This window comes from Cricetulus griseus, chromosome 6 (assembly GCF_003668045.3).
Source record: "Cricetulus griseus strain 17A/GY chromosome 6, alternate assembly CriGri-PICRH-1.0, whole genome shotgun sequence".
Taxonomy (NCBI): Eukaryota; Metazoa; Chordata; class Mammalia; order Rodentia; family Cricetidae; genus Cricetulus; species Cricetulus griseus.
In genome coordinates this window covers 90,655,138-90,713,785 of record NC_048599.1, presented here as the reverse complement: position 1 = coordinate 90,713,785, position 58,648 = coordinate 90,655,138, and the positions used below count along the sequence as shown (strand labels likewise).

The 58,648-nt window shown below is 48.4% G+C and overlaps 3 protein-coding genes across 5 annotated transcripts in view; 2 read left to right on the top strand and 1 right to left on the bottom strand.

The window, feature by feature from the left end:
* The first annotated feature begins 8,194 nt into the window (after positions 1 to 8,194).
* Timm10 (translocase of inner mitochondrial membrane 10) lies at positions 8,195 to 11,833 on the top strand. 3 transcript variants are annotated; one of them, XM_027422669.2, is made up of 3 exons: positions 8,195 to 8,345; positions 8,756 to 8,865; positions 11,402 to 11,833. In XM_027422669.2, exons 2-3 carry the CDS (start codon positions 8,795 to 8,797, stop codon positions 11,601 to 11,603), a joined length of 273 nt encoding a protein of 90 aa, XP_027278470.1. In that variant the 5' UTR covers positions 8,195 to 8,345; positions 8,756 to 8,794; the 3' UTR covers positions 11,604 to 11,833. The 3 variants fall into 3 exon arrangements, with proteins under 3 accessions (XP_027278470.1, XP_027278471.1, XP_035302663.1); XM_027422670.2 differs by having other exon boundaries at positions 8,217 to 8,441; XM_035446772.1 differs by lacking the exon at positions 8,195 to 8,345 and adding an exon at positions 8,494 to 8,607.
* Positions 11,834 to 22,762: 10,929 nt separating this feature from the next.
* Positions 22,763 to 47,080, top strand: Slc43a1 (solute carrier family 43 member 1). Its single transcript, XM_027422668.2, has 15 exons — positions 22,763 to 22,878; positions 23,969 to 24,135; positions 32,514 to 32,691; positions 32,787 to 32,842; positions 32,974 to 33,050; positions 35,582 to 35,674; positions 37,179 to 37,312; positions 38,266 to 38,444; positions 39,665 to 39,811; positions 39,925 to 39,960; positions 40,141 to 40,294; positions 43,055 to 43,196; positions 43,414 to 43,487; positions 45,084 to 45,207; positions 46,527 to 47,080. Exons 1-15 carry the CDS (start codon positions 22,763 to 22,765, stop codon positions 46,671 to 46,673), a joined length of 1,824 nt encoding a protein of 607 aa, XP_027278469.1. The 3' UTR covers positions 46,674 to 47,080.
* An 8,572-nt stretch (positions 47,081 to 55,652) lies between these two features.
* Positions 55,653 to 58,648, bottom strand: part of Rtn4rl2 (reticulon 4 receptor like 2) — a 15,561-nt gene continuing 12,565 nt past the window's right edge. The window contains exon 3 of the mRNA XM_027422667.2: positions 55,653 to 56,402. Within this exon, the coding sequence (XP_027278468.1) occupies positions 55,653 to 56,402 (750 nt within the window). The remainder of the gene's footprint in view (positions 56,403 to 58,648) is intronic.

Here is a 58,648-nt window from a genome sequence, read left to right as displayed (position 1 = left end):
CTTCAGTCTTCCTGTTCCTCCAGACAAGAGACCCGAGGTCTCTGTGTTTGGTGTCTACCACTATCTAGGAAGCAGACAGGATTTTGTGAAGATATGAAGACCATCCACCACCACAGCCCCTTATGGTGCAGCAGCTCCTGCCATATATTCTTGCAAGAGGGGGAAAGTGCCTGATGGCAGCATACATGGGAGATGGAAGTTTACGGCACATGACCCTGGCATTTGAGTCACTCACTTTGAGCTCATGGCATTCCCTCTGAGCCCCAGTTTTTGACTGGTTTCTAGACATATGGACAGTGTAGAGGGATGGCACAGACAAAAGGGATGTGGCTCACTGACAGAATGCTTTCCTAAAATGTACACGGCACGAGATTCAACCTCAAACACAGTATAAACTGGGTGTGGTGGTACATGCCTTAATCCTAGCATCTGTGAGGTAGAAGAAGAATCAGTCCCAGTACATGGTAAGCTTGAGGTCAGCTGAGGCTGTGTCTGGGAAGAAAGGCAGGAAGAAAGGAAGGAAGGAAGGAAGGAAGGAAGGAAAGAAGGAAGGAAGGAAGGAAGGAAGGAAGGAAAGAAGGAAGGAAAGAGGAAAACAAAACAAATAAATGTTCTCTTGACAGTAAGAGGAATATGTATTTATTCACTGACCAAGGTTGTTCCAAATATAGTCAGCTTTTCACTCTCCTAGAGATATACAGCATCATTAGCAGGTAAATAGGTATCAGATGCCACTGAGTTTAAAAAAAAACTGAAAATGTAGCTTGAATATCATTGAATTCACCTTTCCCCAAACCTGTGTGGCTATGGGTTTTCTCTTTGTCCTCTTTTCTTACTGGAATGTTTTCCATGAGACATTCCTATTGATCCCTTTGATAATACCTTGTTCGAATCTGAATGAGCCACAAACCCTCTTTTCTCTCTGTTCTTTGTCCTTGTGGGGAAGGTGGTGTGAATCAGTGGTGAAAGGCATTGTGGCAGGATTCTAGCTCCCACTGTTTAGTGTGTGGTAGCTGTTCTGCCTTTCCATTTCTGTAGATAGAAATAGGTCTCCCCCCATATGGACAGTGGAAGGCTTAGGCCACTAGCACACGGGCAGTATTTGGAAGGAGTCCTTAGTCCACAGCTTGCCTTGTGAAGATTGACTGTACCATCCCTGAGCCAGGGTGAGGACCTGACCTGGCCCCCAGGGCATTATGAGTAACACAAGACAAAAAGAACTGAATGCCAGTAAGATGGTAACAAGTCCTTTTTATACCCCCAAGTGAGGCATATTTGGCTAAGACATAGCTGATTGCTTCTACTATCCTTCCCTCTAGCTGCACAGTACACACTAGGGTGTGTGTGGGGGGAGGGACAGTGTGTCTGGGAACACACACACATCTCAGTCACCTTGCCTGTTCATCACCTCTGCTTTCCCCCTCTAGGCTTGTCATAAATAGACAAGGAGCGAAGATGCTCTGAATTTTGAGGAGTGAGGATAGCACTCCCTTCCCCCAGTGCTCCTGACTCTACAGCAGTTTACAGCTTACACTGAAGTGCTCTACTTTACCTTAGTCATCCCTTGACTGACCCCTCAGAAGGGTGTCACTAGCCCCTTTTATAATTTAGGAGCCTGGTTCCTGTGACTAGGAGAACTAAATAGGCCAAACTATATCTGAGTCCAGGGTTAGAGTGTGTATTAAACATAGTTTTCCCACTAGATCCTCCCACAATGTCCTTTCAACAGTTCCCTGCTCAGAAGAGAGGTCAGCTCGCCTGTGGGGAGGGGCCACTGAATAAGTCTGAGGGGTTCCTCTCTCGTCTAAGTGCACACTAACCCCTTCATGAAAGAAAGTTTTTGTCAACCATTCCTTTCCTGCTTTATTCTCTGCTTCCTTCTTCGCTCGTCCTCCTGAACCCCAACTACTACCCTTAGCTTGTGTCCAGTTCAGGTTCCCCAATCCAGAGGGAAAACCCAAGATCCGAGCCTTGAATAGTATGAGTGACGCTTGCTCTCTCTGCAGTGCCTCTATCGCCCTCTGCCACCCAGTCCCTCTCCCAATAGTTCTGAGCCCCCTAGCTTACCACCTCAGCCCTTTCTTGGAGGGGCCATTGCATCCTAAGTCCCCAAGACCTCCACCTTTCCCTCTAAGGTCCTCTTCATAGATGGCCACTTGCAGGCTACTCTGTACCTGACCTCCTTTACCCAACTCCTTTAGGCAGCTAAAAACAGTTGATATAGTGGAGAGAATTAGGAAGCAGTCTGAATTTCTTATTTCTTTCATTGTCAGGTACTCGTTAGAAGATCTGGCTCTTGGAAGGAAGAGTTGGGGCTGGAAGATTCGGGAGTAATTAGAAAGGGGCCCAGGGCTTTTCCTACCTGTGGGGTTCTGCCTGCAGCTTGGGAGCTCCTGGCTCATTCGAGCTAAGTAGCCTCACTCCCATGTCCTTTAATTTCTGGTGGCTTTGAGCCCCCAGCTCATAGTCCCGCCTCCTTGCTTTACCCCCCCCCCCTTCTAGAGGCCCAGGCTTTGGGAAGAGCATTGTTTACTGCCCTGTTGGTACAACACTTTCTCTTAGACTGGGAGGCTCAAATTTCGCCTGAAGATCTGACAGGTGGTACCTTTCAATCAAGCTGCGTCCCTCTGGCCCGACCCAAACAGCATCTTTCCTGTGATCACCTTCCTTCCTCAAGTGCTCTGGCCCTGGAGACCTTGACAAGCAACAGCCTGGCCCATATAGAACATGGTCTCCAGCTCTCTGGTTGCCTATGATCATCCAGAGCTAGGCTAGACCTGTGCTCCCTTGACCTCGTGCCTCCAGTCTTCCTTCAATTGCCTCCTTTGCTCCTCCCTTGGTAAAGTAGCCGCTGAGGGGTGGGCTCAGTAGGTGGCAAATGGGGCAGCTGCCAACAGTGGTCTCGCATTGAACCAGGGAGCTCGAAAGGGGAGGGGCCGAAAGGAGAGAGGAATGAAGAGAGGCAGTGGAACATGGGACTTAGCATTTACATCATAAATAACTCATCGGTTCTGTTTTGGGCAGGATTGAATGGTACATGGTCACCTCTGAATACTGTGTGTGTGTGTGTGTGTGTGTGTGTGTGTGTGTGTACGCGCGCGCTCGCGCCCGCATGCGCTCGTGCGCACTGAATTAAAATTTTGCTCAGAAAAACAAATAAAACAAAATAAATCCTTATCCTGGCTATGTGTCATACAACATAAGGAGGGTAGCATTTGGAGAGTGTAGGCAGGGATACCCCTCCCATTTATGAAACTTGTGACTCTTCCAATTCTCCTCCCCCAGCCCCTTCCACTCAGCCACACTGGCTTTCTTCCTGTTCCTTAAATAAATCCAATCCATGCTTTCCAGACTCAGGACTGGGTTTTCCTTCAGCTCTTTTTGAGACTGGCTTCTTCTCAGTGTTCTGGATCCAGCTCAAATTTCTTTCTCTCAGAGAGGTTCATGATTGTCAGTCTCTCCATCATTTCTGCCTGCTTATATAATTCATATTTACTGGAATCAAAGATTGCATTCTCAGCTGGGCGTGGTATGGCACACCTTTGATCCCAATACTCAGGAGGCAGAGGCAGGCAGATCTCTGATGGCGTGGAAATTAAGGGTTCACCAAACCCAGTATGACTGATTAGTGGAGTTTTATTGGTAGAAGAACTTATATAAGAGAACAGCAAGTGATTGTCATGGCAGCCCTGCCTCCTCGATGCTGTGAGTTCAAAACCAGCCTGGTCTATAGAGGGAGTTCCAGGACATCTAGAGCAATACAGAGAAACCCTGTCTTGTAAAAATAAAAACAAACAAAGCATTCTTAGCTAGGCATGATGGATACACTTTAATTCCAGCACTCAGGTGGCAGAGGCAGAAGTAGGCTATCTCTGGAGTTTGAGGCCAGTCTGGTCTACAGAGTGAGTTCCAGGACAACCAAGTTTCATTCTTAGGGTTGGCTAGATGGTTCAGTGTTTAAGAGCATAGCACTTGCTGTTCTTACAGAGTACCCAGGTTCAGTTCCCAGGACCCACATGGCTCACAACCATCTGGAACTCCAGTTCCATGGGATCTGATGCCCTCATCCTACCTCTGAAGGCATGCATGTAGTACGCTACATACATGCAGGCAAAACACTTACACAGACAAAATAAGAAGAAATAGATCTTTAAAATGTATTGTAAATTTTCTTTCTTTCTCCTCTATACTCTATGAAGACAGGGAATCTGTTTTCCATGCTCACAGATGTAGACCCAGAGCTTTTCCTGGGTCATAGTAGGCCCTTGATAAATATATATTGAATTGAGGAATCAATTAAGGAAAACAGAGAAAAGAAAAGGGACTGGAGTCACTGTCTGGGATAATATGGAAGGGCGCTTATTTCATGAATCCATGTTTGGGGACCAATGTTCAAATAAGTGTAACATCTGTCCATAGCATGTCTCCTTCATCCATCCAAAAATTACCTACCAAAGACAGATGAATTACCCACATTTCTCTGGTTTGATGATTTTTTTTCTTCCCTTAACTTATTTCTTGTCTTGCTGTCATTAGATAATAAAAACAACAAGAACTAGAAGGTTGTGGCATCAGTCATCACAACTTTGCTTAGATAACCCTTTCATTCCTTGATGCAGTGTTTAGTGAACACCAAGTAAGTGCTGGAGACAACAGCATTGAACACAAAAGAAGATAATTTTAGTGTGAGGAGATAGTAATCACATTAACAAGTAAAATATGTGATGTATTAGATGTGACACGTTCTATAAAATGAGGTGAATCAGGGTAAATGATAGGGTTTGTGTTTGTTTTGGCTTTGTTTTGTAGGGAGGAGAATGTATTTGTGATATAGGAATGAAGACTTCAAGTAAGTTTGGGACTGAAGCCTGTGACAGGGAGGGCCCAGCACCCTTGGCAAAGAGAATAGTAACTAGGAAGAAGGGGGTATGATTTATGTGTTTGGTAAAGAGAGAGGATATTAGCATGGCTGGGCAAAGCACTGGGGCAGGAGAACAGCTGGAAACAAAGGAAGAAGCTAGGGTTGGCAAATCATGTGGGATAGGTACTAATGCATGCTGGTTATCTACTTGATAGGACCCAGAACCTCCCAGGCAATAAACCTCTGGGCTTGTCCATGAGCTAATTCTATATTGGGTTAACTGAGGTGGGAAGCCCCGCCCTCAAAATTTGTAGCAGCTTCCCTTGGACAGGGATAGCTGACTGAATAAAAAGAATAACATGAGCCGAGTAACAGCATTCTTCTCTCTGCGTGTCTTGACTATAGTCAGAGATGTGACTGCCTCCAGTCACACTTGACTATAGTCAGAGATAGCTGCCTCCCATTCCTGCCACAATGCCTTCCCTGAGTTTATCTCCTGAACTGAAAGCCAAGGTAAACCCTTCGTCCTTTAGGCTGCTGTTCTCAGGTAACAGATCACACCAAGGAAAAAAGGTCATACAGAATCTTAGCTATTGAGAAGACTTCGGCTTTTGCTCTATGATTAGAAACCACTGTAGTATTTAGGAGGTGAGTGACATGATCTAATTTTAGTTTTTTATATCATGTTAGCTGCTGTTTTGAGAACAGTCAGACTGAAATATCAGCAGGAGTAGGGAGAAGAGCCAGGAGACTACTTACTACCTTGGTGATTCAGTACAGTTTGTGATGGTCTGGGCCAGAGAGTCATCAATAGAGGCAAGTAGAAGTGATGGGGAACAGCCACAATGGAGACAGTGGTGAAATCTGGGTAGGCTTTCTACTTAAGTTAATGGGATAGTCTCTCACCTCCTGCTCCTCTCAGGACAGTCCAGGGAGATATCTATCTTTGCTCTCTCGGAGTCTTTTATGAGTGGCAGGTCCCAATGAGGAGATCCTGCATTCCTTTCTTTGGGGCTGGAGTCCCATCCAAAGAGGTAGTACTGTCCCAGAGTGAGTGACAAATACAGAACCTTTCTGTGAGGATTGGAATAGATTGATTAATATATTCTAGAGGTCTTCTGTGCAATGCAGTGCATATAAATAGCAATACTATACTGGACAAATAAGTGTCTTATGTTAAATGTGTTATGATAAAGTGCACGGAGAACCTTGGCGGATTCCATGGCTGGTAAGGGTGACTGAGGTGGGGGACAAACATGCCAGGCAGATAAAGCTTAGTGAGAAGTTTTATTAGAAATGAAAGGGGGGACGAGAAAAGGGGGAAAGAGACACAGAGAGAGGACAGAAGAGAAGAGGTTGACAGGAAAAGTCCTGTCTGCCCAGAGAGAGAGAGAGAGGGAGAGGGAGAAAGGGAGAGAGGGAGAGAGCACACATACATGGGCAGGGGTCTTCTTTTAAAGGGGTCCTTTGCACCTGCATGCAGACTACGGAACCACGGAACCCTGGGCTGACCAGGGTACTGCCTGAGTGCATTCTGCCAGGTGACAGGGGCAGGCCAGCATAATGCCTGAATCCTTATAAAATGTTCTAATTACAATTAAAAATACTCTTTTGAGGGGTTGGAGAAATATTTGCAATAGGGCTGGGAAAATAGCTCAGGTGGGTAAAGACCTTGCTCTGCAATAGTAACACCCCAAGTTAAGATCCCAGGACCCATGTAACAGCAGAGATGCAGGATGGGTCCCCAAGCCCAGGACCCCTACAGTGAGATAGGAGGCAGAGATAGGCAAACCCCTGGAAGCTTTCAAGCCAGCTAGCCTGGCATAAGTAGCCCAAACACAAGAGCCCCTTTGTCAAACATGGTGCAAGTTAAAGATGGAAGCCTGAGGTTATCCTCTGACTTTCACATGTATGATGTGTGCACTGCCCCACATACAACATAGAAAGATAGCTAATTTTTAAAATCTGCCATAGATTACATTAAGAAATAATTGGGCTGTTAAGATGGCTTAAAGGTAAGGACGATTACCATGGCACTTGACAACTTGGGCTTGATGGCTCTGGACCTATGTGGTGGTGTTGTGCCCAAATTCTGAAGCCCCAAATCACCAAGAGACCCATTCCAATGCAAAAGCAAAGAGTCTTTTATTGTTTAACAAGTTAATTGTCTTAACTCTGGCCCTTTGTGGGTTCATCACATCAGGTGGAGTAAGAAGGACCCAGAGAAACCAAGTTGGGGGGAAGTGTGCAAGGGGAATGTCTAGAACTAAGCAATGGGCTTCCAGGCTTGGGTAACCTGTCCTGTGTTGGTCAACTGGTTGTTATGGCCTATAGGCCCTCCCAGGGTGGTTGCTATGCTCTGCATGGCACTGTTATACCTCTTTTACTATAAAGCACCACAAAGCCTAGAGCCCTCCAGCTAACTTCTGATTGGTTCCTTGCCACGTGGAGGGTATCTGACCTCCTAGTGACTAGGGCAGTTCCAGCATGGTCAGAAGGCCGGAATCTAAGCAACATGTGCTGAGTCAGAGGCTACATCTTGCAGGTTCTTTTCTGCAGCCTGTCATGCAGCTCAAAGCAGGGGGCTGGGTGAGGGTCAGATCCCTTCAGTGGAAGAACAGAATCAGCTCCCACAGGTTGTCCTTTGACTTCTACATGGGCCCATGGCACATACTTTTACGAATAAATCTAAAAAAGTATACCCAATGAGAGGTGTAAAAAAGACAGGGGGAAAAAATCACTATTAGCTGAAGATGTGAAAATAGAAATTGGGGGAAAAGACTTCATCGTTAAAGACAACAGATAAAGAAAATGTGGCTAAATTTTAATAAACGTTAAATCCTGGTGATAGCTATATTGATGTTCATTAGACTGTGTTTTCTTTTTTTTGGGGGGGGAGGTGTTGAGACATGGTTTCTCTGTGGCTTTGGAGGCTGTCCTGGAACTAGCTCTGTAGACCAGGCTGGCCTGGAACTCACAGAGATCCGCCTGCCTCTGCCTCCCGAGTGCTGGGGCTCCGAGTGATTTTAACATGCAACACTGACAGGCTCCTTTGGGAAAGATTCCCCCTTCTTCACACAAGAACTATCTGAGCTCGGACGTGGGCCCTCCTTAGTGCGTTCAGGAAGCCAAGCCCCTTCCACACCCCAAACACTCAAAACATCTCCCGGACAGCCCAAGGAACAGAAAGCTAACGGGGCTGCCGGCGCTCCGCCCCTCACTCAGGCCTCTGTGGCACTTTGGAGGACGCTCTAGCAAACTGAAGTCGTTTTCGCTTCGGCCAGGCGGTGGCCCCATCTCTATGGTAGCGGATTTCCCAGCGCCGCCGGGTAGGCGTTTTCTTCCGGATCAAAGAAGAGGTTGGACTTCCATCCCGGATGTGACCCACGTGCTTCTTATTTCTTCCAGCTGGGTACCCGGCAACTTTTTACTATTGACCCGAAGTTGCGGACCTCGAGGGATCTGTGACCTGCCCCAGGCCGTGGTGAGTGAGTCACGGTGTCTGACCCCGAGTGACCCCGATGATGGCATCGACATGACGGGCGCAGCCTTTGGGCCGGCTCCGGGAGCTTCGGTTGTGGTGAGGGTCGGGTTCTCAGGGCCGCGCGGGCCAGGCCCACGGTTTCGAGTGTTGTGTCCCTGGCGTCGATCCTCTGGCTGGGAGCGACGTGGAGGAACCGAGCGGTCCAGTCTCCGGGCCCGTGCCCGTGACATCCTGAGTGACCTTGAGCTGGGCACTGTCCCCTGTAAAGGCCTTATTTCCACTTCTGTTACGAGGGCTGATTACGTTTACTGAGGGCGGTGGTCCCTGCTGGTCAGAAACGCTGTCCTCCAGCCCCGGGACGTTAGGGTGAAGAGGGAGGGGTCGGTGCTGACGATCTTGTCTGCTCCTAGGAAAGACCAGGAGGCTGCTCTGCACGGTGCTAGGTTGACATGGATCCGCTTAGAGCCCAGCAGCTGGCTGCGGAGCTGGAGGTGGAGATGATGGCTGACATGTACAACAGGTAATGAGAACCACTCCACGATACCGAGTGTTGGAAGATTAGCCCGAGTCACCCTTACCATGACGGAGTCAAGGACTTGTAAGGAATGCTTTCCTTTAGGGAGTGGAGCCAAGTCCCAGCCCTCACCCTCTGCCCCACGCTCACCATGTGCTAGGCTAAACCAAATACAAGTCACTAGAAGGACTTGGCTATTTAGGGGGAGTAAGAGGGGCATGAAGGAGAATCTCCTGTTAGTATCTGGTGAGTTTCAAGAACAGGTAGTATTAATTTAAAAAACAAAAACAAAAACAAGCCGGGCATTGGTGGCGCACGCCATTAATCTCAGCACTCGGGAGGCAGAAGCAGGCGGATCTCTGAGTTCGAGACCGCCCTGGTCTACAAGAGCTAGTTCCAGGACATCCTCCAAAGCCACAGAGAAACCATGTCTTGAAAAAACCAAAAAAAAAAAAAAAAAAAAACCCAAAAAACAAAAAAAAACCCCCAAAACAGCCCATTTAATTACTTTTGTTTATGTATTTTGTGGTTGTTTATGAGTGCCACCCTGTCTGTCACAGCAGCACACTAGTGTAGGTCGGAGAACAACTTAATAGGAGCCCATCTTTCCTTCCAATGTATGGGTCTCAGGAACTGGACTCTTTTTTGTTTGTTTTTGTTTTTTTGAGACAGGGTTTCTCAGTATTTTTTTAGAGCCTGTCCTGGAACTCGATTGATAGACCAGGCTGGTCTCGAATTCGCAGACATCTGCCTGCCTCTGTCTCCCGAGTGCTGGGATTAAAGGCATGCGCCACCATTGCCGGCCGAAATGGACTCTAAAGATCTGGCTTGGCAACCTCTAATATTCTTTAAGCTTTTGTCTTTTGTTTGTTTGATTTATTTTATTTATTTTATTTTTTTGAGACAGGGTCTCATGATGTAATCCTGGCTAGCCTGGAACCTGCTATGTATACCAGGCTGGCCTTGAATTCACAAAGATCATCAGCCTCTCCCACTTGGGTCCTGAGGATTAAAGTTGTGCACATCTGGCCTTCATTAAACTTTGTGTTAGGCACTAGCAAAACATTTTACATATATTACCATTTTTAAATTGTTTTTTTCAAGTTTCTTTGTTTTTAGTTTATATGTGTGGATATTTTGCTTGCATGTATGTATGTATGTATGTATGTATGTATGTATACCACATGCCTGAAGAGGCCAAAGAGGGCATCAGATCCATTGGAACTGGAGTAACAGACAATTTTTGAGTTACCATGTGGGTTCTGGGAACCAAACCCAGGTCTTCTGCAAGACCAGTAAGTTCTCTTAACCAGGAAGCCATCTGTCTAGTACCCCCATTGTCACATTTTATTTTTATTTTTTTAATGTGTTTTTTTTAAAGATTTATTTATTTATTATGTATACAACATTCTGCTTCCATGTATATCTGCACACCAGAAGAGGGCACCAGATCTCATAAGGGATGATTGTGAGCCACCATGTAGTTGCTGGGAATTGAACTCAGGACCTCTGGAAGAGCAGTCGGTACTCTTAACCTCTGAGCCATCTCTCCAGCCCCACATATTATTTTTTAATATTAAAAATACTCACTGGGAGAAGAGGACCTAACTTTTGGCAGGGTGCTTTGCTAGAATGCAAGAAGCCCTTGCCTTGATACTGATGTGGTGCTTGTACTTTCAGCACTCAGAGATGAAGGACAGAGGATCAATAGTTCAAGGTCATCCTTGGCCACATAGTGAGTTTGAGGCCAGCCTGGGATAGATGGCATGAGTCTGAAAAAAAAAAAAGGAAATAAATTAAAATCAGTGGGTTAATTTTATTAGTGCCATTTTAACATCAGGGAATTGAGGTATCAAAGGATTTAGTAATGTCAGCATTCATAACTGGTCAGTAGCAATGTCAGAACCAATTCTTCAGACTGATCTCACAACTATTGATTGTAGCTGTTTGGCCAGTTTGGAAACAAATCCTGGTGCACCAGTCACCTGCTGAATATCTTTGGACAAACTGTCTCATAATTGATTGTATCATCAATAAAACTGACATAATAAACACTACTTCATGAAGACATTACTAATATTGAACATGGAAGCCTTTAGCATCAAGCATATCATTCAGGAAACAGTGAGACACCTGCTGGTTTTAGTCAGCAGAAGCTCTTTTTGTTGGTTGATTTATCTTGGAGGTCACCAATTACAATTATTATTATTATATTTGTTTTTTTTTTTCGAGACAGGGTTTCTCTGTGTAACAGCCCTGACTGTCCTAGAACTCGCTTTGTAGACCAGGCTGGCCTCAAACTCACAGAGATCAGCTTGCCTCTGCCTCTGCTGGGATTAAAGGCATGCGCCACCACTGCCTGACTTAAACAAGGTTCTTAATCTAAAGAACCTTCCAAGGTAGTTGAAGTGAAAACAGGATTTCCACTGTTTTCTTGGGAGAGGCGGTGAGGCCAGATCAGTAGAGCAGGGTTGGAGTTGTTGATGGGTCCTGGGATGTCACAGGAAGTTACTGATACAATCTTGTCCCTCTCTAATCCCAGAATGACCAGTGCCTGCCACCGGAAGTGTGTGCCTCCCCACTACAAGGAAGCAGAGCTGTCCAAAGGCGAATCTGTGTGCCTGGACCGATGTGTATCTAAGTACTTGGATATCCATGAGAGGATGGGCAAAAAGTTGACAGAGTTGTCTATGCAGGATGAAGAGCTGATGAAGAGGGTACAGCAGAGCTCTGGACCTGCATGAGGCCCCACGCAGAATTCACCTGGGGTGCACCTTGCCACATACCTTATTAAAGTGTTCCCTAGTGGGTATCATATGTGAAAACTGTCATACTTAGGCTCTCTGGAGCATCTCCAGGACCCCTGGGTGTGGTAGAGCTCTCCTGGCTAAAGAAGGGGACTTGTCACGCTGGTTTGTGACTGTGTATGTGTGTATATGTATATATCTGTATTAAAACAAATTTGTGCAAAGCAGTGTCTTTTGTATTTGATAGTAATGACTGAGCTAGAGTCTTGAACAGTAGACAGATTTTGATGTGGTGGGTCTTTGTGTTTGTTTTAGGACTGTAGACTAGTAAAATCAGTAGGTTTCTGTTCTGGGTGTCCCGCTTGCTGTGTGACCCTGAATGTGACGCATCTCTGTGCTTTAGTAGAGTGACTCCGGTAGGAAGCACTAATTTTTTTTTTTTAAATTTGATATTAAGTGGAGACAAGCAGTTATTTCTATGCATATTCTGTATTGAAATGATTTAGGGGAAGTGATAGTGGATAGAGTTTAGGAAGGAAGTAGCCAGGCTCTGCTCTAGATAGCATTGTCAATGCCTGGGGCAGGTGAGCATCATGGACAGTGATTCAGACTGCCCCCCAGTTACTTCTTGGTATCCAAGACTGAAGGCCAGAAACAGGTTCTGAGAGGCAGCTGCTTGCTGCAGGTTACACAGTAGAGCAGTGGGGAGGCCAATCTGACTGAGAAGAGGCCAAGCCCTACTTCTGTCTGAGGAGGCTCTTGGAGGAGTGCAGCTTTCATGATGTGTGGGTTATTCTAGAAGGCACTTGTTGACACTGAAAGTGACATTCATGATAGAGGTGTCTGGGTTGGAGGAAGGGCTGTAGAGGCAGAGACTGGTCAGCTTACCAGTGCAGACCCAAATGGGTTTGGGTCTTGGCTGAGGTTTTCTAGCTGCAAGACCTGAGAGTCATTTAACTGCTTCCATTATCTTACCTGTAGAAATTGCAGTATGGTCCTACCTGCCTCCTTGGGTAATTGTGAAATAATAACTCAAACACTTAGAAAAGTATCTGAAATGCATCAAATACTTAATAATTTGCTAGATTTGATGGGAAGTGAGACAGTATAAGCGGTTCTCAACTTGTGGGTCACCATCCCTGGGTTACCTATTGAATATCCTATGAGATATTTATGATTCATAACTATCAAAATTACAGATATGAAGTAGCAAGGAAATAATTTTATGACTGGGGGGTCACCACAACATGTGGAACTGTATTAAAGGGTCGCAGCGTTAGGAGGGTTGAGAACCACTGCACTGGATGGACTTCTGTAAAATTTCAAAACCTTTGTCTCATTAGGGTGGGAAGACACTAAGATTTTCTAAATGCTGAAGTACGAACCTAGGCCAGCAGGTGGCGCTGCCTGCCCTCAGGTCTGAGCTGCTGGGGCCAGCGCCAGAAAGTTAACTGCATTTTCTTGTGCTCTGCTAGTAACGGACAATGCTAGAAAGAGAGGAGTCATTGTGAGGAAAAGAGATACGTTTAAAGGGACATAATGAGTATTCGCTTGATAGTGCACAGCTGGAACAAACAAGGCCTGGTGGACAGAGGGAGAAGAGGTTCCAGCTTAGGGATAGCTCTTAGAAAGGCTTTGCCATGGCAGGGAAGTGTGGAGCTCTGGGAAACAGCTACAGTGTGGCTGCAATACCAAGTGTGAAGAGAAAAGCTGAGTGATGCGCCCAAAAGCCTGGGCAGGCTCAGCTCCAGAACAGTCTAGGGAGTGGGTTGTGTTAAACGATTTGGATTTTCGCCTTTAAGGGCATCAGCAGACTGTTAGAGGATTTATTTAAACCTTTCCGTGACAATGACAGATCTGCTTTTCAAAGGCTTACTCTCCCCACCAGATAGTGTTAGGATGACAGAAGATCATGGTGCAGACAGTGAGGAGAGAAAGGGGTGATGATAATAAGACTAGCTCACAGTTACTGAGTTGCTTTGCTGTAGGTAAGCTCTGCTGAACCTCACATATATTATTTTGCTTACTGTTAGGGCAACTCTGAACCAAGTATAAATGTTCCATTTTATGGATGAAGAGGCCGAGGCTCCCAAGAGTTAATCGATTGTCCAAGGCAGAGCTGAGATCCCAAGTTACAGACCCGAGGCTGCTTAATCTGCTGTTCTTGGCATCAGGGCAGTTCCCTAAGGAGGTGATATTGCAGCATTTTTGCCTTTTCAGTGGGACATGCACAGAGTGAGTTGGTTAGGTTCTTGCTGCCAATGAACAAGTGGGGTGGAGTGAAGGACTGGAGAGCTGGCAGATATATTCAAAGGGCAGGAGAAAGAAGACAGGATTAGGGCCTTCCTGTCATTTGGAAGAAGTGTAAACCCGGATGTGGTTTCCCTTGATTTTCCCAGTTTTAAAAATCTGGAAATATCTCACAAAAATCTAGGCTGTGGCTACTTTTAAAAAGAAGATCTGTAAATCTGCATTACAGGTTGCCAACAGCCTATTGGAAGGTGAGCAAAGCCTCAGCCATTCATTAAATCACTCACCACTAGTTTTTGCCTCTTCCTCACTGGCCTGACACAGTAGGCTCTGGTCTATGCCTTCTGCTGCTAGTGTATTCTGTGGTAGGCCTTCTAAGATTCCTAGGGCCTCAGGGGATGCCACCTGGTATTTGTGCTCTTAGATGCATCCCCTCCCTTTGTGCAGTGTGCACGAGACCACAAGACTTCTTATAAAAAGACCCTAGCTAAGGTGATAGGATGTAGTTATGGAGGACTGCACACTCTTGTTCCCTTCCCTGCTAACTGTTGAAGTCAGACCCCTTGTCGTGAGCAGACCTGGTATGAGCCCCCCCCCCCACATAAGCAACACTTACATGGTGAATGCCACAGGGTGTGAGTGAGCCTACCTCTGCTTAGCTTTCAGATGAGATCATCCCTGATCCACACTTTGCAGCCTGAGAGAGACATTGATGGTCAGGACCCAGCCAAGTCATACCTTATTTCCTACTAACCCAGAGAAGCTGAGATCATAAATGTTTGATAAATGTTTGTTCAAAGTGTTACATTTTGGGGTAACAGCCATAGATAGTTCATACTCATGCTATCTATGTACCTGAAGAAGTTGTCTGAGACTCTTGGTCATTTTACACCTATGCTAGAATGTGTTGGGTACCATTCTAGGCCCTTGAGATACATCAGAACAAAAAAGAATAAGACACTTGCCCTCTTAGCGCCTATATTGTAGTGGGGGTGCTGTTCAGAAGGGCAGATAGACACTTCAGGATCTAGGGAAAGGGTCTTAGGCTCTTTCAGATCTTAGACCCCTTTATAAATCTAACAAAAGCTAAGAGCTATTTCCTCAATGCATGCATATAGACTTGTTTGGGAGCTCTTGTATGCTAAGCAGAGAGGAGTCTTATAATGAGCATTGTCTTAGGTAATAGTGTCAAGAGCTGTTGCGGCCATGATGCAATTACAGCAGATGACAACTGGTATTTATAAGGTGGACCCACCAGGTGATTAACTAATCTGATGGAGGAAATTCATAGGCAAGGCTTATGAAAATATTGTCTATAAATACTGTGTCTGTCTGAAAATTCACATGTGCAAAGACAGCTATGGTATCTCCCCAATACCTGTACTGTAATGTGTAATCTCATGTGATGTTTATATGTAATCGTATGATAACATCTCAATCTTATGGGCACATATATCTGTAGATGGTCAGGAAGATGACTTCTCATTAAGCTGTATAATTTTGATATATAGAAAATATACTAGGATATGCTTCATAACCAGATCTATTATTCCACGAGGACTGTAAGATGCTTAGGCTGTGTTTTTTATCACTCAGACTGGCATAAAGAAAACAATTTCTTCTCAGTTCTAAGACAAGCCACATACATTTAATTGACTCATAACCTCAAGAGCAAATTCAACTAGACTGAATGTCTCTGTGAATGGATCATCAGCTAAAAACTTTGCAGTTATGCACAAGGACAGAATTGAAGGTGTCTAACCAAGGTTATTAGCACAAAGTGGCATAGAACTGCTATGCCAGCTTCTTTAGCCAGGCCTGACTGATAACAGAGACCAGTGACCTGTCTCCTGTGGGTTGCCATGGTTACGCACAGACTGCTCACAAATGGCCCCCAGCTATTCTTCTGTACTCTTCCTGTTTGGGCTATGGGGTAAGTGACACCTTTAGGGCTTGTTAATCACACAATGTGAGTCTATAAAGCTTAATACACTTAAGAAACATAGAATAGTACATGGCTTATTTATTTCTTCCTTAGACCTCTCAATAGTTTAGTCTATCTCTACTGTAACCCCTTGTAAGCAACCTTCTTAAGCCATCATACTACAGCCGATACTCCCTTTTACAGCTGCCTACTAACCAGAAGCTGACATGTTTATTTCACAGGTGTCCCTTATCCTTTACTCAAGGAATGCATTGGGATGGCTCAGTGGTTAAACGCAGTGGCTGCTCTTCCAGAGGACCTGAGTTCAATTCCCAGCAACCACATGGTGGCTCACAACCATCTGTAATGAGATCTGGTGCCCTCGTCTGGCCTGCAGGTATTCATGCAGGCAGAATACTGTACACATAATAAATAAATCTTTAAAAAAAAAAAAAGATTTAGAACTACGAGTGCTGGAAATAGGAAGAACATGACCTCAGAAGTGTATGTCTTCCTCCTTTAGACAGATAGGAAATTTCCCCAAAGTCCTCCCTCCTCTGAGGCTACTCTGGGTGCAGTCCTGGGAGCTGGACTCCCCCAGCTGCGACATGATAGGACACAGTAGACTGTGGGACAAATAGAAAAACAAGGTGCTTTATAGTTGTGGAAAATGTTAGGTTTTGGACTAGAAGCTGACCAAGCCACACCCATGTGTAGCAGCCTCTTCCTCGAAGCTGTTGTAAAGGAAATGTTAAGCCCGCTACCGAGAGCCTATCTAATAGGTTCCCCAGGTGCCTGGACTCCAGAAAAATAGCAGGTACCCTAATTCATTTATTTTAAACATATTTTTATTGATTCTTTGGGAATTTAACACCATGTACCCCAACATCACTCATTTCCCAGTCCCTCCATATCCGTTCTTCACCTTGTAGCATCCACCCCCCAAGTAAAACTTAAAGTAACAAAAATAAAAAGCACAAATAAAAATATCAATTAAAACAAACAAAAATAAAAAAACAAACAAACAAAACCCCCACTTCGTTCTTCCATATTTCCCCCCCCCATCACCTCTTCATTTGTCTTAGTGGCATTGGGAGCTGCTGTGTATCCTGCAGTACACTCTTTGGTCCAGGCAGCTTTACTTGCAAATGTTCATTGTATAGTGTGTTGTTGGTCAGGTTTAAGGTCTCTAGTTTCTGGGAGAATAAATACCAGACCATCATTGAATACTGGACCATCAATACCAGACCCTCACTGGATCTCCTCCCAGATATCCTGCTCTTGCCCCAAGTCATGGAGATCCTTTGACTATGGTTCCACAGGACCAGACACTTCACACACTCCAGCAGGTCACAGATGGGGTAGACGTTGGGGAGCACCAACTCAAAGCCCTGGATGTGTGCCTGGGTGGTAGCTGAGTTGGTCTGACCTGGGACCTGGGACCATCCCCCTCAGGTGAGAAGTGAAGTCAGCTGTCCCACACTTGTGGAGTGGGGTCAACTCTCCCATGGCAGGGGGGGGTGGGTGGGAGGGGGAGGGGGGCCGGGAGCAGCTCTCCCCAGCCAGTGAAGGGTGGGTGGCTAGAGGGAAGGCACCTGTCCTAAGAGGCAGTCCACCAGAGGAAACAGTCACACCTTGGTGAGTTTATTATAAGTTATTATAAGAAAAATCAAATTATATAGGCCACACAACAAAGGGATTTACAGATTGAGTCTGGCAAGTTATGGCAAAGAATCGGGCATTTAGGACATCACCTTTAACTCTGATTTGAAGGATTAGTTTACTATGTCAGGTCAGAAGAGTGTTCAAGGCCCAAGAAGAACTTGAGGTGGGAGAAAGTGTGAAGTGTTAATGGTGGGAAGGAGTTAGCAGGCCCAAGTCACAAACACTAGAAAGAAGCAGAGATGACACCGAGTTAGTGGTTATTATCGTTTGAGTCTGAACAGGTGAAACCATCCAAACAGACATAAAGATAAACTAAAGCTCCTCGTTTGGTCATTATTTCTGGAATTTCATCAGGACTCTCACGCTGTTGGAGAGAAATGCTGAAGCCAAGTGCCAGCCAGAGGAGGACCTTGTCTCTTGGAAGGAGACATCACATTTCTGACAACTGCTCAGATCATTTTGCAGGATGAAACTAAAGTCCAAACAAACAATGATAGGTCAGTGATATGCAGAACCACACCTTGACCAGGACGGCTTAGCTTTGTATCCCTCTAGCTCTCAACTTAAGACTAAATCTTTTTTTTTTAAAGATTATTTATTATGTATACCGTGTTCAGTCTGCATGTACCCAGGCCAGAAAAGGGCACCAGATGTCATTATAGATGGTTGTGAGCCACCATATGGTTGCTGGGAATTGAACTCGGGACCTCTGGAAGAACAACCAGTGCTCTTCACCACTGAGCCATCTCTCCAGCCCCTTAAGACTAAATCTTATGCCAAGACCCCAAAGATGAACTTGGGGCACAGGGTCACTATATCTCTTTGTTCCTTTTCTTTATATGGTCACATTAAACTCATTGCTTCTGTTTCACTGTTGATTTGGTTCTTCTAATTGACCTATTATGGACAGGAGGCTGAGCCTGGACTGACAAGAACATAACCACTGACCTTAACTCCAGTAACAAAAAGACATTTCAAAGGGAGTGGCCAGATAAAACTCTTGTTTACAGTAGGTCATACTGGTTATACGTGGGGTGGAATTGGGAAGGCCAGGTTGCAAGGGTCCTGAGTTCAGTGAGCAGTAGGGGCTGGGAAAGCCTGTGTATGCAGATAAGGAGTCTTTAGAAGGTGGGGACTACAGGCTACTGGAAGGCTGCACGAGAAGAGGGAGGCAGGGAGCAGAATCTGGGGTGTCTCCAGTTCTGTTACTTAAGCCCAGGAAGAATCAGTACTGCTGTTGACATAGGCAGCAATGGGTGAAGAGCAAGAGAGGGGAGAGAACGGTCACTTTAAATTGCCTAGCCATCCTCAGAGTCTTAGAAGACCCAATAGGACAGGCCTGGAAGAGCAGCTCTCAGTGGCAACCTGTGCTACGGTCCCCTTCCTCTATATGCTTCTCTCCAGCTCTAGGAATTGAATTCTTCATGTGAGGTTTCCTTCTCTTGGGGACTGATAAATCTTGCTGATTCTGTCCCCTAAAGTTATCTCAGATCTCAGCTTACATGTCCCCCTTAAAGACCATTCCCTGAGCTCTCAACTAGATGCAACTCCCCAATTCTACATTCCCATAATGGCCTATCACACATTCCCCAATTCTACATTCCCACCAGGACCCTTGTTCAGCTCCCCCCCCCATGTGCTCCTCTGGAATAGAATCTTTAAGATTTATTTATTTTTATGTGTGTTGAGTGTTTTGCCAGAAGGCATGGAAGTTCACCATGTGCATGCAATGCCTATGGATACCAGAAGAGGGTACCAAGTTCCATTGAACTGATGTCACAGATCAATGTGAGCCACCATGTGGGTGACTCGGAACCCAACCCAGGTCCTCTGCAAGAGCAACAAGTACTCTTAATGGTTGAGCCATCTCTCCAGTGTCCCTGTTTTCTGGTTTTAGTCTTGCTCTGTAGCCCTGGCTTAGAACTGGCCTTGCAGTTGTGCCTGTCATCTTGCCTTATCTCTGCTTCCCAACTGCTGGGATTATAGGTGCATGTGAAAATACCTGGCCTTACTTAAGCTTTCCTTCCTAATATACCCTCTTTTCATTAAACATACAAACTTAACCATGTCTGTCCCCTTCAAACAAAACCAAAAGAAAAGAATAAAATGTAGTTGGAAGTTTTTCTGTCTTGCCTGGTCCCACTGGACTGGTTTCTCTCCTACCCTCTGCGTCCCCACAGCCACTTATGAAATAATCATTCAGAGGCTAATAATTAAATATGATTGTTTGGCCAATGACTCAGTCATATTAATGGATAGCTCTCTCTTATAAATTAATCCATTTCTATTCATCTATTGCCACGAAGCTGTGGCTTATTGGTAATGTTCCAGCATGTCACTCCTCCAGCAGCTACATGGTGTCTCCCTGACTCTACCTACTTTTTCTTTGTATCTTTGTTTAGATTTCCTGCCTAGCAATATTCTCCCTGGCGATTGGCTGAAACAGCTTTATCAACCAATAAAAGCAACACATATTTGTAGCATACAGAAGGATATCCCATACCAATAAAACCCAGGGGTTTTTACAGTTCACAGCACTGTAAGTACTTGGCTTCATGGACTCCATTTCAAAGTCATCCTAGCCTTCCTTCCCAGTTCTATTTCCTGCCACTCCCTTTCACTCAACAAATGTTTACCAGCAGTTTACTGTATGCCAGGTCTGCGGTAGGCAACAGTCGTACAAATTACCTACAACATGGTTGTTCTTGCACTCAACAGACTTACAGCCATGGAATAGGGAAGAGGAGGAAGGAAAATGATCATAGAGCAGCAGGAGGGTTCCAGAGAGGTCAGCAATGTGTTTGGGGATATGTGGGTAGCTTCCAAACAAAGGTGAAGCTTGAGCATTCTGGAAGGACGAGTGAATCCAAAATGAAGTGAATCCATCACTCCCACAAGAAGGAAGAACAGGTGCAGAGACAGGAAGGTGTGAAACCAGCTGGCAGGGCTCTTCATTACACATCTGCTCAGTGAACACCTCTTAGGTGCTTAGGATATGTAAGCAGCTAACACAACAAAGGCTCCTGACTTCACAGAGCTGAGAGTTCCCAAGAGGAAGATGGGAATATTGGATAGGATGAGGAACAGCAAGCCTTCCAGACACTAAAGTCTCATGGATGGGGCTCACAACCCCACTGCAATTTCATTGTGAATGTCTGTGCTTATGTTCATGAAGCATTTTCACAGATAATGGATTAATATTTTATTGTAGTCTCAAGAAGAACCACAATGCTCTTGAGTTAGAACCTTTCCTGTAGGGCGCCTTGTACTGAGCTAAGGAATTTGACCTGCGGTGATAGATCTGGAAGGTGTGTGTGTGTGTGTGTGTGTGTGTGTGTGTATGTGTGTGTATGCACACGTGCATGTGTGCATGCGCTCCCTTGCCTTTCTGTAATGGAACACATACATATGCAAGAGCTCCACTGCTCAGCCATACTTCCCATCCTGTAGCCAGCAAGGCGTTTTAAGAAGTAAAACCACCATCAAAGCCTACATGTACTGCTGCCAGAGAACTCCCCGTGCCTTTCTCCTGCCAAGCTTTTGCTTAGCTGTTCCTTCACCTGGCTCACAGGAATGAAAACATCAGAAAAATTACAAGCCAGACAGGCCTGCCTCCAATCACTGTGGTCTAGCTGCAAACCTCGTCTACTCTGTGTGAAAACTTGCGAGGTTGGAAACACACTGCGATGAGCTGAACACTTTTGTTTTGGGAAGTGCCCATCATAGCTCAGGCACTTGGCAGTGTTACTTCCTTTCTTGGCGCTGTGGCTCAGCTGCTCAGGGGTTCAGGGACTCCCTGTCGCCTACCTTCGTGGAACTCTCTGCCCTTGTTCGTGCTCCTTCAGAGCTCTGTGAGTGGCATCTGCAGCACTCTTCACGTTTTTATTTTGAGACAGGGTTTCATGGAATCCAAGCTGGCCTCTAACTTGAGTTTGAAGATGACCTTAAACTTCTGATCCCTTTGCCTCTACTTCTCTTTTGCTAAGATCATAGACATGCACCTGGTTTGTGTTGGGCTTTGGAAGGAACCTCAAGGCTCAGGCATACTAAGCAAGCATTTTATCAACTGAGCCATATCCCGAGCCCCACATTTTGACCCCGTCCCGCCCCGCCCCGCCCCCTCTGTATAACCTTGGCTGTCCTGAAAGTGGCACCTGGAACCCAAGAGACCCCCCTGCTTCTACCTCCCAAGTGCAGGGATTAAAAGGTGTGTGCCACCACAGCATAACTACTCTTTTTTCCACTCCTAAGGCACTCAATTAACCCACATCCGTATTTTCCTTCAGCATAATTCTTTTCTTAATCTGTACCATTGTCCAGATAAGTACTGAATACCTTCCCTGTGTTACAGGTGAAGAACTTGAGGCAAGGTAGGGTAGCTTCCAAACAAAGGTGAAGCTTGAGCATTCTGGAAGGACGAGTGAATCCAAAATGAAGTGAATCCATCACTCCCACAAGAAGGAAGAACAGGTGCAGAGACAGGAAGGTGTGAAACCAGCTGGGGATTACCAAAATCAATCATTTAGCAAAAGGAAGCCGATGATCATTGATTGAGTCTTGTGAAATAACGACAATAGCCACAACAATTAATATTTACTATACTCACCACGTCAAGTGTACCCAGCATTACAACTGCATCCTAATTCCAACTCCTCTTGACAGGCAGGCAAATTCTACTGCTGTCCAAACTTAATAGAGAAGGAAACCAAAGCTCTGAGAGGTTAAGTTGCCCAAAGCAACCCAGGTTAAGCAGTTTTCAAAAGCAGACTCGTACGTAATTGGAGCATATAAACTCCAAAAGAGTTCTCCCTTCAGAAGACAATACTCTCTCTTTTTTTTTTTTTTTTTTGATTTCGCAGTTCTAAACCCCATCCAAATCTTTCCAGCATCCAGCCTAAGCCCAGCCAAGTCTTTGGTTGTTTGGAACAAAGATGCAGAGAGTGCTGTCAAACGTTAGTTCAGGGGGGTCAACAGAGAAGGTGGGGGGTCGGGAGTGGAAATTTAGGCGCCCGGGGCGTACTGTGTAAGAAGTGTATCTGGGGACCAACAGGCGAGTCACGTGTGAGTGAAACTCGACCTAAGGGGAGGGGAAGGGGAGGGAACCCCCGCCCCCACCTTGGGGCGCTGCTCTGGACGCCTGTAAATACAACTATCAACTCGACAGATCGTGTAGTCCATGCGCCGGCTTCCCGGCTTCAGGGATCTGTGGCGCCTGGACGGTTCCTAGGTCAACCGCTTCTTTCGAGGGCGCAGACGAGGTGAGACCAGCGGGCTCCGAGGCCCCCTGGGCCTGGCACGCCCGAAGACCCCCGCGTGGATGCGATTTGGGATTGGGATCGTGGGTCTCCGGCGATCCCGAGTGTGGAACCACCGCGGAGGCTCTGTGTTACCCCGGGTGTCAACGGCGGCGGGAGGCAAGTTTGCCGGAGACAGGTGAGCAGCTGGCGCCATTCAAAGTTACCCAGCCACTCTTGCAGGTCCGTTACCAGAGACCCCGGGCACATTGTTCCCTCTCCCCGAACCCTCCATTCTTTTAGTCCACTCTGTTTAGAGCCACAATTGTCACTGTGAGAAGGGACCTCGGAGATCACTGAATCGAACGCCCCATTTTACAGATGAGGTGATGGGCCACCCCCTGGAGAAAGAGCTAGTGCGTCCTTCCCCTTCGTCTTTCTTGCTTGCTCTTCCCTGTCTGTGCCGGCTCCGCTTGCCTGGGTCTCGCCTCCCTTGTTGGAGGTGGTGACCGCGGCCCGGGCGAGCTCCGGTTTCTTCGTTCCCTTTGGTAAACACACCCGCCCGCCAGCCACCCCATCCTCCGCCGCTGTCCTTATAAAGTCTGCAGGCACAGGACTTCCTGCCGGAGCCCGAGCCCTCTCCCGGGGACTGGGGGGCTGGCGGGTTCCCAGGCGCGCGGCTGAGTGAGGGGTGCGCGGGGGCGCCACGGGGCCCGCCCAGGGTCTCCCTCCACGTGGCAGCTTTGGGATTGGCCCAGGAGACCGGAGGGACGCGCCGGCTGCGGCGAGCGGGAGGAGTTTTTCTACCCGGGCCCTGCAGAGGAGGAGTAGAATGAAAGGCGTAACAAGAATAGAGGGTCTCGGGCTAGCCCCAGACTTCCCTTTCCGCCTTCAGCCCGCCTCTGAAAGTCCGATCTGGCGCCAGAGGCTGGCGAGCCGTGGGTCAGCGGTGGCTACAGAGCACGGTCCGCCTCTTGCTGACTTTGGGAACTTGGGGTTTGGCTCCAGGAGCGGGCTCTGTGCGCCCTGGCCCGGCAACGCGCCAGGAAGTTGCTTCTCGCAGACCCGACCTTTCTAGTTTCTGATAGTGCCCTGCGGGCCAGTGGCGCGTTCGTCCCTGGCACCGCCAGAGCGCGCGGAGCCAGCTCCGCAGCCCCGGGCTCTATGGGACCTCCATGAGGGTTCCATATCGGGTTGGCTCCAGGGGTCTCGGGGGCCACCATGATGGAGTACCCTTCTCAAGGGCCACTAGGAAGCCCTTCTTCTCTCAGCGCTCTGTTTCTCTGCAGAGTCTCGGCCACCATGGCCCCCACGCTGAAGCAGGCGTACGGCAGGCGCTGGTGGATGGCTTGCACCGCTGTGTTGGAGAACCTCTTCTTCTCCGCGGTGCTCCTGGGCTGGGCCTCCCTGCTGATCATGCTCAAGAAGGAAGGCTTCTATTCCAGTCTATGCCCAGGTATATCCGAGAAGGGTTTGGGGTTGGGGGTGAGGACCGCGAGGGACGGTAGAAGGAGGAGGTAAGAAGTTGGAAAACAAGGACAGGTGGTCAGGTGGAGACAAAGCAGAGCTGCCCAAGACTGGAACACTTGGGCAAAGGGGAATCAGACAGCCTCACTTCTTCACCTCTTCAAACTTAATGTGCCCACTCTCTCAAGATTCTCGCATTCAGTGGTCACTGAATGCCAGTGTCCTGATGGGAATCCAAGTCCTGAGACTGCCGTTGACAACCTCCAGTCTAGAGTAGTATGTAGATTCTTAGAAGTGCTGTACCTACCTGGATAAGCGTTAAACTTTTGCATGCTAGCAAGCATTGAGCTACATCACCAACACACAAGGGAGTTCTTACAAGATCAAGCAGAGACACACAAACTGGAGTATGAATATGAAGGACCTGCACTCTTAGCCTTTCAGTTTTACAAATAACCATTTGCATAAAGTTAACAGCCCCATTTCCTCTAGAATGGATATTGGTGGAGGGTTTCTGTTTTCAGTGTCAATTTGGTCTTGTGGAGTGGGAATCCTAAACGCGTTGAGAACAGTAACTACAGCAAAGCCTACCTGTCTGCATCTCTCTCTCTCTCTCTCTCTCTCTCTCTCTCTCTCTCTCTCTCTCTCTCTCTCTGTGTGTGTGTGTGTGGGGGGGGGGCACCTCACTTGGTGGCTGGGACATGGTGGATATTTTTCTGGAAAGGGGAGTGCTGCACTTAGCGAAGTGGTGTGGGTTGCACTTTGGTGTCTCCCTCTGTCTCCTTTCCCAACTCCATGTTGTGGAGCAAGCAAGGAAGGAATCCCAGATTCCTCCTCATTTAACCAGTGAGTTTCCCTACAAATAGAGCATCCATTACCTAAGGACAATAGTAATATCTGTCCGTGGGGTGGCTTTGAGACTCAACAACACTTGACAAATGTAAACGTCCTTCTGGTGTCCCCTGGTTCCACAGCTCAACCTATTGCCTTATAGCTGATACTGTGAGTGTGGAAGGACAAAAAAACCATTTCCTTGCGGGTGGAGGTGGGGAGTTCTTGATATCTATTCTTATTTGCAGCTCCAGCTATACTGTGGAAGCTGCCACACCCCTGCCAAGGTTATCTCTAAGGAAGCAAAGGGTTGCACCCAAATATGGTGCCCTGCCCATGTGTTTGGCCCCAGTTACTGAGGGCTGGGAATGGAGATGATGGAGTTAGCATCAGGCCTAGGAAGTCAGGGTAGATCCCTGAGGAAGAGGTCTGAGATGGAATGACAGGCATTCCAGGGTGGTTGAGAGGACAAAGTGAAAGAGACCATAAGGACATCCATCCACACAAGACTTCGATCCCTCTGAGGTGTCCCTGGAGACTAGAGAGCACCTTTCTTTTGTTGCCTGGCGGCCTTGATGTCTGCTATAGACCATCCAGTGGTTTCTTTCTCTCTTCACCTGGAGGTAGTAGGGTTATCTTTTCTGAAAATTAATTTACTTTGTACATTTTAGTGATGTTTGACAAATTTATGCATTCCAGTATTTATCACAACAGCCAATATTTACATATCTACCACTCCCCAAAGGGCCTCAGATTATACATGAACCCCTCATTTAAAATATATAATATTAGCCACATGGTGGTGGTGCATGCCTTTAATCCCAGCACTTGGGAGGCAGAGGTAGGCAGATCTCCTTGAGTTCAAGGCCGGCTTGGTCTACATAGTGAGTTCCAGAACAGCCAGAGCTACATAGAAAAACCATGTCTTGAAAACCCAAACCAAAACATACACTATAATAGGTTCTAGTGTATTTAGTATTGTATAGTCATCCCTGCAAATTTTAGAGCATTTACTTTATCAACCCTCTACCCATTAGCAGCATAGCCCCCCTTGTTCTTTCTCTAGGCAATCACTCGTCTGTCTGTTTTCTGTCAAAGGCTGGATATGGCAAATAACAGCTATACCTCTTGTCTTTGTGGCTGGTTCCTTTCATTTTGCATGTTTTCTAGGTTCATCCTTGTTCAACATATAAGCCTTATTTTTCATAGCTGACTAACTCTCCATCATACGCACTGACTATATTTTCTTCCTTAGTTGATAGGCATCTGGGTTACTTGCACCCTTTGGGTTGTTAATGACAACACTCCCATGTCTATGTATTTATTTTGTAGTGGGCTTACTGTGTTATGTTTTTTCAAAATGACTATCACATTTTAAATTCTCACCAGCGCTATATGAGGGGTTCCAATTTCTCCACATCCTCAGCAATGGTTGTTGTCTTTTTAATTTGCATTTCCCTAATGGCTACTGAGGTTGAATGTTTTTTCGTGTGATTTTATTGGCATGTTCTCTGGAATAACATCTATTCAGTTACATCTTCCATTTCTAAGTTGTGTTATTTGCTTGTTTATTTAAGGATTGGATCCTGGGCCTTACGCGTGCTAAACATATATACAGTCTACCACTGATCTATACTCCTAAGTCTGTCTTTTCATTATTGAAGCAAGAGTTCTTTATACTCTATAATAAGAACTTTATATAGTTTTTTTTCTTTAAGCATTTTTCCATGTGTATCCTTTTTTAATTTTGATAAAATCCTATTTGCCTATTTTATTTTATTCTGGAACTCCATCATTAAGAAACAGTTGGCTAAATTTAAGGTCACAAACAATTGCACCTGTGTTTTCTTAGTTTTGTGGTTTTTGGCTCTTACATTTAGATCCTTGATCTTACGAGGTACTGAATTGATATTTTGAGTTGCTTGAAACTGGGGTGTGTGGTTGAGCCTGGCTGTTTGTGATCACTAGTGGTAAACTGCAGAACAATATGAGACGCAAATGACGCTGTTTAACGAACAGTTGAAGAACTCAGCAAATTCGAAGCTCATTACTGAGGTTGACATTAGTACAGGCTTTGGGGTTCCTTGGTCATACTGTCTGTTTTGGCGACCTTTCCCCCCTGATGTATATACTCTGGGGTGGGACCTAATAGGGAATGGTTACTCAAAATCTAGTCAGGGCCATCTCAGTTCATGACACACTAACAAAATAACAAAACAATGCTAACAATCGTGAAATACTTGCTGTTTGTTAGGTCTTTAGATCTCATTATAAATCTGTGACACAAGTATTGTTATACCCTCATTTTGGAGGGAGAGAAACCTGCAATGAGGAGATGCTAAGCAATGCACCTAAGGTCACCCAGCTGGTAAGGAGGACAAAAAGGCTGTTGCTGAAAGCCACAGTGTTTCCCTAACAAGTGCGAAGCTGTGGGCTCCATCCTCAATACCTGGAGGTGTCTGAGGAGGGCACAGAATGAGGACTCACTTCTGTTCTGACCATCAAACTTCCTTACAGAGCCTCATGAGAATAGACTGCGTGTCTCAACCACCCCATAGCTGAGGGTTGCTCTGAAAGAAGCCAGCTGTCTTAGTTACTGTTCTATTGTTGTGAAGAGACACCATAACCAAGGCAACTTATAAAAGGAAGCATTTAATTGGGGTCTTGCTTATAGCTTAAGAGGGTGACTCCATGGCCGTCATGGCGGGGAGCATGGCAGCAGACAGGCATGGCACTGGAGCAGTAGCTGAGGTTCACATCTGATCCACAAGCAGGAGGCAGATAGAGTCACACTGGGTATGGCATGGGCTTTTGCAGCCTCAAAGCCCACCCCAAGTGGCCCACCTCCTAATCCTTCCGAAGCAGTTCTACCAACTGGGAACCAAACCTTCAAATACCATTCTCATTCAAAGCACTACATCGTAATGCAAAATGCATTCAGTCCAACTTCAAAAGTCCCCATGGTCTGTAGAAGTCTCAATACTTAGTCTTTTTTGACTTAAGGCAATCTCTTAACTGTAACCCCAGTAAAATCAAAAAGCAGATTACGTCCTTTAACGTATAATGGTCCAGAGTGTATATTACCATTCCAAAAAAGAGGAAAGGGGCATGGTGAGGAAATACTGGACCAAAGCAAGACTGAAACCCAGCAGGGCAAACTGCAAACCCTGTAACTTCATGTCAGTTATCAAAGGGCTCTTCAGATCTCCCGCTTCTTCCAACTTTGTTGACTGCATCACACTTCTCTCTCTTGGGTTGGTTCCACTCCCTATTAGCAGCTCTCCTTGGCAGACATCCCGTAGCTCTGGCATTTCCCAACATCTTGGGGTCTCCAATGCAACCAGGCTTTACTTTCACAGCTTCACAAAATGGTCTCTCTGGGCCTCCATGGAGGGATTCTTCCTGTCACATGCCTTGTCTCAATGGCTTTCCTTAACTAAGGAGAAATATTCCCGAATCCCTTAACTGGTATCCTTCTTGAAGCTTGAAGCTGCCAAGTTCTGCTGCCTGCTGGGGCTGGAACCTGCCCCCCTCCTTAAATTACATTTGCTTTCAGCTTTGACTCCTTGGTGTTTTTTTAGGCACTAATCCCTCAGGCCTTTTCCCTTCACAGGCTGCAGGACTAGCTGGGTGGGGTCTCACTCTGAGGGGACCACGCCTTTTATTCCATTTAGCATCAGGCCTGTCTTTAAATTTCGTTTTTTTTTTTTGTTTGTTTTTTGAGACAGGGCTTCTCTGTGGGATGGTCCTGGCTGTCTGGGACTTTGTAGACCAGGCTGGTCTTGAACTCACTGAGATCTGCCTGGCTGTGCCTCACAAGTGCTGGGATTAAAGGTGTGCGCCACCACTGCCTGGCTGTCTTTTAACTTCTTATCTCTGATGGATCAGAGGACTTGGCTCCAACATTACATTTCCAGAGACATAGACAAGACTTTTCCAGCTAGAACTTAGTCCTTAGTATTTTGTTGGTATGCTATGTCACCATCAGGAAGACGTCATGAGGAAGCAAGGAGTAGGAAACAAAGAAAACTGAATCATTTGAAATTTGCTCTGCATATCTGGTACTCAGCCCATCCTCAGATCCAGGTGTTTCAGGTTACTGTCTCCATTTCAAAGGTGGGACAAGGCCTCAGAGAATTTCAGCAGCATAGCTAGTGAGGCCAGGATTTGACTACAGGTGTATGTTCAACCATGGTCCCATGTCCCAGGGCTTCACAGACATGACCATTTATTTATAAGCCGCCTTTGGAATTTTATCATTTCTGTGTGCCATAGTTACTGTTATTTAAAGTGTGATGTAGCCTTGGGTTTGATGTTGTATGTACATAGACACATATACATTTTTCTAACAAATACATATATTCATGCATGTTTCTAATGCACAAATAGCTAATAACTGGAACCTCAGAAGTTACTCCGTGTACTACCTAATGTCCACGTACTTTGTCAATGTACTTTGAATGTCCACGTCGTGTGTACGGCCAACTGTGATGTACCTAGGTCACCCAGCTAATGAGGAGCAAACAAGGGCTGGGCTGTAGTGGTGGTCACCTGCTTTCCTTTGATTGTCAACCAAGCAGCCTCACTCACTGAGTGCCTTCTCTTTCTCCTCCTATGTATCATCCATCTGTGAAAGTGGGCAGTTGGATGCCAAAAAGTTATTCTGCTATGACTCTCTTGGATGCAAGTTCTTTAACCAGTCACTCAGAGAGATCAGGCTTCAGGAGCTAGCTCATATTGAACTCACAAGAAGTTGATTGATTAAACTAGAAGAACTTACATATTAGTGGGCTTTGAGTGACCATTAGCAGTCTGCTGCGCTAGATCCTGTAGCAGAGTACAAATATTCCCTGGTATTAGCAGATACTTGGGAAAGTTTCCAAGCAGGCCTGTGGGACAGCTAGGATGAGTGGTGTGGCGAATCTGTACTGGCTCTGGAAATTCTTTAGAGTTTGAATTGGAGGCAACTGTAGGCTCCTGGGTGGCTGAGTGCTTTGGCTTCTGGGAGCCTTATCTGCCACGGAGGCCACTGTATTAACTTTTTAGGGTTATTGTATAGATGAAGTGAGATTTTGCTTGTATCAACTTGGCACAAAGTTTTTTTTTGTTTTTGTTTTTGTTTTTTTCTGCAGGCTAGTGGAATTATTTGAGAGAGAACTTGTCATTGATTATGAAAGACTTAAGGGCAGGGACGATGTCTAACTCGGGGCTACAGGGCCAGGGCCGGAGGATGATAATATATGAGGCAAGCAGGGCAGGTGTGAGATAGCTAGCATCTGGGACCTGTGAGATAGACATAGGCCGCTCAGGGACAGCCCTGACAAAAGAGGCCAGCACAACTAGGTTTTTCTGGCTTTATTTCCCCTTATCCTCCTCCTCCTCTTTTTCCTCTTCTTCCTCTTCCTCCTCTTCCTCCTCTCTCTCTCTCTCTCTCTCTCTCTCTCTCTCTCTCTCTCTCTCTCCCTCCCTCTCTTTTTACTATGTTGTGCAGGGTGGCCCTGAACTCCTCTGCTCAAGCAATCTTGTCTCAGCCTCCTGAGTAGCTGGGACTATGGCTGCATATACCTTGTCTAGCTGAGGTACCAAATTTCCAATGAACTAGAAATCTGGATTTTTATTTAACATGGCACTCAACTCAAGTTACTGGCAGTCTAGCAAAACAGGGTAGAAAGAGACTCAATGGTGGTCACCTATTTGTGGCCTTTGGTCTGACTTGTCCTTCTGTTTCTTTCTTAAAACTCACTGCTCCAAGCTGAGTGGTGGTGGCACACGCCTTTAATCCCAGCACTGAGAAGCAGAGGCTGGCGGATCTCTGTGAGTTCGAGACCAGCCTGGTCTACAAGAACTAGTTCCAGGGCATCCTCCAAAAAGCCACAGAGAAACCCTGTCTTGAAAAACCAAATCAAACCAAACCAAAACAAAAACAAAAAAACCACTCTTCCAACACAATGGTGGTTGGTGTACAGCAAATGTCCAGTAATCAGGTGTAGAATAAACCAACTTGGGCAAACAAACCCAGAGGAGACATGGATGGTGGTCATAAAGATAGCAGGGTTATTGTGACCCTCAAAGGCTGAATGGTCTAACTCCCTAGGTGCTTCCTCCAGGTGCCTTAGCCCTTTCCCTAGCCTCCCATTATAGTTGGTACTGCCCAGGGCACTTCCTTTTCTGGTGGCCTGCTCTTATAATCTGACAGATCTTTATGTTCTTTTTATGTTGATACACAGATCTCATTACCTTGTGCTACCTGTAGGTCCTTTGGCAGCTTGAGGTTACTTGAAGTCAGGGTCAAGGGGCCACCCTCTTTCCCAGTACCCAGGCACAACCATATTCCTCTGTTCTCTTTGCAGAACTCACCACTTTTGTATTTTTAGTTAATGATTCTGCAGAATCTCACACATAGCTTAGGCTGGTCTGGAACTCACTGTGTAGCTCAGGCTGACTGCAAGGCAATCCTCCTGTGTCAACCTTCTAAGGGCTGGGATTCCATCTCTGGGTCACTCACTACAAACAGCCCACTTCCCTCTTTAAATTCCCATCCGTTTGTGACTATCATGAGCCTTTGCACAGCTTCCACTCTTAGGGTGCGATCCTGTGGGGCTGTGCTCAGCCCCACTGCCAGCTATTTCAAGAGCTCTGGAATGTGCCTCAGCCCTGTCTCCTGGGCCAGGAACTGTGCAGAACTCTCTTCACTGTCTCCAGCTGCGGCTGCTCACTCTCAGCCCTTGTTAATAGGCAAGGGGCCCAAGGCACAGACTGAGGGAGTTTCCCTGGCCATGACTCCATAGCTAGTCAGGTTGGGGAGGTAATGGAGACCCTGATTGGCCTGGCTCCTAGGTAATGCCCTGTTTTCCCCTGGCAGCACTACCCAGAAGCAATTTAGAGGCAGCCACCTCATGGCTCGGTGCACAGAGTTAAGTAAAGTCACCCTCTGTCCCCTTTACGGGCCCTTTGCTTTGGCTTGTCCAATCTCCCCAAGTTCACAGCTGAAGGGGCCTGGAAGGGAGCACTTTGGTGTCATTGTGTGGGGTGTGGGATGTTTTATTAATGGACTCTTGGGGGCTTGATGTGGCTTACAGGGTCTGTGCCAAGCAGTGCCTGGAATATAGTTAAATGCTAAACAGTACTAGCTGTTATAATCAGAATGTCATTTATTTCGGCTTCTTCTACTTTTTCCGTACATTCTTGTTGCATACATTAAAGAACCAGCCACTGATTTTGCTTCTTGATTTGGAGTGCCCCCCCCCAGTACTCTCTGGTGACTGTTATAACTTGGTACATACTTTGATGTCTGTTTTGTCAACTGAGCTAGCTAAAGCCTCCGATTGAGAATATGTGTGACTTTCTCAGGGCCAAATGCTAACTGCTATCACTCTTGAGCTCTTTCCCACCTCAGACAGAGCATATAGGGCTCTACATGACCTCCAGGAACACCTGGTTGGTTCAAATCAGAAGCCTGAATTGGAAGGCAGGACTACTGCCAGGCTGTTTTCCTGTTTCTGTTGTATGTGCTGAGCCCTCCCATTCCCTCCTCAGCTGAGAACAGGACCAATACCACCCAAGAAGAACAGCACCAGTGGCCAAGCTGTGACCAGCAGGACAAGATGCTCAACCTGGGTTTCACCATTGGCTCCTTCCTGCTGAGTGCTACCACACTGCCTCTGGGGATTCTCATGGATCGCTTTGGGCCCCGGCCCCTGCGCTTGGTGGGCAGGTGAGGTGGCTGGATTGTGGGGAGATTCAGGGCCAGGAAGATGATCGGGGGAAGGAGAGGCTAACAAATTATTCCCCTTTTCTGTGTCCTTACAGTGCCTGCTTTGCTGCGTCCTGCACTCTCATGGCTTTGGCCTCTCGGGACACTAAAGGTGACCTGGTCTGCCCTCATGAGCCTTCTCTAGAATGGGTGGGATGAAGGCGGACTTTGACCCCGGCTCCTGCCTGTGGACTCTTATGGCTCCACAAATACCCTCATCTGCCCTCTTCTCTCTCTTCCCAGTTCTGTCTCCATTGATATTCCTGGCACTGTCCTTGAATGGGTTTGCTGGCATCTGCCTCACGTTTACCTCACTTACTGTGAGTATGATGGACATGTCCTGGCAGACATCCAGACACCTGGGAGTGGGTGGGGTTAGACGTGAGTGAACCTGGGGCTGGAGAGGTGGCTCAGGAGTTAAGAGCATTTGCTGTTCTTCCAGAGGACCAGAGTTTGGTTGCCAGGCCTCAAGTCCTACAGTTCACAACTGCCTCTAACTCGAGCACCAGAGAAACTGACTCCCTCTTCTGGCCTTCAAGGGGACCGCACACATGGCACACACAGCTACACTCATATACATAAATAAAAATAACGGTAGACTCGGACGAGAGGATGATGAGTAGTCGAGAACAAGGGCCTGAGTGTGAAACTGTGCAGGTGGGAGCTAACGGTAGGCATAGAGCTGTGCGTGGGTGAGACTTTGTGTGTGTACTGAGCCTGCTCTGTTCCTGCGCGGAGCCTACAGTACAAACAGGACTATGTCCTCATCTCCCAGAAGCTTCCATATGGGCACTAGGCAGGGGTGGAACAGAAGACCCAATAAGCAAGCAAACTCATAAATCATGTCAGCAGCCATAACTACTGGGGAGAAAACTTAACTGGGTGAAGTGGTCCTGAGGGTGATGGAGCAGCTCAGCCACGTGGACCTTTTGCCACATTAGAGGGGTGTGTGTGTGAAAGGACTTGAGTGGAAAATGCGTTTGTGAAGATGTACCCGTGTGAATTAACCGATAGTTAACTATTTTTGACCCACAAAACTAACCTTTCCTTGTGACTCAACCTATTACCTATCCGTGTGGGTTTGTTTTAGTGTATATGGTTATGTATGTCTGTGGGTATTCGGGTTAAAAGTTTAGCAGGGTGGGGGTGGGAAGGGAAAGTTCCCGTTGGACCATTTCTGGTTGTTTATCTCTGATGTGGCCAAACTGGATGTTTTGGCCGAGTTTCTCATCCCAGCAGCTGCCTTTCACTGCAGCTGGGGACATTTCACAACTTTTAAGGAAGCTGATCCCTTCCGATCCACCCCTCTGCACAGCAACCCCTTCCCGCTGTGCAAATTGGCTCAGGTCTCTAAATCTCTTCTGGGGCTGGAGCAGGAGGCTTGACCTGGACCCTGCCCTGGGTAGTGGAGGGGATTGGAGGGCCAGCCAGTCTGGGCTCTTCTGCGGTCATCGCCTCATCTCCAGCCAATGATACGGCCTGGCGCCTGCCCCGCCCCGCCCCACCACTTGTTAGCTCTGCCCCTGACCTTTTGCTGTTTCAGACCGCCAGTAGGCGCTAACTATGGCCATTATGCTACCTCCTGGGCGATCCTATGGTCAGCTCCCGCAGTGCTATGCTGAGACAGAACCTTTTTTAACCCTTCAGGGACAGGGATCTAAGTCCTGGAATCTTTCCCTGGTGTCCTTGTCAGGGTGCATGGCAGATAGAGGAGGGCGCTAGTGAAACCTCTGTTCTAATGGGAGTATGCTTGGCCTCGCCTAACTGTATTCCCTTGGGGTTCAAGGACAGCTCTCTTCTCCGTTTAAATACTTTACTTCTCATCCCTCTTTGAGGTCCCTTGACTGAGCCTCTATTCTTATGGTCTTCGTATGTCATTTAAGGTCCTATCCAGCTATGTTATCTCCTAGCCCTGGAGGACAGTGGGATTAAGGAATAGATACACAGAGGGTTTACTTAGCCTTCTCTTTCTCTGAGGGCCAGGCACACTGTTAGTGAGCCGAACATATGACCATCGTTAATTCATTGCTGGTGGGTATTCTGGGCCTGTTTGGACATCAGAACTACTCTGAATCACCCTTACCTTCCTGGTCTTTCCATAATTTATCCTGGTTAGGCAGAACCTGTGGGCTGTGGTATTTGGGCTCCACGAGAGGATTACAGGTCACCTTTGTGTTACAGTGTCATCCACAGACACAGCCGTGAAGGGGCCAGAACAGGGAGGAGGTCTTTAAGGCTGTGAACTTGAGGGCCCTTCTTTCCTTCACAGCTTCAGTTTTCTGTTTTAGACATGAGTTGGACTGCATCGTGTTTCTTTTTAAAATTCTTTTAAATTTATTTATGTCACATGTATGCTTTGACTTCATGTATGTCAGGGCATCAAGTGCATACCTGGTGCCCCGTAGAGGCCAGAAGAGGCGTTCAGATCCCCTGGAACTGAAATTATAGACGGTCGTGAGCAACCGTGTGGGTGCTGAGAATTGAACCTTAGTGAGCTCTCCTGCCCCTAGATCAGGATTTCTTAACACCTGTTCAGGGGGTTATCCAGAGGTGTCACTGAATAAAGGGGCTCCATGATCAAAACCCCTCGGGCCATCCTGGGATGAGTCAAAGTTAAAATTTCTCTTCAGGGATATTTCTGGAACCCTTTAAGGTGTCCAGATACATTGGAAGTATGTTAGAGGGGTCACAATGGATGCACTCCCCAGTGTGCACCTTCCCATGGGACTTTTCTGTGGGTCACCTGGATTTCACTTTGAGAAACACCAGGCTGGAGCCTTTGAGCTTTCTTATAGAGCGCTAAGAGAGGGGAGCGTATTACCAGCTCACAAGAGTTGCTCTTCTCCCTCAGCTGCCCAACATGTTCGGGAACTTGCGCTCCACTTTCATGGCCCTCATGATTGGTTCCTATGCGTCTTCTGCCATCACGTTCCCTGGGATCAAGGTATGGATCCTTTGGTAGGGCTAGGTTGTCTTTTTTCACTGTGTGTGAGCGCCCGCATGTGCGTGCGTGCGTGCGTGCGTGCGTGCGTGCGTGCGTGCGTGCGTGCGTGCGTGCGTGTGTGTGTGTGTGTGTGTGTGTGTGTGTGTGTTATAGTTAGATTCACCCATGCTTGTGCATGTGGCAGCTAGAGGTTGATATGGGGTCTTCTCTTGCTCTCTGGCTTATTTCTTAGGACAGAATTTCTCACTGAACAAAGTGTTTACGGTTTCAGCTAGACTAGCCAGCCAGTAAGCCCAATGGGATCTGTGTGTTTCCACACCTAGTCCACACTGGGTTGCAGATGTGTGCTGCTACACTCTGCTGGGGGTCCAAGCTTTACCTACCTACTGTTTCCCTAGTCCCCTGGGCTGTCTTTTTGCCCTGACACTGGACAGGGTAGGGTGAGTGGTGCTTTTAAAGTCAGATGGCCAGATGTTTGGGCTGTATCTCCCTGCCAGAGAGGCTGAGTAACTTGGTGTAAGTTCACAAAGCAAGTCTATGCCAGAGTGGATCCTAGTCAGGCCAGCCTGGTGGGCCTGGGGAACCGCAGGCCTGAGCTTTAAGCTTGGGGCCAGCTGGAGGACTCTGCTTCTTCTCCATGGAATAATCCAAGCACTGTTTCCACTAGTCCTGCCATTGTTCTTCAGAGTTGACTTGAGGAGTTACTTTGTTAGTTTTGTGCAAGTTTTTGTTTGCCTTCTCTAAAGGAGCTTGGAGTGGGTAAGCTTGAGGAATCCTATGTGACCTCTACATGCTTAAAAAGGGTGCCGTCTATTGAAGCTTTGTCTTGGCCCCAGAAGGAAGAGCCCAAGGCCTAAGTTCCTAGAAGAGTGGATGTTTCTCTTCACAGTGACCAGAGCTCTCAGTAGGAGGTTGTCAGGGAGGACAGCTGGTGACAGTTCTCTTATCAGAGGAGCTGTCATGCTTGCACTAGATCCAGTCAACCTCTTTGTTCTGGGGCTAGAAACTTGCCGGCTTACCCCACCTCCCGGCAGCAGGTGCACCTGTGTGTACTTGGGAGCTGTGAGATAAGGCTTCTCAGGTTGGATTTGCCTCTAGTGAGGAAATGGGACAGCTAAACCTAGAGCATTAATTTCCATGTGCATATGATATGAAACATCTTTTGTGTAAAAAATAAGCATTTTTAAGGAGTCATGGGCAAAAATTGGCATTCCTTTCCAAGGTAGCAGTTGAGGTTTTCTAGGCATGTTGAGAGAGTGGCAGGCACCTTCAGTGCTTTGGAAGAATGACTCCACACTCTTTTCGTGGAGCTTGGGTAAAGGAAGGGATGGAGCGGCAGGCTTTCTGGGTCTGACTTTTAATTTCTGGCTTTGTTTTCTCCACCTGCAAACTGGGTATAAGGAATGGGATGGAAGAGACCTCAGAGGCCCCAGTCCTCCAAGGGTTCTGCCTTTGTGGGGCCTGAGCAAGCTGGCTTCCTCCATGGCCTATCCTTCCCCAACAGCTGATCTACGATGCTGGAGTATCCTTCATGGTCATCATGTTCACTTGGTCTGGCCTGGCCTGTCTTATCTTTCTGAACTGTGCTCTCAACTGGCCTGCAGAAGCCTTTCCTGCCCCTGAGGAAGTTGATTACACGTGAGTGGCTGGGAGAGGAGGTTGGAGTGTGAAGCGGACCCCTGCCCCCTGCCTCCTGCCCCCCCCCGCCCCCTGCAGTAGAGGGTTGAGGCCAGGGTTCTGTCAATGATGTCATTGACAGAATCAGCTTTGACCTTAGAGCTGGATTTGGAATTCAGTTTTGCAAATGGCTTCAGACTTCCCAGATCAGCTTTTTCACCTAAGCCACCTGCTCACAGGTGTTTTTTTTAAACTAGTAGCGCTGGCACATAGTAGGTAATCATCATGTGCTTTATTATTAATGGTAATATTTTCTCTGGCTTTGGAGGAGAAGGTCAGAGTTGGAGACTCCACACCACCCCTGAAATAGTGCTAAATGTCACAGGGGAACCAAACAATAAGCTGCCAAGCTGCCAGGTTAGCATACTGCTTTTAGTGGGTGGCAACCTGCATGCTAGCCTTTTCCAACCCCTTTTCGGTTACTGAGCAACAGGAGGCAGTGCTGAAAAACCTAGAACATAAAAGGTAATAGTCACATAGCTGACATTAATTGAGTACCTACTGTATGCCATGCACTGTACTTACTCCCAAGTGGCTGTATGATGCTGTAGATGTTGTTATTAACTCTACTAATGAAAAACTGACTTGCTAAAGGTTCTAGCATCGAAAAGAGGTGAAGTTTGGATGGGACCTGGCTGAGCCAGTGTTTGAAGTTGTTATGCCACCTCCTCCATGAAAATAGGCCAAGAGAAAAACACTTAACTACCCTTCATTTACTGGGTATATGTATTAGGGGGTGCCTAAGCCAGGCTCTGAGAGAGAGAGATGGGGCAGCAATTGGAGCTTATTACTAGGTATGTCAGTGCTAGATAAAGGATTGCTCAGTACCCTTGGACAGGCTGGGATGGTGCCTAGAGGTTGAAGTTGGGCTCTGCACAGCTAGTTCTCATATGCTCTGGTCTGACTGTTGGCAGGAAGAAGATCAAATTCATTGGGTTAGCCTTGGACCACAAGATCACAGGTGACCGCTTCTACACCCATGTAACCATCGTGGGCCAGCGGCTGAGTCAAAAGGCCCCCAGCCTGGAGGAGGGGGCTGATACCTTTATTTCATCCCAGGATATCTCTGGTACTTCAGAAAAACACCGTGAAAGTGAGTGTCTGGTCAGGTTCTAGCCTGGGGAGTGGGTAGGGTGCATTCTCATCCCTCCCTGGTCTTCATAACACCCTCTGTGGATGTTGTGGATGCGGAAACCAAAGCTCAGTGAGATCTGGGAAATTCAGATTCAGGGATACCCTGCTGGATCCTCTGGGTGAGGGCAGGAGGAGCTTCCAGCACAGGGCAACTCTCCTGACCTGTGAAGCAGCTGATTCTTTGCTCCCCACTCTCCTGTAATCAATCTCCCAGCCTGTTGATTCCTGCACAGCCAAGTCAGAGAGCTTGCAGGCTGTGCCTTCCAATGTCTGGCATACTTACACCCTCTGCTGGCCATAGGAGGAGATGCACCAACCTGGAGTTCAGTTCCAGATGTACCTTAGCTCCCTCTGGGACTCAGTTACATGATTGGGAATGGAGCACAGGCTTTGGAGTAGGAAGGTGTGAGTTTGAGTCCTGTTTTCCATTGTGTGACATTATCATTGGTCCTCACCCTCGCCTTGCTCATCTCTTACACGGTCACCCAACAAGGAGGTTAGTTATGAGGGCTGGATGACTCAATGGCCAAAACAAGCTCTTCATATGGCACAAAATGGGTCCAGTCATAAGATTAATTATCCTCACTGCTCATCCTTATAGGAGGATGGTTAAGAGTAGGAGCCTGAGCCAGGTCCTCCTGCTATTTCAGCCCTGTGAGCTCAGGCAAGCCATCTAACAGTTTCCTTACCTGTAAAATGTGAGAAAGCCTGTCTCAAAGAGGGGAGAGGGGTTGCTGCAAAATTTGATTTGGCAAGGTGCACGCCTTTAATCCCAGCACTCAGGAGGCAGAGGCAGTTGGATCTCTGTGAGAGTTCGATGCCAGCCTGGTCTACAAAGCTATACAGAGTAACCCTGTCTTGAAAAGACACAAAAACAAAACAAAACAAAAAAATTGATTTGGTAAAATAAAGCTTGTCAAGTATGTGGCTCATGGCAACTGCTTCATAGATGTTGCTAACACAGGAACACGGAAAGCATTTAGAGGTCACCTGACAGTGTCCTATGGAGGCTGTCACAGAGCTTGGCAGGCTCTTGGAGGGTAATGCACCTGAACCTTTTGCCCCCGAAGAGACACGTCCCTCTCTAGAGTCACACAGCCAGTTTCTTAACCCCACCAGACCCATATAAGCGGGAAGTAGAAGGCCTTGGGGCTTGACCTCCACCCTGTGTCTCCCCAGAATCTGTCCCCTTTCGCAAGAGCCTCTTCTCTCCCATCTTCCTGTGGAGCCTCCTCACCATGGGCATGACCCAACTGCGGGTCATGTTCTACATGGCTGCCATGAACAAGATACTGGAGTTCCTTGTGACTGGTGGCCGGCAGCATGGTGAGGCGGCTTGGAAACCCTGTGGAGGGAGGTGGGGGGTGGTGAGGGATGGGATGGGACCCGAGGGTCATCTGACTCGGCATCCTTTCACCATGTCTCTTCTGTATCCACAGAGAAGAGTGAGCAGAGACAAAAGGTGGAAGAGACAGGTAGGGACATAAAGGCAGGGCCCCGGCCCGTACTCACGATGCCATGTCCCATTCCTTGGATGGAACTCATTCTCATTGGGTCAGAAGGAGGCTGTTTGAGCATTGTCTTCCTCTGCTGGGGGTGGGTGGCTGTGTCCACTGAGCTGCTGGCATCCTGACCCCACTTCTGTTCCTGCCCAGTTGAATTCTACTCCTCCATCTTTGGAGTCATGCAGCTGCTGTGTCTTCTCACCTCCCCCCTCATTGGCTACATCATGGACTGGCGTATCAAGGACTGTGTGGATGACCCAACTGAGGGCGCCCTGAGTGAGAGTGCTTCCTTTGGAGATACCAGGTGACCCACAGGCTGGCGCTAACAGGAGCCCAGACAACAGTTTTCATTTCCTCCATGTCTGCGCATATAGCATCTCACTTTGTTCTCTAAGGGGCCTTGAGAAACCACTTCCCTGTTTTACAGAGAGGGAAACAGGCTAGAGGAGGCATGGCCTGTTTGGCATAAAAAGACCTATAGTTGACAGCTGGGTGTGTGCTAGGCACTTTGCATCAATTTGTGTCCACAGCATCTCTAGCAGGTGAGCTTATGATGGCTCTCCCTTGACAGATGAAGAAGCTGAGACCTGGGTTGTACCACTAAAAAACCAGCCCGAGACCATACACCAGGCTCCCGAACCAGTGTCATAAAGTATACACTCCTCAGCTTGTCTGAGCTTGGAGACTTATGCCTGCCATCCAAACAGGAGGCTAAGGCAGAAGATTGTTGTGAGTTTGAGGCCAGCTTGGGCTACATCGTTGTACTTCACCTACTTTGGCTACACAGTGAGACAATTTTAAAACAAAGTCTAGGAAAAGAGAGGATTGGCTTATTAGATCTCTATTGCTGTGGAATGCATTGTCTTGTCTCTAAACGACAAATGTTGACTATTCCACACAGCTGCTGAGGGTAGGGAGTCTGGGAATGCCTTAGCTGGATGGATCTGACCTGGGGTTTCTCATAAGGCTGTGTTCTATTTTCCTGCCATAGCTGTGCCATCTGAAGTGTTGCCTGGGTTAGGGGGACTGCTTCTAGGTTTGATTGTATGACTAGCATGGACTTCAGAGCCTGCCAGTGTGGCCTATATCAGGGCTACTTTTGATACGGCAGATGGCTTCCTGATGGAAAGAGTTCTGAGAGCGGGAGGAGATGAAGCTCTTGTGTCTTTTATAATACAGTCTTAGTAGTGACTGCTATCACTTATGTCATAGTGTGTGGTCACACTATGTGTGGTATAGTAGAAGGCCTGGGTTATCGTGGGTATCTTTTTTTTTTTTAAGATTTTATTTATTTATTATGTATGCAGTCTTCTGCCTGCATGCCAGCAGAGGCACCAGATCTCATTCAAGGTGGTTGTGAGCCACCATGTGGTTGCTGGGAATTGAACTCAGGACCTCTGGAAGAACAGTCAGTGCTCTTAACCGCTGAGCCATCTCTCCAGCCCCTATCATGGGTATCTTGCTGGCTGAAGACTGAAATTGGATCTTGAACTCAGGACTCCTGGACTTTTTTTTTTGCCCTGAGAATGTGGGAGAAGGGGGCTAGGAGAAGAGGCATCTAAAGATGGACCCAGTGGTTTTCCTTTGTTTCCCGGACTCCAGCATTCTCTCTTTACCTTCTGTTCTTGATGTGGTAAACACATAGCCTGAGCTCATCCCAGCCTACTGTCCTTTTTCCTGAGCTGGCCCCAGAGCTCTTGGTCATGTCAAAAAGGGGGAGATTTCTGGGCAGTCATGCCAAGCTGCCCAGAGTGACACCTGCTTTTGTTCAGGCTGGTGGGGCAGTTGGTATGAGGAATTCCTTTCCACCTGCCTTCTCATCTGTGATCTGACCTCAGTGTGTATGGGACATGCTTGGGACACTTGCCCTGCCAATTCCTGGGCTTCTAGACAGTCTGCATTCTACGTGTAGGCCTGTAGATTTACCCCTTAGGTGCCCCTCAAGTTGATTCTTGTCTAGTTAGGAAGGGACCCATACTTATGGAGAAATGGCTTTCCTTTTCTTCAGGTGAGGGGTATGTGCATGCATGTTCCTCAGGTGCTGTCCATGCTGGTATTCATATGTGCATGCATGGACATATATGTGCTGGTAGAGGCCAGAGGACAACCTCGGCTGTTGTTCCTCAGATGCTGTCCATGCTGGGTTTCGTTTTTGAGATAGGTTCTCTCTTTGACCTGTAGCTTGCCCAGCAGGCTACACTGTCAGGCTTGTGAGACTCAGGGACTCACCTGTTTCCACCCACCCAGCACTGAGTTTACAGGTATATACCACTGTGTCCAGATGTATTTTCTAGACACAGTCTAGCACTCATTATAGAGATCAGGCGGGCCTTGAAATCACAGAGCTCCACCTGCTTCTGCCTCCTGAGTGCCAGGATTAAAGTGTGCACTGCGATTCTTAGCAATACCTAGATTTTTTTTAAAAAGGGCATTTAGGGATTAGAACTCAGATTCTTATGTTTGCAAGGCAAGCACTTCACTGACTAAGTCATCTCACTAGACAGAGAAATTGTTTTTTCTCTCTCTCTGTCTCTCTCTGTCTCTCTTTCTCTCTCTCTCTCTCTCTCTCTGTCTCTGTCTCTCTTGTTTGTTTTTCTAGAAAGGGTTTCTCTGGTTTTGGAGGCTGTCCTGGAATTAGCTCTTGTAGACCAATGCTGGTCTCGAACTCACAGAGATCCACATGTCTTTTTCTCCCGTGTGCTGGGATTAAAGGCATGAGCCACCGCCGGGCAGTGGTGGCGCATGCCTTTAATCTCAGCACTCGGGAGGCAGAAGCAGGTGGATCTCTGTGAGTTCGAGACTAGCCTGGTCTACAAGAGCTAGTTCCAGGACAGCCTCCAAAGCCACAGAGAAACCCTGTCTCGAAAAACCAAAAAAAAAAAAAAAAAAAAAAAAAAAAAAAAAAAGCATGAGCCACCAACACTGCCCGCCTGCCAGGTGAGAAATGGTTTTCTGCCTTTGTTGCTTTCAACTGCAGGCGCATCAGCAGGGGTTGAGGCCAGGTTGGTACCAAGGAGCTTCCAGGAGTTCCAGGCAGTGGCCAGTGACTAACTGTTCTTTTCAGGGATGGGACTACCACGAAGTTCACCAGACCACGCTACCGAAAGATCCAAAAGCTCACCAATGCCATCAATGCCTTCACCCTGACCAACATTCTGCTTGTGGGTTTTGGCATCACTTGCCTCATCAGTAACCTACACCTGCAGGTACCTGCTTTCCTCCCTCATCTATTTCTAAACCTTCTCCCCTGGGAATGCTCTGCTGGTGCCTCTGTTCCAGGTTTGTTTCCTGGGTTCTCCGGGAGGCGTGCCTAGTAGATTATGTTGGTGGGGGTTTGGTCAGGGTAGAACCGTGTAGATGACCCAGCAAGTCCCATGTACTTGACCTTCTGACCCCATTCTCTCTCTCTCTCTTGGGTTTCAGTTGATGGCCTTTGTCCTGCACACCATAGTTCGTGGTTTCTTCCACTCGGCCTGTGGAGGTCTCTACGCTGCAGTGTGAGTCACATGGACTATGTTGCATTCTGGGGCTTTGCCTGAATAGTTAAGGATTCTTAGACAGGGCGATTATAGAAAGCCCACCCCCTATTCACAGAAATGCCAAAGTTATGATGTCTTTCCCAAAGAAAATGGGAAGTCCTGGTCTGATGAACTTTTTGGTTCTGGGCCTGAGTTGAGGTCTCCCTCCTCAAGCCTGTCTTGTAGAGGTTTCTTAAGTGTCCCAGTGAACAATCCTGGTTCCCTTCTCTCTCCTCATTCCAACTGCAAGGCACTGTAGATTTCTCTGCAAGGATCCCATCACACAGTGCCCCTTCCCTGGAAGGTTCTGGGTGGGTGTTTGGCTACACCTTCTTGTAGCAGTCTTGGCAGAGGGCAGCCCCTCTCCTTCTGCACTGTGCCAACCAATGCCTCGCAGTTGCCTTTGTATTCTCACTGAACACTCACATCCAGGGTATCTGCAATCCTTTTGACTCCACTTTTCATACACCCCGCATCTGGTTTCCAAACCTGGACTAGCCCACTGTCGTCTCAAGCATGGATCTTTGCATATCTGCACCACCTCTAGCTGGTGCCTCCTCCGCTCTCCTGTTGGTTTGTTTTTGTTTTTTGAGACAGGGTTTCTCTGTGTAACCTTGGTTGTCCTGAAGTTTGGTCTGTAGACCAGACTGGCCATGAACTCAGAGATCCGCCTGCCTCTGCCTCCCGAGTCCTGGGACTAAAGGCATGCTCCACCACCGCCGCCTCCTCACTCTCCCTTTAACATGGTCTGGCTCACTAGTTAGGAGCTACCACTCTTGACATCACACGTGGTATGCCATCTCCTCTTGCTCCAGAGTAGGGCCAAAGTTCTCTAGAGCCTCTTTACCTTTTCCTTTTCCTTTCCCTGTCTGCCCTGTCACTCTGCTTCAGCCTCAAGAGCCAACGTGTAAGCAAACAAACCCTAAGTATGTCCCTTCCTGAGGGCCTTTGCACTTGCTGGTGTTACTGGGACACTCTTCCTCCAGGCACCTGCAAGGTTTACAGTTTTACCTTCTCAGCTTCTCCAGGGGGCATATCTAGCTGTCTTTTTGGCATGGCTGCCTCTGGCCACCTCATCTGCATTTGTGAGCCCCTGCCCCCTTCCCCCCTGCAGTTCTCCACTTGTCTATTTAGCTTTTCTCCTTAGCTCTTAGCATTAACACGCTATGCATTTATCTTGCTTATACCACCGCTACAAGATATCTATTGGGTTCATTGCTTTTTCTCCAGCACTTAGAACAGTGTCTGCCCATGGGAGGAGCTCAGTAAACATCTGTGGAAAGAATAACATGAGTAGCCCAATGAGGCTTGTCCTGTCCCTACTATCAGTGGATTAAGTGGGACACAGAGGGGTAGAGCTACTTACAATGACCGCACAGTCAGCAGGTGACTGAACTCCGCTTGCTGGTGCTGAAGTGGCATATATACCCCTGAGGGCAGGGACCAAAGGGTACATGCAGAGCTTGAATTCCTCAAGGAACATTCTTCCTGGCCAAGTAGTGTAGGGGAGGGAGCAGGATGGGTGCTGGGCTGGAGGGGGTCTTGCCTCTGACTCTTGGATGTCCCTCTGGATAGGTTCCCTTCCAATCATTTTGGGACATTGACAGGCCTTCAGTCCCTCATCAGTGCCGTGTTTGCTCTGCTGCAGCAGCTGCTCTTCATGGCCATGGTGGGACCTCTGCATGGAGACCCCTTCTGGGTGAGAGCTGGTTTAACATGGGACTCAGGGGATGCTTCCTACTGGGGAAGGGGAAAGGGCTGGTATGTGCTAGAACCTCTCTCAGCCAAGAGGTGCCATGGAGATCCCTAATGTCTGGCTGTGTGCTCATCAGAACCCTTCCCAGAGAATTAAAAGCACACACTTCCCAGCCACAGATCAGCCTCTCTTGATCGGGTTCCAGGGGTCTGCTTTGATTCTATTTTATTTTTGAAAACTTTATCATGTGTGTGGTAAGTATGTATGAGTATACTCAGACTTAAGTGTGTGTATGTACATGTATGCGGAAGCCCAAGATCGACATTGGGAGTATTCCTTAATTGCTTTGCACCTTATTCAGTGAGGCAGGGTCTCTTAGCTGAACTCAGAGCTTAATATGTAGATAGTTTAGTTAACCAGTTTTCTCCATGGAACTGGAATAACAGGTGAACCACCACTCCCACCCAACATTTATATAGATTTGGGGGATTCGAACTCTAAAGAGCTTTTTCCACTGATGTATTTGTTTTGATAAGGTCCCCGGTAAGCTGTGTACCCGCCTGGTCATAATCCTTAGGACAGCATTCAGTACCTCTCGTACCATTCTCATTGACTTGATGCAGGCATCGTTGTAGAACTCTCATCCACTTCCCTGACATTGATTTCAGCTTGTGGGGCACTCAAGCCGTGGACCCTCCTTCTGAGAGAACCGTGACAAATTACCCTCCTCTTGGCTTGCTGAGCAGTTGCTGTGCCAAGCATGCTGGCTTTTTTTTTTTCCCCTTCACTTATTCTTTGCCACAGTAGACCTGTGAAGGAGGTACTCAGATGAGATTCTTTGCTCCAAGTCACACATGAGTCATGGAGTAGGATGTGATCCAAGGGAGCTTGTGAAGGTCTCAGTCCCGGGCATGGCAAATCATCTGCGTTCCAGGCTGGCTAAATATCCATTCTGGTTCCTTTGACCAAGCCAAACAGCCTCTTCTTTGACACTCTAGAGGGGTCCTATTGGCTGGCACGAGCCAGGCTTCAGAGGCATAGGTCCCTCCACTCCGGAGAGTGCTGCATTGTGGGGCCTGACTGTCACTTCCTGGACTTCAGTGTTCTCATCTCAGCCCCTTTACCAGGTTGCTGACCATCTGAGATGCTGGTGAGAGAGTCACCGCGTCTGCTGGGTCTGACCGTATTTCTTCTGGTCCTGGACCTGGAGTACAGATGACTGCCCTGTCCTCTATGGTGGGAGTCTCAGGCAAGCCCCTGAAGAGGATGCATTCTGCTCGTCCTAATTTGACTTCCTTTGCTTCTCTTTCCATGCTCCGAAGGTGAACCTGGGCCTCCTGATTCTCTCCTTCCTGGGATTTCTGCTACCTTCCTACCTCTTCTACTACCGGTCTCGTCTCCTGAGAGAGTATGCTACCAATTTTCCAGGCCCACAGAAGGTGCTCAATGATTCCAAGGTGGCCACATAGACTCCTGAGGCCGAGGGACTCGTAGGTCAGGCAACCAAGGCTTGCTAAAGCAGAGGGAAAGCCTCAGGGGCTTTCTACCCGCGTCGTGTGCATGGAGCCAAGGGGCCGTGGATTTATAAATACTAAGAGTTCTATTTTTGTAGGGACTTGCAAAAAGGGAAACAAAACAAAAAACAGACTTTAAAAATATTCTCCAAAGCAAGCTGTCTATTAACCGAAGACAGCGCCTATTCCAGTGGTATTGGGCCATCTTGGACTGGAGGAAACCAGAGTGTGGGCTGCCCTTTCTCCACACTTGCCCTAGGAGCCTCTGTGGCACGGCCTTCTGAAGACTCCAGGGATCAGTGAGCAGACTATCCCAAGATTCTGGCTGCAGAGTGTGCACGCATCCATCCTGTGCACATGCATATGGCAACCTTTCCTACGGGAGGGACTGAGGTGCTGGCTGTCTCCGTGATTGGGTGTGGGGGCTGGAGGGCGGGTTCCCTCCCTGGTGCTGTTTCTTACAGGTCTTAGAGGAAATAAAAAGGGAAGTGAAAGTTTGGCTGCTGTGTGTCTGTGACTGGAGGGAGTGGATATTGTTTTCCCATATCTCCATCCCTCTGTCTCACCAGGCTTGGCTGGGAATTTAAGTAGGATGATTGGGGGCCTGGAGAGGTGTCTCAGTGGTTAAGAGCATTGGCTGCTCTTCCAGAGGAGCTAGGCTCAATTCCCAGCACCTACATGGCAGCTCACAACTGTCTGTAACTTCGGTTCCAGCGTATCTGACACCCTCAATACAGACATGAGTTCAGGCAAAACATCAATGCATGTAAAACTAAAACTAAATAAATAAAAACATATTCAAGAAGGATGCTTTGCATAGCTGTCTGACCACCGTCCTCTTTTCAACTGTGTACGGCTCCCCATCTGTCTTAGTTACTTTTCTGTTGTTGTGCTGACATCATGATCAAGGCAGTTTATAAGAAGGAAGGGTGTTTTGGGACTTAGAGTTTCAGAGGCCTTGACCTCCATGGCAGAGAGCATGGCAGTAGGCAGGCAAGCATGATCCTGGAGCAGTAGCCGAGAGCTCATATCTTGGGACAGCAATCAGGGGCAGAGAGAGAGCTAACTGGGGTTGGTGTGGATTTTTGAAACCTTGAAGCCTACCCGAGTGACACACTTCCTCCAGCAAGGTCACACCTCCTAACCCTTCTCCAACAGTTTCACCAACTGTGGACCAAGCCATCAAATATATAAGCCCTTGGGGCTATACATTAGTGCCTAAAGGGGGTTCTGTGTCTCTGTCTTCCAGGGTATGGGGTATATCTTGGATGTTGCCCTTTCTCCATACAAGATAGCAGGGCCAAATGCTTAGGAAAGCCAAATGTGGTGGAGCCCACCTGTAATCCCAACACTTAGAAGGCTGGGGTAGTAGGATTGCTGTGAGTTTGAACCTAGCCTGGACTACATAGTAAATTCCAGGCCAACCTGAGCTTCAGACACACACACACACACACACACACACACAGAGAGAGAGAGAGAGAGAGAGAGAGAGAGAGAGAGAGAGAGAGAGAGAGAGAGAGAGAGAATAAAGAATGACTCAAACTTTCCTGGCACCAAGGTCTGCCTGGGACCTGCTGAAAACAACTATTTGTTGCCTCCTATTTTATCTTAAAACATCAGGGAAATTTTGAGCTTTATGCTACACTGTGTTTACATTTATTTAAATATTAAAGGGATGCTTTAAAATTATTCACATTTAAAGAAAACACTGGGGCTGGAGGGATGGCTCAGGGGTTAGGAGCACTGACGGCTCTTCCAGAGGACCCCAGGTTCAATTTCTGACACCGACAATTGTCTGTAAGTCCAACATCTGACACCCTCCCACAGACATACATGCAGACAAAGCACCAATGCATCTGAAATAAAGTAAATAAATCATAAAGGACACCATCTTGAATGATGAGAGACATTCCAGGAAGATGTGACCTCAGCCCTTCACTAGTCTGTGCCCTGGGACAGAAATCCTTGTCAATTAGTCATAGACCTGCAGAGCCACTAATGCCTGCTGATGATCTGTGTCCCACACAGATCAGTTTCATCCAAGCTGGATTGGAGAGGTTAGTAGTGTGCTGCTGTGTAGTTTAGGAAAACACCAGAAAGGTTAAGGCCAAAGCCAAGTGGTACTCGGGAGGTGGGGAATAATTAGGCAAGGCCAGGTAGCAATGTGACTATAGAAGCCTACCCCAATTGCAGCCAGAGACAGAAATGATTACCCAAGCCTCCTAGTTCTCAGGGCTTGGGTGCCTTGTTAGTGTGTTTGAAGGTTTCACACTTTAGCCTAGGCTAGACTGGAATTCACTGTGTAGTTGGGACCGTTTTCCAATTTGCAATCCTCTCTCCTCAGCCTCCCAAGTGCTGGACTGATAGATGAACACCATTACCTCTGACTTTGGAGTGACCCCAGTTGAGTCCTGATTCATCCTCTCGGCCCCTACCCCGTGGAGGACCCCCACAAGCCAGGGCTGGAAGATAGCATTCTGGATAAGCTTCCTCTGTTTGTTCTGTCTTCTCTTGAGGGATAAATAAAGAAGATGACCCACCCATCTTCAAATGACGAAAGTTCAGGGAGGTCTGCAGGGAAATCACACAGCAGATGGTTGCTCTAACCAGACTCCTGACTCTCTATGTGGCCTTTTGTGCACAAAACATTTCAGGATGGGAGAGATCCTGTCAGCGGGGTTGGCTAACTCCCAGAGGCCCTGCCAGGGTCTCCCTGCACTCTCTTCCCAGGACTCTAATTTTGCCAACCTCAAGCCATCAAGGGACCTGGCTGGCATTCTACCAGTCAGTCGCTAATGAAGGCAGGTACAGGAAGCCCAGTGTGTGTGTGCGAGCGCGCTTCTCAGTGTGTCCAGCAGGCGGCGCTGCGTGTTTGCGGGTGGCCAAATCGCGGGGTGGCAAGCCAGGAGGGGAACCCCAGACCACTGCGCTCAAACCCACGCTTCTGGCACACGGGCCTAGGTCTTCCTACCTCTGTTTGCTTTGGCTTTTTCCCGGTCTCCTCCACGCCTTCCTCCGATCCACAGCTTTGAAGCATTCTCTCTCCAGCTCCACGGACCCCCCCAGGGGAAAAGGGGGGCCTCCACAGTTACCCTGTCCAGCTGAGGCTAGGGGTTCAGTGAGAGATGGAGGCCGACGTGTGGGCCTTCTAGGAGAGGGGTGTCATCATTCTCCCTCTCCCGGGGATGGGGGGAGTTTGGGGAGGGGGCTGGGCAGGGGCGGAAGCAAGCTAAGCCGTGTTTGTCGCTGCGCTGCCTAGAGGAACAGATGGCTGGGGAGGGGAGAGGGTGCCTTGCCGGGAGGAGGGGTGCGGGGGCCGCAGGATGAGGAACGAGGAATTTCGACGCCCGAGTCTCCCGGGAGAAGTCCCCCTCCTCATCTCTTCCCAGAAAGAGGGGCGGGCGAACGCCTGTCGTTTTCCTGAGGAGCACCGGCCTCTGGCCCGCCCTATGCGTAGTCAGCCGCCTAGGGGCGCCTCCCGGGCTCGGGGACTTCTACGAAAGGACAGGCCAGAGGCCAACCTGGGCCTCAAGGGTTAACAGAGCTGCGATCTGAGGGACGAGGGGGCGGCAGGAAGCGGGCTCTGGGTTGGGAGCGAGTTCAGGGATCGCAAACAGCTCTAGGAAAACGTGTTAATTGGAACTTTATGCAGATGAGCTGGGACTGGGAGCTGGGGAAGGCCGGAGAGAACAGGTCAGAGGGATGCTGGACACAGCTGAGTTCCAGCGGCCGCGGAGGACCCTGGTTAAGGAGGTGACACATGCAGACCGAGGCTCACTGGTCTCTGGCCCTCCTCCTCAGAAAGCTAGTGAGAGTTCTCCGTGATTAGCCTCCTCTGAATCTTGGGTCCAGCAAAGCAGAGTCTCAGGTGTCGATGATGAAAGGTGGGTGGGCACACCTTGCATGTGTCAAAGTTCCACTTTTGGCTGCTTCCCAGTCTCATCTTGGCTATGTCCCATCCCCATACAATTTGGGTCTCTCTTTACTCATCATATTCATCTTGTGTTGTTATTTTTAAACAGGATCTCACTTTGTAGCTCAGGTTAAGCTGAAACTCCCTATATAGGCCAGGCTGGTCTCGAACTTAGGACTATCCTCTTACCCCAGCCACCCTAGTGCTGGAATTACAGGTAAGCTTGATCACTCGGGCTGACATTCTCCATCTTTTATTCGTACCGGCTGTCCTCTACATGGAATTCCCATTCACAGATTCTACCAAGTGTATATGCTCGGGGAGGAGGGCCAACTTCCTTTTGCGTTGTCCTGTCTGCTCCCCTCTTTCCTCCCTTATTCACCCTCAAGAAGGTGACTCCCAAACTTGAGAGTCCTTACAGACCATCTCCACTTAATAAAATGCAGATTCCTGGACCACCAGCTAGCTGATTCAGCTGTGGTTGAGGGGCTTGGGAATTGTCTTCCCACTTAATCAGATAGAGCCACCCTGACTTTTAGAAACACTGTCAAGAGCTGAATGGACTGGAAAGATGGTGGCCCACTTCCTCCTGTGTCGTGTCCCCCCCCCCCCCAACACACAAACACTGTGGCTGTCTCTTTCTGGTGTGATGGTATCTGGCATGGAAAAGGTGCAAGGAAAAAGAAGAGTTTGAAGGCAATGGGGAGGGAGGGAAAGATGATAACAGAGTGAGATAAAGAAGGGTGTGTGAACCTGGCTCTTCTCTGAGCTGGGTGGCCCCCTTTTCCCACGCCTTCCCACAGGGGATTTTTCCTTCTCCTGCCCCTCCCACTCTTCAGCAGCTTCTCTACTTTTACTTTTTGCTCAGCCAGGCTTGACCACTTCCTAACCTCCCTCCCTCTTCTAATCTGTAGTCCTTGGGAGAATTTTGAGGCTCAGGCTATTTGGAGGTGACTGGAGACACCAAAAACAATTGGAGTCCCAGAGAGAGAGAGAGAGAGAGAGAGAGAGAGAGAGAGAGAGAGAGAGAGAGAGAGAGAGAGAGATATCTACTACTTAGGGCAGTGGAAGAAAAAAAGAGGAGAAGAGACAGGGCTTGTGAGAAGACGGCACTGACAAACACATGGGCCTATTATGTGCTTGCTCCCCACTCCAACCCAGTTCAGTCAGGGACTCTTGGTGTCATTGCCCCCTCCCTCCCAGATGTCCAAACCAACAGTACCAACAAAAAGAGTTATCAGGAGAATCTGCCAAGATCACATAGCTTGGAAGTGGGAGAACAAACAGATCTTTCATTCTTCTCCTTCCCCAAACCACTTTTTCTGAGCATAGTTGCCCAGAGCCCCTCTGTGGTCCATGCCCCAGAGCAGACGACAGAGAAGGGCATCTTGTACAGATGAAAGGAGATGAATTCTCAGGTTTCAGGACATCTGACAGGTTTGGCTGGAAGCATTAAAAATTCATAGAGCAACCTGACCCCAGCTGGACCTTGGGCCTGCCACCTGGACTGTCCCCGGTTTTGTGGCCTCTCAGAGTTTGTTGGCCAACTTTCCCTTTGGAAGGGTCCTGGAAGCCCCATCTTCATGTTTTTATAGAAGAGCTCTCTAACAGATTAGAGATCTAAAGTGGGGAGCCAGCTGCTCGGAAAACTGGGCTGAAAACACCCTCACCCCCTACTCTGGGTGTAAGAACCTGAGAAGCTTAAGGGCTTATAAAGCTTGTCATCTGGCGTCCTTCTATTCCTCTCCCCAGGAGATTGCATGCTCACTCTGCAGTTTGATGACAAAGCCTGTCTGTGCTTCCTGCAATGGTCAGTAGGGGGCAGCCGTCCTCAGGACTACTTCATCGGCTCTGTACCTTGAAGGACAGTGAAGAGTGTGTCGTCGTGTCCCCCCCCCTCCTCCGTCCCGTCCCCCCCTCCCCCGCCTGCAAGCAGGTGCAGTCTTGGCCTTGAGGAAGGGCTCTGGAGTTTGTGATCTGAGAAGAGCAGGGAAGACTTTCCTTGTTTGGGGAGATGAAGGGACTTTACTCAGGACTCAAAATAGATTTCTGGGTTTCTAGCGTACCAAACCAGCCAGCCAGGTGGCCACAAACATTAAAGCATTAGAGAGAAGGCTGGCTGGTGGCCATCCAGGGTGGAGGCTTGAATGGCAGCTTCTTCTTGACAGTGAAACCCCTCTGGTGCCTCGAGAAGGTGTTTTATTTTGAATCTGAAGGCAATGGGGAGCCATGATATGTCCCAGCGTGACACAGTGGCATGATGCACAGTTGGGCCAGATGAGTCTGGTCACTGTGGGCAGGCTGGGTGGGAGGCAGGGAGACTGAGCGCAGAAAAAGCAGAGTAGAGATTACTTCCATTGTCTCTTATGTTCCAGGCACGAGGTGATGGGGAGCTTCAGCAGGGAGGTGGTAGGGGCTAGAAGAAGAGCCTGGAGAGGGAGGGGCCAGGAGGGGCCAGGAGGGGCTTGGGAACTGAGTAGATAGAGGTGATTAGAGGAAGGAGGAGCTAACGACAATGACATCAGGAGTCTGAAAAATGAAGCATACAGAATGGGGACACACTCATGGAATGGGGGAGGTGAATGGATTTTGTTTCTTTCGGGAGTTAGGGGGAGCGTGGACAAGTCCATCCCTGAACACTCTGGCCTCGGTTTCCTCATCCGGACATTGGTGGGGGTTGGAATACAGGGTTTCCCCCATCTCTTCTATTTTGGAGTGTAATACTCAAAGCTGTCAATCTGCATTGTTTGGAAAGGCAGGAGACCTGAGCTTGTGAGATCGATGGGGCTGGGGGCCTGGGTGAGAGGGTATGAGTCTATGTCCATACCTGAGGTACATCTGCTTGTTTGTGGGACCTGTGGGTGGCTGGTGTACTTGCATGTGCCACAAGGCTCCATTTTGCGTGTGTGTGTGTGTGTGTGTGTGTGTGTGTGTGTGTGTGTGTGTGTGCACACGCACGTGTGTGAGAGTGTGGTGTGCACATGATGGGCGTCCCTTGGTCTGTCTGGGCTGTCAGTGGCTGCAGTGGGGGCCAGTGGGGAGCAGTATTGCTCTAGGCTTCTTCCTGAGGCTCTCACACACTCCTCCTGCTCTCGTTGTTCTGAAATAGCATCTGGACCGAAGGCCCATGAATATTTCACAACGATAATTCTGTGACCTGGACAGCCTGCCTCTGATTTACCAGCACACTTCCCTCCCCTGCCGTGGCCCAGAAGCCCCTCCTCCAACACAGCACTTCCCTAGCTCACATCTCCCCTACACCCTTAACCTTCCCTCCAGCCCTCCTCCCAATCCCACTCACTAGCCCTGAAAGCCAGCCTGACACAGCTCAGAGCTCTCCAGTTCTGATCTCTGCTCTCACTAGCCCCTCACCCATTTCACATTCATATCCAAAGTCCATCTGCTACAGGATGCTGAGTCCTGCCTTTTTCTACCCCCTCTTCTCAGCCTCCTGGAACATCACTGGGTAGGGTTGCAGGATCCCAGTAGCAGCTCAATCCTGAACCCCAGCATTCAGGTCCCTCCTATCCTGCCATTCCCACCTTCCAGGCTACAGCCTCAACTGGATCCTTGATCAGTTCTATCTGTTGAGACTCAAGGCTAAGGTTCATTACTAGCCCTGCCCCCAGCCTCTCTTTACCCACCCAAGAGAGGGAGTTTCTAGCTACCTTTCAGTGTAAGGCACCCTAACTTGAAAGCTTTGTCCCTTGATCACCTTAACATCTTAGTCTCTCCTAATCTGCTCAGAGAACTGCTTGGCTTAACCCATCCATGAAGGCTTCTCCCCCACAGGCAAAGGGAGAAAGATGGGATGGCTGCAGGGGTATTGAGAACAGCTGTGTATGCTGAATACTTCACAGGGCATCCAACAAAGAGGGCAAACACAAGCTGGGAATCTAGTTTTAGGTTCTGCTGCTTAAGGCTTTTGTGGCGACTGTGTTCCCCCAGGAAGCCGTGCCTTTTCCAGATAGGCCCAAAGCCATGTTTAGCTGGTTGTGCTCATGGAGATCTAAGTTACACCTTGGAGGGGAAGGTGGAGGCTTACAGTTCTTTCCCAGAGGCCACTTAGCCAAGCTGGTGGCCACCTCCAGACTTAGTTGTTCAGCTACCAAACATTTCAGGACTGGTGGTAGCTCCTTCTCTTGGGCACATTGGTGCCATCAGCACACAACACACCCTTAACAGCCAGGGTAGCTCAAGAAACTGAAGCTTCGGGAGGATCAGAATGACCTTGAAGCCCAAGAGAGGTGAAGTCACCCATCAAGTCGGCTCAGTAGGAAATCCTGGTGGCCTGGGATTGCTCTTCCTTGTCTAGCCTTCCAGCCCTTGAACACTTACAGTTCTAAGTCCTACTTCTGCTTTTGAGGTCTTGAGGGGGGGAAAAAACCTTACAGAAGATAAAATAATAGAATTTTTTAATAAATTTTCCCCCAAACAACTTCTTTTGATCTTCACCACACAGGGGCCATGGTGGAGAGGAAACTCTCCAGGCACCCTAAAAGTGTTCTGGGTAGACTTAGGAGAAAAATATTCCTCCAGGTGTCAGGAGGCTGAAGGGATCTGGACAAGCAGGGTCCAGGGGCAGCCTGGGCCTTGCTGAGGCATCCCTCCCAAGGTCCTGGGGAGGAACGGAGGCTCCCGGGGGAGCTTTCAAAGGCTCTGCTGGTGGAAGGTGCTCTGCAGACAAAAGCCCCTCCAAGTCCACTGTTGGGCCCTGGAGAGAGGAGCAAAGGCTGCCTGGGGTGCCCCGCCCCAGCCCTGGGATTGGGGAAGAAGAGTTAGTTAATGGCTAGAATCAGGGCGAATGGGGCCGAGCCACCTTATACACAGTCTTCGGGGCTGCCACACTGAGAAGTCAGAACAGCCCAGAAGGCAAATGAGGCAGCGTGGTCCCAGGGAAGAAAAGGAGCGAGGGGGCCTAGGGAAGGCAACAAGGGGCGAGGAGGATGGAGCCGCAGCTCGGTGGGGCAGAGAAGGGGAGCGGGCTGAAGGCCGTGGCCTCTTCCGTCTGAGCACCGCAGTCAGAGGTGATGGGGCGCCAGGAACAAGAGGCAGAGCAGAGGGGTGCGCAGCCCGGCCGAGAGCGCGGGGCCACGGGAGTCTGCGGGCGCCTGGCACGCGGCTCCGGGACACGTTTGCTCGCCCCGCTGGTCCTCGCCGCCGTAGCCGCCCCAGTAGTCGTCCTCAGTGGGCGCGTCCCCGCCCTGACGCCCCCTGGAGTCCTCGGCGGGCAGGTCTCGGTAGAACGTGGATGGGTCTGCGGGGGGCGCGCCCGCCTCGGCCACGCCGTACAGGTGGTTGGAGGAGCTGTTGCCGCGCGCGCGGCTGCCCGGCCTCGTGGGCGTGGGCGGCGGGCACGCCTGGAAATCGGCCTCGCGCAGCGCGCGCAGGTCCCGGCCTTGGCGCTCGGGCGGGGTGGCGCAGGTCACGTCGGAGCTGGACACCCGCGCGCGCTGGAACCAGGCCCAGAGCGGCCGAGCGCGGCAGTCGCACGCCCAGGGGTTGGCGTTGAGCCGCAGGAACTCGAGCGCCGGCAGGTCGGCCAGCGCCTCTCCCGGCAGCGAGGCCAGGCTGTTGTTGAACAAGTAGAGGATGGTGAGGCGGCTGAGGCCGTGGAAGGCCGCGCGGTGCACGCCCTGCAGCCGGTTCCCGTGCAGCAGCAGCCGGTCCAGGCTGCCCAGGCCGCGGAACACGTGCTCTGTGAGCAGCCGCAGGCGGTTCCCGTGGAGAAAGAGGTGGCTCAGGTTGGCCAGGTCTGCGAACAAGTCATCCTGAGTGAGGGGATGGAAACAGAAGAGAGTGGCCTGAGACAGGGTCGGGGACTCCACTCCAGGACCTGGGGGAGGGTAAGGAAGGCATAATGGCAGGGTGTAATAGTGTGGAAGGGCTTGACTTCGGGTTTTTTGTTTTTTGTTGTTTTGTTTTGTTTTTGAGACAGGAGCTCAAGGTAGCCCAGCTATTTAACCAAGAGAATCTTCTAAGCTGCTGCCTCCACCTCTTGATTTCTGGTTTCAGACATGCTAGGCAGCACCTTATTAACTGATCGAGTCCTGAATTTGAAACTTGCATCTTCTAACCTATCTCCTATGGAAAAAGCTATACAGTTGAGGTCAGTGGGTCCTTTTGCCCAGGGCCCCAAGGTACTGCACCCAGCACAACAATGCCAGGCAAGAACTCTACCGCTAAACTATAGCCACAGCTCCCTTCCTACATTTATTTTTATTCTTTTTTCAGATTTTTTATTTGAATTAGAAACAAGATTGTTTTACATGTCAATACCAGTTCCCTCTCTCTCCCTTCCTCCCCTATCACCCTCCTCAACTAAAACCCTACCTATCACATATCCTTTTTGCTTCCCCTGGATGGTGAGGCCTTCCATAGTGTGTCATCAGAGTCTATTATGTCCTTTAGAATAGGGCCTAGGCCCACCCCTGTGAGTCTTGGCTCAGGGAGTATTCCTCTATGTGGAATGGGCTCCCAAAGTCCACACCTATGCTAGGGATAAGTACTGAACTACTACAGGAGGTCCCGTAGGTTTTCAAGGTTTCCTCACTGAAACCCATGTTCCTGGGGTCTGGATCAGTCTACACGTATTTTTGAGAGTTGCCCAGGCTGGCTTTGAACTTGCTGTTTGGCCTAGGTGGATCTTTAACTAGCCATCCCCGTGCAGTGCCTTATCCTCTTGAGTAGCTTGGATTAGCTTTCAGTAACACAATACCTAGTTACTTATTTATTCACCCCCCCCCCCGTGTGTGTGTGTGTGGTGTGTGTGTGTGTGTGTGTCTGTCTGACCATCCATCTTTCCAGCCTTTCTAGGTGAATCTAGATGATGTCAAGATGGCAGTCAATACTAACCATCACACATGGACAATGCCATCTCACCTGCCTGCTTCTAAAATTTAGAGTGTATCCCAATCCCTTTCAGATTCCAGTAGCTCCCCAGTGTTTGTCATCTGGCGGATGTGGGGTAGGCTGAGAACAAGTCTGCCTTTCTCACGGTGATGATGAGGTTGCCTGAAGACAGTGCTTGGAGCTTGAGAGTTAGGTCCTGGGTCTGTCATGAACTCTGATAGCTGGGAAAAGTCACTCTGTCTATTCTGCACCTCAGCTCTTCCTCTGTAAAATGCGGGAAATAATGGAGCAGCACACATTAAGATGCCTGGGATAATCAAGAGGTGGTGGTACACGCCTTAAATTCCAGCACCGGGGAGGCAGAGGCAGGTGGATCTCTGTGAGTTCAAGGCCAGTCTGGTCTACAGTGTGAGTTCCAGAATAGCCAGGGCAACACAGAGACACCCTGTCTTGGAAAAGAAGGAGAAGGAGAAGAAGATGTTTGGGATAAGGTTTTCACATGGGCAGACATCATGTGAATTAGCCATGTTTGTTAAGTTGGCTCACATAAGTTAGAGTTCACATAAGGTTCATGGGGGTGGAGTGCTGGGTACAGTTCTTGCATCTAGTGTTTTTGTTTGGGGATGAAGCCCACAGGCTCAAGAGTTAAAAAGCACTGACACAAACCCCAGCTTTTCCTTTTCCTAGCTGCTGGACAAGCTGTTTAACCTTACAGAGCCTCTGTTCCCTTAGTATATGTATCCCACAGAGGTTCTTAAATAGACTGAAGGAAGGTTAGAAGTTATGATGCTGTTGAGGGTACAGCACCTGATAGAGGCATAGTCAACCATCCATAATTCACAGTTGTCATGACAGCAGGGGCTCATTTAGAATTCTATCCCATTCATTTTCCTCTAAGGGAGGGTTTCTTTGGGGACTGGCAGTTCTGCTGCTGGCTGAGTTATCCAGGGGACCCCTGTCAGCTCCACACCCCAGATTTAGCAAAGGAGAGAAGAAACTGAAGTCCCTGATGCCTGGTATCATTGTCCCTCTTACAGTGTGGGGGACAGTGCCTGGAGTGGAGAAGTCATGTTAGTACTGGCAGAACCTTGAGATTATGGCTCAGAAGTGAAGGTATGGATAGGACCATGTGTGTGTGTGTGGGGGGGGCTCTGCATTTTAACCA

What these genes read in the sequence shown, in the direction of transcription:
- Slc43a1 (XM_027422668.2), top strand. Translation starts at nt 22,763, where the DNA reads ATGCGATTTGGGATTGGGATCGTGGGTCTCCGGCGATCCCGAGTGTGG. An exon ending in GGCAAGTTTGCCGGAGACAG is followed by an intron (nt 22,879 to 23,968) that starts GTGAGCAGCTGG and finishes GTTTCTCTGCAG; the next exon opens with AGTCTCGGCCACCATGGCCC. An exon ending in CCTGAGGAAGTTGATTACAC is followed by an intron (nt 37,313 to 38,265) that starts GTGAGTGGCTGG and finishes GACTGTTGGCAG; the next exon opens with GAAGAAGATCAAATTCATTG.
- Timm10 (XM_027422669.2), top strand. Translation starts at nt 8,795, where the DNA reads ATGGATCCGCTTAGAGCCCAGCAGCTGGCTGCGGAGCTGGAGGTGGAG. An exon ending in ATGGCTGACATGTACAACAG is followed by an intron (nt 8,866 to 11,401) that starts GTAATGAGAACC and finishes CTCTAATCCCAG; the next exon opens with AATGACCAGTGCCTGCCACC.